Source organism: Aythya fuligula, chromosome 17 (genome assembly GCF_009819795.1).
Source record: "Aythya fuligula isolate bAytFul2 chromosome 17, bAytFul2.pri, whole genome shotgun sequence".
NCBI lineage: Eukaryota > Metazoa > Chordata > Aves > Anseriformes > Anatidae > Aythya > Aythya fuligula.
The window spans coordinates 446,150-517,532 of NC_045575.1; the positions used below are offsets into that span (position 1 = coordinate 446,150).

The following is a 71,383-nucleotide window of genomic DNA, read 5'->3' on the forward strand; positions in this document are numbered from 1 at the left end:
CGCTTCCCCGGCCGCGCTCCGGGGCTCCGGCCCGCCGGCTCGGCCGGTCCCGGCGGCCGGGCAGGGCAGGGCCGGGCCGGGCCCCGGGGGGCTCCGCGAGGGCTCCCCCGGCCGCCCGCGGCCCCCCGCGCCGCGGGAGCAGCGGCGGCGCCGGCCCGGGGCAGCGTCCGGAGCGCGCCGAGGGGGCGGGCGGGGCGCGGGGCCGGGCGCTCGGCGGAGCCACCTTAACGGCGAGCCCCGCCCCGGGCCGCGCGGCGCTCATTGGCGCAGCCCCGATGGCTGAAATTCATCGCTGAAATGCAAAACTTGTTGCTGCTCCGCCAGCGCCGGCTGAGAGCGGGGGAGCGCGCGCGAGGGGAGCGCCGCGGAGCCCTCCCAGCGCCCGCCCGCAGCCCCGGCCCCGGCCCCGCCGCCGCCGGAGCCCGGCGAGCCGCCGGCCGCGGGCAGCGAGCGGCGAGCGCCCGGCGGGCCGGCGATGCGGCGCGCAGCTGCCGGGCGCCGGAGCCTATGAGCGGCGCCGCGCCGCCCCGTCGGCTCTCGGGCAGCGCAGCGCGGCCGGCGCCGGGCGGCAGCGAGCGGCGAGCCGCCGGGGGTGAGCGCGGGCGGGCGGCGCGGCACGATGTGAGCGGGGCCGCCGAGCCGCGGCGGCCGGAGCGGAGGGCAGCGGGACGGCGGAGCCGCGCGGGCGGCCATGCCCTTCTGAGCCGCGCAGGATGTTCGGGCTGGAGCAGTTCGAGCCGCAGATGAGCAGCCGGAGCGCCGGGCAGGGGGAGCGGGGCTTCGGCCAGCCCGGACTGAGCATGAGCGCGCACTTCAAGGCGCCGGCCTTCCCCGGCGGCGGCCCGGCGGCGGCGGCGGCGGTGGACCCGGCCCTGGGCGCGCTGGGCGAGCCGCCCCTCCTGGGCATGAACATGAGCCTGGCCGGCGACGCGTACGGCTTCCCGGGCCGCGGCCCCGCCGAGCTGCACGGCGGCGGCATGCAGCCCCCGGTGCACGGCTTCTTCGGCGGGCAGCAGCCGCACGGCGGCCACGGCGGCGCCCACCACCCCCACCAGCACCACCCGCACTTCGGCGGCAACTTCGGGCCCGACCCCGGCGCCTCCTGCGTGCACGGCGGCCGGCTCCTGGGCTACAGCGGCGCGCTGGGCGGGCAGACGGCGTTCGCCGACGGCTACGAGCACATGGCCGAGAGCCAGGGCGCCGAGGGCTTCGGGCAGCAGCGCCCCGGGAACCTGCCCGACTTCCAGCACCACAGCGCCGGCGCCTCCAGCCACGCCGTGCCGGCGCCCTGCCTGCCCCTCGACCAGTCCCCGAACCGCGCCGCCTCCTTCCACGGGCTGCCGGCGGCCGGCTCCTCCGAGCCCCACGGCCTGGAGCAGCGGCGGCTCCCCGCGCAGGGCGGCGTGGACTCTCTGGAATACAATTACCCCGGCGACGGCCCCGCCGGGCACTTCGAGCTGCCCGTCTTCTCCCCGTCGGAGCCCGAGGGGCAGCTGCCGCACTACGGAGGCGGGCGGCAGGTGCCGGCGGGCGGCAGCTATGCGGGGACACCCTCCCTGCCCCGGCCGCCGGGCATGGCCGTGGCCAAGGCGCACCCGCCGCAGCAGCACGGCGTCTTCTTCGAGCGCTTTGGGGGGGCGCGGAAGATGTCCGCCAGCCTGGAGCCGGGGGCCAGCACCAGGCACCCGTTGATGCAGCAGCAGCAGCAGCAGCCGCCGCAGCCGCAGCAGCCGCCGGGCTTGCTGGCCAGACAGAACTCCTGCCCGCCAGCCATCCCTAGGCAACAGCAAACAGAAGCCAATGCTCCCAACCCCAACTTGCAGGACAATGGGCCAATAATGCAGAACCAGCATGCACAGTTTGAATACCCTATTCACAGACTGGAGAACAGGAATATGCATCCCTACACCGACCCCGTGTTTAATATGCAGCACCCTCCTCCACAACAGCCACCAAATCAAAGACTGCAGCACTTCGATGCCCCCTACGTGAGCGTCGCCAAGAGGCCGCGGTTCGACTTCCCCAGCAACCCCGGCGTCGAGCGCTGTGCCTCCTGGGGCGGCAGCATGCACGGCCCCGCCATGGAGAGCCACCTCTCCCCGTCGGCCTACCCCGGCCTGCCGGGCGAGTTCACCCCGCCGGCGCCAGAGGCCTTCGGGGGGCCACTGCCACACGGTGGCCCCGAGCACCCGGCGCTGGCGCAGCGCCAGAACGCAGCCCTGGTGATGAAGCAGATGGCCTCGCGCAGCCAGCAGCGCCTGCGGCCACCCAGCCTGCAGCAGCTGGGGCACCACGGCGAGGTGGGCCCGCCCGGCGGCCTGCCCCCGCCGGCCTTCGAGCGCGAGGCCGGCAGCGGCCGTGGCTTTGACCCGCCGGCGCCGCACCTGGCCCCTGACGGCGCCTGGTTTGCGGGGCCGCCGCCACCTGGGGAGCTGCTCCCGCGGCGCATGGCAGCGCCAGGGCTGCCGGCCGAAGCGGCCCCCCATGAGCTGGGCCTGCAGCCGGGCGGCGCGGCCGTGCTCTTCCGTCCGGGTGCTGGCGGGCTGGGGCTGCAAGAGCCGCTGCGGATGGCAGGCGAGGGGCCGGCGCAGGCCCTGCCCTCACCCGGTGTCCACCCGCCCTTCGCGCCTGCCATGGGCGGCCTCTCGCAGCTGCAGTCGCCGGGCGGTGGCGTGTCGCTGCCCAACGCCCCTGCTGAGCGACGTGGCCCCGCCGACTTTGCCGCCCAGCCAGGCTTCCCCTTCGGGGCAGCCGCACGGCAGCCAGCGGCCCACGGTGCTGCGCCCGCCCTCAGCGCCTCGCCGGGTGCCTATCCGCCACCCCCGCCTGAGTTCCCCCCGCCACCGCCACCACGGCCTGCCGCCAGCAAGCTGGGCGCCCTCTCGCTGGGCTCCTTCAGCAAGCCGGCCAGCAAGGACAACGTCTTCGGGCAGAGCTGCCTGGCCGCCCTCTCCACCGCCTGTCAGAACATGATCGCCAGCCTGGGCGCCCCCAACCTCAACGTCACCTTCAACAAGAAGAGCCCGGCTGAGGCCAAGCGCAAGCTCAGCCAGGCTGAGCCTGACCCGCCGCCGTCAGCTGCCCCGGACTACTTCCCAGCAGGACCGCCGGCAGGCGGGGGCAGCGCGGGCAAGGCGGCGGGCGCTGCCCCGCTGCTGCCTGCCGAGAGCAGCCTCTCGCCCGGCTACGCGCTGGAGCCGGCGGCCAGCGGCGAGGGGAAGGCGGGCGGCGGGCGGGGGCGGGGCCGCCGGAAACGGGACAGCGGGCACGTCAGCCCCGGCACCTTCTTCGAGAAGTTCTCGGCCACAGAGGGCAGCGGGGCTGGCGTCAGCCCGGGGCAGCCGGCGCCGCCAGCTGCGGGGGCCCCGCCAGGGGCTGCAGGCACGGAGCGTGGAGGGGGCACCCCGCATGACAAGCCCCTGACCTCACCCTCCTGGGGCAAGGGCGGCGAGCTTCTGCTGGGGGAGCAGCCCGACCTCATGTCGTCGCTGGACAGTGGTATCCAGAGCGTGACCAAGTCGGACGGCAGCTCCCCGCACGTGGACTTTCCTGACGAGGTCAGCACCAGCTACGGCAACGAGGACGAGGTGTCCTCCAGCTCCGACAACACCGTCTCCAAGCCCACCCGCAGCCCGCTGCTAGGCGGCTCGCCCAAGCTGCCCCGCGGGGAGCACGCACTTCTCAACGGACAGAAGCCCCTGGCCCTCGGCCTCCTCAATACATCTACCTCGACCCCTGACAGCTACGGGCTCAGCACCACAGCGGGCGCCCACCCTGGCACGCCGGGCATGGAGCAGGTGCGGACCCCCACGAGCACCTCAGCCCAGGATGAGATCCACCCTCTGGAGATCCTGCAGGCGCAGATCCAGCTCCAGCGGCAGCAGTTCAGCATCTCGGAAGACCAGCCCTTGGGGCTGAAGAGCAAAAAGGGGGAGTGCGCAGGGCAGAACGGGGACAGTGACCTGAGCAGTTGTTGCTCAGAGGGCGTTAAGGGTGCCATGAGCACCATTGACCTGGACTCCCTGATGGCGGAGCACAACTCCACCTGGTACCTGCCCGGCGAGAAGGCCCTGATGGAGGGGCAGGAGGAGGACAAGCCCATGGTGCCGTGGGAGAAGCCCAAGCCCCCGAACCCCAGCAAAGAAGGTATCTGTTTCCCTGCGCGGGTTCCCACGGGGAGAGACGCTGGGCTGCTCTCAGGGCAGGGGAGGTGGTGGGGCTCCGAACCCTGGACACGGGGCACACACTGGCCCCAGACCCACTCTGCCCCTTGCGGGAGCCGGGGCTGATGCTGGGCACTTTCTGGCATCAAGGCTACAGGATAGCGGTGCTGGAGGCAGCTGATGGAGGGGACAAAGCGCCTGCTGCCCCGTGGGGACCGGCTGGCGCTGAGCGTGGTGGGACTGCCTGCCCCTCGGGTGACGGCCCTGAGCGCGGTGTCCTCTGCCGCCAGCTCTGTCCCCACTGGCTGCCTGGCATGCCCGGGGGCGCTGGGGAGAGGGGCTTATGGCAGAGCTCCAACCACACTCTGGGGTGCAGGGTGCTGAGGAGAGGGGCTCACGGCAGAGCCCCGTCATGGTGCTGGGCGTGGGGTGCTGAGGAGAGGGCTTCCTGCAGAGCCCTGTGCCTGCCGTCCTTTCCAGTCATTCCCTCCAAACTGTTAGAGAAGTCTTCCTAAGCTGTGAAAGCATGTATTTGTTAGTGGTGCTCTCCCGCCAGTTTCAGGTATTTTCCTGCATGTGTTAAAACCTTGGTAGAAGTGTGACATTAAACTAAAAGGCTCTTGGCATTTATTTTATTATTAAAAAGGAAATTTAAAATAAGCTTCTGGGTCTGGTATAAAACTTGCATAGTTGACATATGCTTAATTTCGACATTAGTTGTCAGTTTTGATCCTTCCCCATGTCCAGAGGGCATCGTAATTCTCGAAGCTCTGAAAAAAATACATTAATAGAAAATCCTCTATTATAAAAGCTGTTTAGGCTAAAGATAATTATGGATTCACTTGGTTTCTATTTTATCTTATCAAATACATGTTTTTTTAAGCTGCCTGACTATATGTGAATATTGCAATAGATGCACATGCATTTACCTGCTGTGTGAATGCACACAGGTGATTTCTTGATGCGCTATACGTACACGTGCATAATTTGCGCAGTATAAACTCATTATGTGAACCTAGGAAAGTTGTTGTTTGGTACTACTTGTGTAGCTGGGAATTATTTTCATTATGCCTAGTCTTACAGATAGACTTTTTTTTTTAGTATTATGTGCTTAGTAATTTCACTAAGAAAGGTGTTAGGAAAATCAAAAGGGAGCTGAGGTGGTTTGAAAACTCATCAATTTCCTACTCCTGGTTCTGGTTGGCTTTCCAGCTTTGGCTTTCTGAAGCGTGAATCCTAGCCCCCACTGTTTGTCTCTTTGTTCATGTTTAATGCCCAGCTCAGGAGACTCTCATTTGAAGCGGGAGTGTTTAGCATGCACAGCAGACTGTAGGAAGCCCATCAGCATTCTCCATGCTTCACCCAGGCAAGGACATAAATTGGTTTGTTTGGGGCCTTTCTTTTCCATTTTTAAATGGAGTTGCACACAGCATCCTTCCTGGCCCCTTCTCTTTTATTGTTTCTTGTACACAACATCTAGATCTGACTGGATCAATAGCTAGTTAGCACAAATCACAGTTCCTGTCAGTTCTACCTTGGCAGACTCGAACACATATATACATTCTCTCACAACTCACACACACTCCTCCCTCTCAGACACACACATGCACATAATATGCGTATGTACGGATAGGAACATTTACGCATTGTGCTACACTTAAAAATAGATTTTAAAAGAGCAGCTTATTCCATAGATCTTAATTTCATGGAATAAAAAAAGGAAAGAAATCCTCACAATCCTAACAAAACAATGAATAGTCTGTGCATTTATTAAAAGTGTAATTTGGCTTAGAATTATGTATATTTCATGTATCTGTGTCATATGGAGTGTTGCCTTCTTTAACAGCACTCCCACGTTCACTTTGATCATCACTATTCTTAGTAACATCTAGTGAAATAAGTAATTGCTTTCTGGTCGTGATAACCACAATGTTGCTGTTAAAACAGTTCATCACTTGGAAGGAAAACCATTTAATCAGTGCTCCTATATAAGGATATGTTTTAGTATTTCAAAGAGTAAGCACAAAATAACGAACCAGTTTTACAACAATGGATAGAGGCACTCATTTTGTTTTACACTTGAGTCACTTGAAGGATTTGAATGGACTGGTACTTCGGATGAGAAAATTCATACACACAAGTAGAGAATTTACCATAACTGTTGTTGGAAGTGATAAAGATACAATAGGTGAGATAAAAGAGGCCATTCTCTTTGGTTAGTAGAAATAATTTGACTTTACATTACCATACACTTGATTGTTTGAAACTGTTTAAGAAAGAGCTTTATTTTTCTGGTGATTGAGATTTTAAACCATTCTAGTCAACTGAGATTTGCATCGATGGTATTTTTTCGAGCAGTTCCCTGTTGTACACAGGTAGGATGAATGCGCAGGTTTCAGACAGCACTCTTCCAAGTTCCAAGCCGTTACTAAATGTGCTTAGTACTACACTGGAGGAGTGTTTACTGTGGCACACATTTTGTAATACTGTGTAATATTATTAAGAGTGAAATTAGTCGTTAGAGCCTACTTCCCTAACCAACACACATGCACTGTTGGTGGGCTATTTCATTAGACCTACTGTGATGGGAGAGAAAATGTTCTGTAATTTATTCATAATATGAGGTTGTTGTGATGCGTGTTGATTCCTCTGTGGGCTCAGGGAGGGGTGGAAGAAAGGCTCAGACTGGTGTGAATGACCAAGTTTTACCGTGGCAGAGCGCTGAATTCAGCGTGCCGCCTTCTTGCTGCTCTTCTCTGTAGGAGTGGAGTGTGTGTGTGAGAGGCATTTAAGCCTCTGTTCTCCTGGAGCTCTTGGAGGGATATTTTTGTAATTAACAAGCTCTCTAAAACCCAGCAAAACCAGGAACGTTTTGAATATTCCATTAATGCCTGGATTACTGATGGAAACAACTTGTTCGAGTTGTTTTAATGACTGTTCACATTCCTTATAACTCATCACTTTTTCATACTCGTAGTATTAAAATGATTTGCTAATACCTAGCAATCTATCGGAGTTTTAAAGGTAGATGACAACAGATAACAGCATTTCAGACACCTGTGCTGTAGGTGCCTGTGTAGTATATATACACTTATATTATTTAATAACAGCCTTTAGCGAGTTCTGTGTATATGTCTGCATTTTTCTTCTCATTGTAACCTAATGGTGACTGCTCATTGCTTTTCACTGAAATGTAGTTTTCAATAAGGAATTTTCTCTGACATATAGTGTCTCGTACTAACATGTACTATGCGAAGAGGCTGTTTGTTTGTTTTTCACCAAAAACGCATTATAAAGTATCTTGCTTTCCTCTGCCATGCAGCTAGAGCTAGAAGTGAAATGTGACGATATTCAGTGTAGAGAGGTCACGTTGACTTCCAATACCATAGCTCTAACTAACAAAGAGTAACGAGATCAAATTCACATAAAAACCTAGCACTAGTGTAATGGGTTTCTGCTCTGCCTGGTTTGACTGAACCAGAACAATTTTCCTTCAGTGACATGTTGATTAGTATTCTCCAGGAACCCAGTAATTAGGTTCTACTGGGCTTTCGGCTTTAGTCATTAATTGAAATTTTGAAGGTCCCATACTGCATATGTCAGGTGAAGACATTAAAATGTAACCTAGAACCAAGCAGGTTGGTTGGAAAAAAGAAGAATATAGTCAGATATTCTGTGGCCGTTGCACTACTCTGTGCTGATATGCAAGTGTGGTGCAGAATATTTTAGATGTTATCCTTGAGTTTTTGTAAATATTTCATCATAATACCGAACCTACTATTTGAATGAGCCAGCAGGCCAAAACTGTTGAAGAAGCAGGATGTAACATTCGTAAATTACTACCAAATATATTAACAAAGGACAAATTTGGTCCAGATGCAGCTATGAGCCTTTGTTTTCTTTCTTTTCCTAGTATGTTCTGTTGTGTGCTTTTATTTTAAATGCAGCTAAATTCTTTTAGAGGTTTTACCAAGGAAGTAGGTTTGTTTACTGGGGCTGACTTTGTCCGACCTCTTATGAGGTATTTCAAACACTTAAATATCATTTCAAGCAATATATGATTTGAAACGGAATTATACCATAGTAAGGACTGTTGGAAATGAGTTCATTGACTAAGCTCAGTGCACTTTGCAGCGATGAATCTGTGATTCCTGATGATGCTTTGTTTGCTTTAAAGAGCTGTTTAAACGTACACCAGCTATTTTAACTGTTAGTGAAAAAAATGCTATTACCTTTGCCAAGAAGTTATGCGATATATTCCACAGCTATGAAATACACATCTTTAATAAATGATCTGGATTAGCAGGCAGACTTATGAGGAAAAAATACTCTCATTGCATATTGTAGAAAAGATTTCAGTGTGCATTAGGTTCGGGTTTAATATGTTCTTTTAAACTCTTCTGATCTATTCAAAAAACCGAGAGGTTGGCTCTGATTGACCTGGTTTCATTTGGGTGACAGTAGTACTCTAACGTCTACTTTGACAAACTATAATTTTTAATATTTTCTTACAAGAAAATGGTCCTGTTTAGAAACATATATATATATATTTATTAATATTTTGCAGCACTGTACTTGTAGACTTTTCTAGCAAATATTAGAGAAGGCAAGAGGTAGAGTTTTTAGTATCACTTGCTATTGCTGCTATAATGCACTAAAATATTTAATGGAGAAGGTGTGTGAATTTATTGTGATTTCAGTTACTAGCGTAGCCACTCTATTTGCCTTTACATCCGTCTATCCACCTCTGGACTGTCTGGCTGTATTTGAATTAATGCACATCACAAATTTGGTTTGCACCATGATGCTTTCTTCTAACAAAGTCTGCTATTTTATGATGGCTTGTTTTGTTGTGAAATTAGTTTTAACAGGGATGTTTTGTACATGCTAGGTGTGAGAGCGTGCATGATGTTTGGGGGATATATTTCTTGAAATTAGTGTATGTATATGTTTTAGTTCTTTACCTGTGATGAAAAAGGAGATGGATTAGACTTCATATGTATCTATGAGCATAGGTCAGAGAATAGATTTATTCTGATCTATGATGTATTGCTTAATGTCTGCTCTTCATTTTTAACATGAGATAGCTGCTTTTTTCAGAATGATCTAGTGCAACGCTGTGCTATAAAACCATAAATAATTTTGCATACATGCATAAAATTTATTAATAGTCAATACCTGCAAATACAGTTTGTTGTTACTTATAAAGAGCAAATGATAAGGCATTAAACAGTCTAACCTAAAATTATATAGACTGCCTTTATTTGTAACAGTTGACTCCCTTCTTCTGCAACGTTCAGTATGAGGTTTTGGTATGGCAATATGTCTTTATGTGGCCATATAAAATTTTAGTACCAGACAAATTACTGTACATTTTTAGTCTCAGGTTTCTTGTGTATTTCTTTTAAATGTGAGTAGAGTATCCACAGAAAGAGTGAATCCAGCTCTAAAATGAATCTTCAAGTGGCCCAATATATGTCTTTTTTTTGTGTGTTTTTTTTTTTTTTTAATACAAAATTTCCCAAAATATCAGGAACAGTTTAATTACGTAACTGCTAGCACAAACCTAGAATATCAAAAGTGACGAGTTAAATTGTGTTTAGTGGGATTTTTCCCTTTTTTGTTACTAGGATAAAATGTATCATTCTTACCATGTTTCAGGCGGGAGTGCTTCATATGCAAAAGGCATAGATAATTAATTTCAGACTCAAAATACGTATCTATAGCAGGCCTCTGCTCCAGCCAGTAGCAAGCTTTCTGTCGAAGTATTCCTTTTTCTTTCTCTTCCATTGAAAAATCTTAAGCCCTTGAATATAACACAATTTGCATCTGTAAATGTATGCTTTTATTTTGTGGGATGTTTTTAAGATGGAGGTGGGGTTCTTTAGATATATAGAATTACGCATTTCATTTATTTGAGCACTGTTCTTAAGAGAGAGCTTCTGTTTATGAGTATATTTAGGACGTGGCTTGCTTCTCCACTTCCTCATCAGTAAGTTTTTGGGCAAGGGACAGAGAGCAGGGCACCTTCTAGAAATTAAATAGGTGAAGCTGTGTAATCTCCCAGGGATTCAAGGTCCACCCTGGCTTCCTTCATCTTGGTTAGAATTTTCAGCTTTTAAAATGTAAACTGTATTTTTCTCTGTTTTGTAGATAGACCCAATTTGCACATGGTGTTAATGTGACTGGCTTATGTAAAAATACCAATATTCTTTGCAGTTAGCTGCTTTTCCTTTGCAAAACACGTTTTTGTTGATGCAGTTAAAACATTACTAATTATTAGTGACCTTTTTTAATGCAAAGATTTATTATTATTATTATTATTTTACAAATTTAAGTATGGATTATGTGCCAATGTTTCCGAGTCAAATACTTTTTAAATTTAAAGCTGAGAATTGAACAGCTGGATGTCTAATCCATTAATTTTTACAAGCTGACTTTCTTAATACTTCAAAGAGAACATCCTAGGTGACACTGCTTTGCAGCTCCCCTCCTCAACGCCCCTTCTTCTGGCCTCTCCCCCAGCGCTTCCCTCTAAGCCTTCACATACAGCTCATCTCCTTGCAAATGACAAAAGCATATGTATGTGGGGAACGTATTTTCCTTAGTCGATGTAATTAGTTGTATGACTTGATGATCCAGAAAGGTACTCTCTATAAAGTGTTGTACTTTCTGCCTATATACTGATGCAAAAAATATCATAGTTACTATTTTTTCTAGTGGCTTTCCACCCTTATTTATTTTTCTATGGAAGCACAAGTGTTTGTGTTCAGCAGCCTTGTGTTTTGGGCTGGTGTGTTTCAAGTGATTCTGTGAAGACACCTTAAATCTGGAATGTTATCCCTTTCAGCTGGTTCTGACCCAGGCCAGCCATTTTTAAATATGAGTTTACAAAGTTTCATCTGGCCTCAATTATATAGTAACTGTTCATTATATCTTAGGATTTTGTTCCCTAATGTGCATGCACTGGTCACTGGTAGCTCCTGAAAATGAACCATTTCTTGTCTAAATGCTTAACTTGTGCTGTGTGTCTTTAGTTGCATAAGTCATGTGTGTTTGTTTTTAATTTTAGCAGTCTATTTGAGTCTGTTTGGTATTTTAGCATAAAAATGCAGTGCATGACACTGCGCTGTCTAATTTTTTATTGGCTTTTGAGGTTTGTCTGAAGAAGCTTTTTTTTCTGTTTTGGTAAGCAGAAATCTGGTTATGTTTAAGTGCTGCATTGATAGATTTTTACATTAAAATAAATACAATTTATTTGAGAGTAAACACAGAAACAACACATGTATGAGCTCTGAAGAGCTCTGCTAGTTCCTCACTGCAGAATGCTGTATTAGAGAATGTGCTACAGCCTTTCTCTAGTGGCTGGTTTGCCTAACCTTTTGGATATATCTTTTTCTGTGTGTAGCCTTTAAAAGATGAGATGAGGAAACTGAGTTGCTGCCCTTTTTTTTTTTTTTTTCCTTTTTTTTTTTTTTTTTCCTTTTAACTCTCTTAGCTTGAATTCTGACTGGTGGGCCTTTAGGACTTGACATTCTTGATCACAGAAAAACCTTTAATCAGTTAGCAGTTGTGAAAGTGTGTGGGTTTTTTTGTTTGTTTGTTTGTTTTTGTGGTAAAATATATTTCTTAGAGTTAAGTCTGCATTTAATTAATTTTGTGAATTAGTATTCACAAAATACTAGAAAGCATTTGTATTGCTAATAGAAAGATCATCCTGAGGCTGAGGAAGCATAGTTAATTGAAAAAGCAACCATTTGTAAAGTGAGGAAAATCTTAAAACACTTCATACCCTAATTAAGAATATACTCCTAATTTAAAATTGAAAATTTTAATTTGCAGTGTGAAGCAGGTACATGGAAAAAAAAATGGAAACAGTTCTAGCCTTCCTTTCTCCTCAACCCCCCAAAATGCAGGTTAAAAAGAATGGCACAACTTTTTTAAAATTTATTTATTTTTTGTAAATACCCTGAAGCCGTTTTGCTATGAAGATGTAAATTGATTTATTAGCGTAGGAAATGGAGGCTGGACTAAGATTATTATCCAGTCTGAATTTTAGGAGCTCCTTCCTACAGAAATCTCCCCCCTCCCCTTTTTTTTGAAATATATATAATCTTACCCTATCATGGCATTTTAAAGCCTTTTGGTCTTGGATAAGAGAACTCATAAAAAGCATGTGATGACAGTGGATGATATCTAAAAAACAGAAATGCAAATGCATGCCAGCGAGGGCTGCGTCCCCAGGGACCCTGCGTCCGCGTTCCCTCCCAGCCGCTGCTGGAGGTGACGCTCTCGATTGTCTGTAAGGTTAAAGCAGGCGGAGAGAGGCTGTGCGAGTATTCCTGTCTCTTGGCTAGATGGCACAGTTGGTCAAGTCATTTCCATCGCACTTATGGATGCTTGGGTATTTGTTTGATTTAGATCACAGTGGAGTATATATCGAGGTCCCACTCTATTATTATTTTTATTATTTAAGATCGTCTGTATGGCACCATAAACTGACACGGAGCTTTATGCCATGCTTCAGAAGCCTCGGAGACATTCCCACTGCTCGAGCTTTACCGTCCAAGCCAGATGGAACGGAGATGCTGCGCAGCGGGTGCTCGCCAGCGCCCAGTGCCCCTGCGCAGCCGCTGAGCGGGAGGCGGTGTGGGGCGCGGAGCCCCGGGGGCTGTGGGGCAGGTGGGGGCTGTGGGGCAGGTGGCAGTGCCTGGGCTCGTGGCTGGGTGGCACCGGGCGGCGTGCCGCGGGGCTGGCACTGCCCGCGCAGGGTGCGCGGAGGCAGCGTGCGTCAGGACGAGGGTGGGCAGCATCTCGGTGCTCTGAGCGCTGGGTCACTCGCAATTTCCTCTCCTGCGGTCGGCGGTGGGAAGGGCACGGCGGTGCTGCCCTCCTCGGTGGGGTGCTTCTCTCCTGGAGAAAGAGAGGCGGCAACTACGGTTCTTCTGATACAGTGTGTGAATGTAATAACCTAAATACATTTCTGTCTGAGCAACAGGAAAAAGAAACTGACACGATGTGAGTTTTCACCTCCTCCGGAAACCTAGGGATAGAAGAATCATGGGTGTTTCTTTTCTCCTCTCTCTTCTGGGACGAGAGAAGAGGAAGATCTTCCCCCCTGCCAATATATGTCGATGACTTGTGCTAGCTTGTAAATAGCGGCAGCACGGCATCACCTCATTTCTTGTGGTATAAACCTGTAGCTGTCCTGATGTCATACTGCTAAAAAAGGACATCTCTTAGACATGTAAGGCAGTTGGATGACTTTTTACATGTAATGTTATAGGTGGTTTTGATCTGACTCATTTGTTTTACTATTTTTTATTCGTTCCAGAATGATGCACTGATTTATTTATTTTTTTGCGCAATCTGAAGAATAGCCCGTTTCCAGGCCAAATAGTATTTTAAAAGCAGGGAAATAATAGAAATGTGCCTATTGTTTGTATTCTACCCCCACCTCACCCCCAGAGGAATTCCACAGTAATCATAATGAAAATTGCCACAATCTATGAAACAATAATTCTGCAACACTTTGAATGATAACACTATTTTTTAAAGTGCAAAGCAGCTGGTATTTTATGGTGGAACAGATTTTATTGTTGCTGGATATAGGGTCAAACACTTGCAACACACTGTTGATTTAAACAAAAGTACAAGTGCTTTTTTGAAGATAAAATCAGTACGTTTTTTAATTATTATTATTTTATTCTTCTTTTTCTTTTTCTTTTTTTTTGGATACTGTAGTTCCCCTCTCTAAGTATAGATACATGCTGTTCTTTTCATGCTAGGAGAAAAAGCTAGCATCCCAACTCCGGTTGCTCTCCATACAAGTTCTGAAGTTTTAGAGGCAGAGGGAAAAGTAGGACTTTTTCAAGCACAATTAAAATCTCATATTAGCAATTTTGAGATAGGAAGGAGGGAGAGGGGGAGGAAGGGAGAGAGAGAGAGAGGGTGGCTAGCAAGTGACTTCTTCATTCTCGTTCTTTTTTATTGTTTTCAGTCAATGGGATGTTTTATACCATCTTTTTTAATTCATTGTAGCTGTCTGCAAAATGGACGTGAATTCAGATGGCTCAAAAACAGCGCTAGGAGAGTGTGGCAATTGTCACATGAAAATCTATGGTGAACTCGGCAGTAACCTCAGTTATTTGGTTAACCTTTAAACTCTGCATGCAAAATAGTACTACATGTTATATGATAAAGTCATTTGTTCTGTAGATAAAGCAAGTTAATATACTGAATTCCTGGTATTTCTTACTTTAACAGAGGTACTTAGGAAAAATGAAGAAATTAATTTGCTGCTTCTAGATACACCATTTTTCTGGACTGTAGGGAAGGTTTGTTGTAGTCTGTGGTCAAAACTCTCTGATAAGGGCTCGTCAAAGTGCAGCCTGAATTTCTTGCTGCAGGTATGGTACTGTAAGTCTTGTTTTTATGGACTGACAAACTTTTGCTTTTAAAATGTGTTTTTTTGTTTGTTTGTTTTTGTTTTTTGTTTTTTTTTTTTTTTTAAACAAACCAATGAAATTGTATTCCAAGTAATTATCCAAATTCTCCTGTATTCCTGAGTGATTATAAAATAGATTAAAAAGTCTCTTCCTTGAATCGGACAAGTATGAACTTCAAGAGCTGGAAAAACATACATTGAGAGATTGTGATATAATTACATTTTTATGTCTACCTATTAAGCATAGTGAAGGGTTGGTTGTTGGCCTTAAATTTGGAAATTGCTTACTGTAAAGCTTAAAACAGAAGTAGATTCCTGTAATTAGTGCTTTGCAGTGAGAAGTATGGCAAGGTAAAGGGAATTAAAACTATTTGTTGTCCAGTTGTATTCCTATAACTGATCCACTTTTATGTATCTGTTTTGAAGGATAAAATTATTTGTAATACTGATTTTCAGAATTAAGCTAAAAAATGTTAACATAGGAAAAATGAGGTGAAGAATATCAGTGAAGAATAATTAGAAAATATGCAACTTTAACTTCTCTTGTGAGCCCTGATACATTATTTGCAGAATCAGTTTGTTTATTAAACACAAGGCCAGTATGCTATTTTGTTTTGTGCTTACTTGAGTTTGAGATACTTGATGATAAAAGTTTTTTAAATTTCAGATTTTAATTTTATGTTCACCCTTAATTGTACCAGATGAGGCAAACCTAGTCAAACATTGTCCAGTCAGCTTGAGTCTGCTTTCACTTTTCCTTGGGTTTATTCATTTTGCCTGATGGCAATACATGAGGCAAATTTGGATCCTAGTGTCAATTGCTTGAAATTAGCGTTTAGATTATACCCAATTTGAAATTGTATGGAACTATTTATAGTGAGAAGTAAGCATTTGTTTATGATGATAAAATTATTTTAATTTTTTTTTCCATTGTATGTACTAGTAAATAGTATAACTCAGAATATTCCTGTGCAGTTTTTCAAAGTGATCACACAGCACCATTTTACTCCTTGTGTATGCTTGAGACTCTGCTACATTGAAGAGGAGCTGTTTGTGATTCAAGCATGGAAGAAAAGAAAGACCAAGCCTTCTCTTGTTCCTTAGAAAAAAAAAAAACTAAACTACAGCATTTTTCCTCTTCGTGTCTAAAACACAGCTTACATCATTAAGGATTTTTTTTCCCTCTCCTTGCTACCATCTTTTAACATGTATTTTACTTGCCTTTTCCTTCCTTTTTGTGGAGCTTCTCTTGGAACCTGCTTTAGGGAGTTGTATTTTACATGTTTTTGAAGACCACTCCTGCTTTCCACAGTGGTCTGGCCCAAATAGAAATGTGAAAAGTTCCCATTACTGAGCTGTAAAAGAATACTGTAAATGGGTTATGCAGGAAAAAAAACCATTTAGATAAAAATGCAATTTTCCCTTTCACACACGCTGCTAAGAATTAATAGCACATTCCTTCTAAATGGGTACTTCTGTATTATATTTTCACCTTAATGAAATTCTTTCCGAAACAGGAGTGTTTCATTTAAAATTTTAGAGCAAAATTGATCTGTCTTTAATTCTCAATGCTTCTCTCTCCCCCCCCCCTTCACTTAAATCTCACTGAAAAGACTATTATAGACTCTGTTGGAACTTTCTGGAAAATACCCAGCAGGTTCACAGGTGTGTTTCAGACAGTATCACAGTTTGACTCTCCCTTCCCTTCACAGGATGCAAGTTATGGGGCATTTCTTACCCGCAGCTCTATTTGTGCTTTTTGATCGAGCGATGCACATGCCACTTGCCTCTTGTTGGCTGTTACTCGGCCTGCGTCCGTGAAGCAGTGGTGACAATAATGTGTTGCTTCCAAGTCATTTTTGCAAGAAGTACTGCAAAAGTGAGGACTGCCCAAAGCGAAGGTTGGATGTTGGATTCTGCTTGGTGGTCTCTGTTGGGAAATGCTCCATCACTTCAGCACCCCTAAAGCAAATTAATGTTCTGCAAAAACACGGTGTTTTCTTTGCGTACATGATTTTAATACAAGCCTTCGCTCTAAAAAGCAGGTAACTGCCTAACGAGGCAGAGGAGAGGGAGGGGTGCCTAGTGGCAGCACGAGGCGGGTGCTTGTGGGGCTGTCCCACATGCAGCCTGCCCCAATGGTGACGGGACAGTCATAGGAACTGGTCTCCATGGGACACGGGGGCTGGAGGTTTCACACAGTGTGGAGGTGTAAGCACGTAGCTAATTTCGGGTGACAGTAATTTCTTCCCATCTGCAGTGTTAGCATTTCCGTGCTGTTTTCTTTTTAGAGCAATTATATCACGAACAGGCCCCGATGTATTGCTGTCACTGACTCTGGCTTCATGCAGTCGTGGGTCATTAGCTTGCAAATGTGAAAGCCAAGGTATTCTTTCTTCCTTCTGACAGCTTTTCCTTGGATTAGAAGGAGCAGCTCTCTGATATGAGTGAGTAGCGGTGATTCTTCCATTGATGCAGGTATTCATAAGACAAGCAAGTGCATTTGGGGTATAGCAGTCTTCCCAGCCACTATGCAGTAATGTCATAAACGGCCACCCTCAAGAGATAGAAAACCAAAGCAGATGTTCGTGCTTTTAAACTGTTTCCTTTTTAAAAGTTTTAATATAATGGCGGGAACAACCTTTCTTGTAGGAATAGGACTAACAGAAAGATGCCTGCTTCAAGCAGCTATTCATTGATGAGTTGCAGTGGGAAAAACGTTTTTCTTAAATAAACTGTTTGGTGTTCTCAAAGTATTAGTAAAATAGTTCCTAGGTATAAACAATACTTGTAGTGATGAAGGCATGGATAGAGTTGATATACCTGAAAACCCCCATGTTCAAAATAAAAATGTACTTTGACAGTAACACAAACTGCTTATGACAAACTTCTCTTGGAGGGACTTTCTGCTTGGGATATCCTCCAAAATGTGAAATGTAGGAGAAATATAAGGAAACATCTTGTAAAGCCACTGTAGAGCACTTGTCCATAATACTGCTTGAAAATGTAATTTTGGACACCAAAATCTAGCTTGAAATCTAGTTGAAACCAAAATCTAGCTGGACTGTTGCAGGCATCCCGTATTGAGATTTTAATGGCGCTTTTTTTTTTTTTTCCCTCAATTTTTCTTCCCTGCTTGTGTTTATAGGGCCTGCTCCTGTGTAACTGCAGTCAGTGAAAATACTGTTTTTGACTTAAATGTTAAGTAAACACAATCAAAGAAGAAAACAGTGTTTGTGTGAGTCCATACTTGTTAGTTTGTTTTGAAAGTCAGGCTGGAACTGCAAAGTAAACAGTCTTGAAAATGATCTTGAGCATTTGTCACCAGGGTGAGTCAGTCTAGTGTCCAAGAGGTCAACATGTGCCCAATCACCGCCTGCTGCATTTCAGACAAAAGAATGGTAAGATTCGGTTTTGATGCAGAGGCAGCTAGTGCTTTGACAAACTTTGAATTAGTTTTTATTTATTTATCTATTTATTTATTTTTGTATTTATGGGTGGACAGCAGTGCTTATTCAAAACCATATGCCTTTTTTAAAGCTGATAGGAAGTAAATTTGTGCATGCTGCAGGGGAAAAGAAGTTCCTCACTCCGTCTGCTAACAGTCTTGTATTCATTCAGACTTGCTCTTTGCCACCTGAGGAAGGTTGTGACATCATTACATTTTCCTATGTTTTGTGCATAGAGTTTGCCTGGAAACAACCTGCTTCAATAGGTTTCTCCTTCCCCCCCCCCCCCCTCCGACTTGTGGATTGCTGGGAAATGGATCACAAAACTCTGGAGTAGGTTGTTCAAAATGTATTCTCAACCTTCCTTAAGAAGTATTTACCAGTTTGTGCACTCCAAAGTGGAAGCATTTGCAATTTTCAATTTGTGTTGCTACGTTACTGAAGTGACCTCGTATTGTTTTGTTTCCTTTCTGACTCTTGCTCCTGACACTGTGCTTAATACAAATTCTGCTTTTAAAAGAAGTGTTTGTAGTCAGTGAGTCTTTTACTGCTTATAGTAGTTTTCTGATAGCCTTCCAGTCAAAAATTAAAAAAATACTATACTTTTTATTAAGTGGGTTACATAATAGCTATTTGTTCAGTCACAAAATTTCTCTTTTGTGATTCTCTTTTTGTGAATAATGGTAGTTCAGTGAAGATTTTAAATCATTATTTTTACAGCCAAATATGCAATTTTCTGGAAGCAATGTTGAAAATTTAAATATTTCATTGTAGTTATTTGTAACTCACCAGTTTTGTATTAATAGATTGGTTCTTGAGTTTTTGTGCAAAATTAAATGTAACCCCCCCAAAAAAAAGATTGTTCAAAATAACTCTTGACAAGTAATATTTCTGAACAGTTAGTTTGCTTTCTCATTTGTTGTACTTGAAAATGTATAGTGTTACACCGAGCGCTATTTTTTATTATTATACAGAAGAGCTCTGGAATCCCGATGAATTCTGAGTCCTTATTTTGCTTTGGGGCAAAACCACATGCAAATGCAGAGCCTTGATTATCTGCCATTCAGTAAACATCACTGTGCGGCACTAGTCCCCCCCCGCTCTTGAGGTGAAAAAAAATTACTACCAAGCCTGAGTGTCTAGGTCTTGTGCAGCCATTTTATTTTTAGGACATTGGAGACTTAGAAGGAAAAAGAAATAGAACTAGCCAAACTACCGGCTGCTCCCAGATTTATGTTGCCCAGTTTTGTTGCTGTAGGACAAAAGTGCCTGCTATTGGAAGTGGTTGCTACCCTTTTGTGAACAGTTAACTGTTCAAGGAACTCTGCTTGATTCCGCTATAGGTATGAATTTCTTACATGTCACTTTTTTTTTCTCTGTTGGTGCTAATTGTACCTGGCATGCACACTGCATAATAAGTTGTACATTTAAGCATTAGTTGTTACAGTAACAATCTTAATGGCCGTTTGTTTGTTTGCTTGCTTTTTAAATAGAAACAACAACAACAAAAACACTTCTCATCTTCCAAGACACTGCTGTTAAAATAATTTTCTCTTTGAACAGCTCAGGATTCTGTCTTTGATTATATACTGGATTGTCTCTTGTCATTGTATTTTTTTTTTTTTTTGATAGAAAGATATTTTTCAGTTCATCACAGTTCATCCTCAATCCCAGTAGTTGTGTTTTTCTTTTTTTTTTTTTAAAAGAGACTTTGTATTTAAGGTATTTAAGAATGTAGATAGTCAAGAAAATAATGGGTTTTGATTTTATATTTTCCTGTGATTTTTTATCAAAATCCTATGTGATATATAGCTTCCTTTTACAATTCGAACATGCACTTTCAAAATAGCACTGTCTTCCACTCTCCTTTTTGCTTTTGCATGAGAAATCATTTGAAATTTTTCTTCCTCATTTTCATTTGCAGTTTTGATGATTTACACTACACAAAATTATCAGTAATTCTACCACCAGTTTATTTAGATTTATAAAAGTTTGGGAAAATAAGAGAATGAAAAAGTGGTTTTAGAAGACTACATAATGCTCATTCTGTTACTAAATGGATGTGAAAAATATATATTTTTTTCTATTTTGTGTACTGCTATTCTCTGAAGCTGGAAAAGCATTAGAAAACTAATGTTGGAAAATAAAATGGGAGGAGATAAGTGACTGAAAAGGCATTAACACTTGTTTTTGTGCTTGCTGAGAAAAAGGAAAAGAGGAAAGGATGAATGATCGTGGCCAACTTTTAAAAATACATGTGAAAATTAGAAAACACTTGGAAAGGGGAGTGGGCTGGTGCTGTGTGGTAACACCATTCTCTCGGCAGCTCTGCTGTTCAGCATCACTGCTCTCTGCTGTCTGCTGTGTGGGAGTGGTGGAGGCATGGCTCCAGCTATGCCGCTCCAGTGACTTTGAGGCCGGTTGGTTTGTTTGCTTGCTTGCTTTCAAGGTGTCTATCTGGCCTCGGCGCCGAGTGCTCTGCTGCTAGACCCTGCTTTTTCTGCTCTCCATGGAGGGCTTGTTTGAAGCAGGGCAAGCACTCGCTGAGGCTGCTGCCACCAGAAGCTGTTTTCTGTTTGGCGTGGGGTGTGGCGGTGTCTGTCCCTTCCCCTGCGGACACGAGGTTACCTCAGGGCTGTGACTGGGCACGTTGCAGGTCTCCGGGCGAGGGGCAGGGTGAGCGGGCACTGGGAGCTGGGCTCCTTGCTGCCCTGGCCACGCATCCGCTCACAGGGAAGGGGCTGGAGATGTGCCGCTTGTTCAGCCTGGCGCCTTAAGCTGTGGTGCCCTGCTGGGTGTGAGGTTCACGATGAAAGCAGAGGGCAGGGGACTTCTGAAAGGGAGGGGTCTCTGGAAGGACCTCCCAAGCCTTCCAGAACAAAGTGAAAGCACGGGGGCAATAGTTGGGGTTCCGTGTTTCAGCCTTGCATGGACAAAATCATTTTGGTCTGTGTGTATGCAGAAGTGCTTCTATCACTGAATGATGTTGATGGCACAGGATAGTGGGAAAACCGGATGAAAATGGGGTTGGTAGAGCTGCGTCAAGCAGTGAACAGCTTCGTCCCTTGGGAAGTGGCTCTTCTACAGAAATGGCGGCAGACCCAAAGCCTGGGCAGTGTCTAGAGGCCGGTATCCGATCGCTGTGTGCACGTGCACTTACAGTAGGGTATTGTACAAATGCATTACTTAATGCGTATATTTTTTTGAAGTGTTGAATACGACTAAATCAAAAGATAACCTCTGTTAAGGTTTGCCTACTTGATTTCATTTGATAGAATTCTTTGCTGTAGTGTTTGTAAATCCTGGATGTTTTTTTGAATAGGAGCTCTCTTCCCTTGTGTTTTGTAAGGAAAGAGCTAAAAAGAGCTCACTGTATCTTTAAACGTGTGGATCCTCAAAACCTCTCTAGGAAGAAGAAGGGGGAAGGGACCCTTTCAGGATTAATTAAACAGAGATGTCTTGCCAGTAGACTTCAGGGTTTTACTGATAAACACCAGCCCATCACCCATGGCTGGTGGTGGCTGCTATTATTTAATCACAGCTATTAAAAGAAATCTGAGAAATCTTCCCTTTCTCCTCCTCCTGTCTTCCATTTATCTGTCCTCCCAACCTGTTTGTTTGTGTATGGTTAAGTTTTCTGTGCCAGTGAGAAGCAGAGTGGAAATGTCAGGGGTCAGGCTGCAGGCAGGCAGGGGAGCAGTCAGCCCGGCTTCAGCTGCAGTCTTTGACTTTCTGAGAAATCTGAGATATGTTCCAGGCAAGATTAACTCTTTGCAGCACAGCTGCCTTGCTGTGCCTGAAGCATATGAGTGAAGATAGGTATGTTAAGAAATTGGTTTCAGTCTCTGTCATGCGTATATCCTTGTAGTTTAATTGGTGATGGGTGCTATTGCTTTCATTTCATTCACCCTCTTATCTAAGACGAGCAGGCCTAAAATTTCATCTGTCTTGGCAGCTGTGCATCTGGAAGATGAGGCTGCATGGATACAAACCTGAGAAGGACGGAGGATAGAATATTTATTGCAGTGCTGTTATGGATACCTGTTTCTCAGCGTATTTTCCAGTAAACAAAGCATTCATCCACAAAGGGTGTGATACTTCTTTTTGAAGACACCTTTTTGAGTAGAGGCATGACTCTGAGCGTGCCACTCAGAAGATGTCTAAAAAGATTCTGAATGCCCCTGTCTTCAGAATAACCAGTTCTGACATTGGACCAGTTAACCTAGTATCCCACATGCTTTAAGATATATGTTGTACAGCGTGCTAAATGTGCAACAGCCCTGGCTGATGAAGAAGTGACAGTTGGAGTTTAATGAGAGTTTTGGTTGCGTGACTCATGTGGCGCTACCTGCATCTCACCCTGCCCGTGCAAATGAAATGCGAGTCAGTTGAGGGTGGAGATTTTTGTTTGTTTGTTGCCTTCCCTGCATTTGTATTACAGTAGTGAACTGGGGTTCTTAAAATCTAAGTCTTGCCTGGTTTGACAGCAGCAAAGTGCAAACAATGCCCTGTTTGAGACAGTTACAGGTAAAGACTAGAGGTAGCCCTTACACATTGGATAGTAGTTTCTGCATATTTGTCTTTATTTCCGTAGCAACGTTGTTCCTTTAGAACTTGCACATATTGAACAAATGGGCCTTTATCCAGGGAGCAGGATGTGCAGGAGGGCGTGAAGGGACAGTCATCCCTGATGAGTGCTGGAGTTGCGTTTGCGAACAAAGTCTTTTCACAAAGGGGTCTTGGTCTAGCTGCTTTGTTTCTGATCTTATGAAGGTGTCTGTAAGCTTCAAACTTCTTGGAGACCTTGTGTATGGGAAAGTAACTTGCTGTCTAATTAGCATGCACCCACAAGATTATTCTGTGCTACATAACCACTTTTTATAGGGGTGATGAATAGTCCACCACACATTTCTTTGTTTTAACTTATGTGAGTTAAGTAATGTTATCATTTGTGTCTGGAAGAATGAGGCCATTTGTGCTTGCATTCATCTCTCAATGGCTCCCTGCCAGGCCTGGAGCATATCGGACTGCAGGGATGTTCCTGTTTTCTCTTTCACCATTTGTGCTGTGCCTCTGCAAGTCCACAGCTCAGCAGTGGGTGAAATAGATGCTGCTTCCTCTACGTGTACTTGTACAGGAGCATTCTGTGTTCATGTCACTTCATGCTATTTGCATACTGTACTTGCTTTAAACTTACTTTCCCTCCATCGGTTCTCTGTTAACTTAGTTAATGTAAAGTTGTGCTGCTTGGCTGAGCCTTGGGGAAAGCTTTACTGAGTCTGTACATTTTTCTTCTGGAGGCTGGGTGATCAAGGAAAAAGCTGGCACCCTCCCTTCTAGTGTCTGTGCTTCTGTAATAAATGTTGTAAAAGAAAGTGCTGTTCAGCTAATATATTACTCCTAAATGTCAGGATATCTGGTTGTCACTGTGATGTTAGATTCTAGATTAGCCCCTGTGAGAGGTGTTAAAAAAATTCAGGGATCCTGTGTACAAATCTTCACTTAAATTGAACGATTCAACATCTTACTGCCCAACTTGATAGGCAGTTGTAAAGGTGTCATCTAGAAAGCTGTTTTTGTTTCCATCTTAGTGCTGAGTGTTTGTAGGCATGGCCAAGGTAAGACCAAGATTTATCCAAGTCTAAATCCATATTATGAGCAGTTTTAACAAATAGCTGGAGTTGCATATGGGGCACAAATGAACTGCAGTTTCTCATTTGCTGCTCCTATAAAGACTCCCCCTCACAGTGAGATATGCAGAAACTTGTAGCTTTAGGTTTGAAGATGAGACTGTCCATATTGTGTTGTACTGGCCCATTTTGTTGATTTACTATCTTTTGAAACTTTAAAGTTAACTTTTAGTTGAAGCAGTGAAATTCTGTCTATCCATGACTTTGTTCCTTGAACAGCTGTTTGCTCCTGATTTGTTTCTATTCTGAGAATGTCATGAAGACTCTCCACAGTGAGGAACAATTGGAAGAAAAAGATGAGCTCATGTTTTTCTTATCCTAATAGTGACACTTATAGGCTTCCCTAAGAAAGCCACGTTTCTTTGTGTTGTGTTTTTTAAGGTGAATTTCCCCCACTGCCATTTCTCCTTCACATGGCTGTGTATTTCTTTTATCTGATGATTTTTTGTTTTATTTTTCTTCCAGATAGATTTACTTAAAAAAAAAAAAAATGCTATTCAAACAAACCTTCGTCCTCCATCAGGTTTATGACCTCCAGCTGAATCAACATATCTTTCTGCTGCTTTATGGAATATTTCTGAATACACTAAATCCATTATTTGGCAACAACATTTCCATCTCTTTCTGCAGCCAAACTGAAATGTTGGGTATACCAGAATTTGAATTTTTTCTGTTGTAGAAAACTTTTGAATCTTGTTGAACAAACTCAAGCTTTCTGACAAATCTGCTTTTTTTTTTTTTTTTTTTTTTGAGTTACTTTTCTTAGACTATTTAGAAATTGTCCACAAATTACTAGGAATTTGTAAATTACAATTTGAAAACTATTGTTTTTGGAGTGGTACATCTGTGCCTTCTGTGTTCATTGGCACAGGGTGGGCTGGGTGGCTTCCATCTCTGATGTGTGTCTCTGCAGGTTCTTAGGGTGAGACTCAGGCTTTGTTCTTAGGTCTCTGGTCCTGTTTTATTCTTACTCAGTGGTGAAAGTGCTTGAACTCCTTTTGATTTTAGGGAAGTTGTTTCCTGAGGTTTCCTCTTATAAGCCACTACTTCCAAAACCAACAAGCTGCAGCTGGAAGTGTCCTAAAGAGGAATGAGATGTATTTCAAGGTAACGCTATAAATAAATGGGATGAAATAGATAAAGATCCTGGGTGCTGTTTCTTCTTGCTTACTATAAGCCTTCGGTAAACTACAGTTGTATTTTCACAAATATCCTTGAGCTCGTGTGGTTTAACCCAGAGCGTTAATGTACATTATCACCATTTCTTCGTGTGCAAGAGCCTCAGATGTGTGAGGCCCCTGGGAGTGATTGACTTTGCCTGTGGCAGTTTTGTATTATGGTCTCTCGTAATTGTGAATTATAGATATGGCAGAGGCAGTTCCAGGAGCTGCAGGCAAAACTGGGGAGAAGATGGGGGGAACTGAAGGATGAACCTCTTGTAGCAGCTGGAGGACTCTAGATGCCCCTACCCTGGCAGCCAAGCTGGATGCAGATCTGACTTTGGGATATGAAAGTATTGCTTCTGTTGATTTGTTTGGGAACAAAATGGCTACATATGTAAAAGGCTTCATCCAACTGTATCTAAGCCTTCTCCTCACAAGAGATTGATAATATTTCAGAGACAAATTCCTTTTTTTTTTTTTTTCCCCTCACTAGACTAACAAGTACTCATTTAATTTGCATCCTGAGACTAAGCGACCACAAACAAAGTTCTTTGAAGGGAATCTTCCTCTTTCATTTTGTTTTCACTTCATTTAAGGAAAATAGAGATTTCCATGTATAATTTGCAGGGCTTAAATATCCTACTTAGTGTTGTCATTTCTATTTCTTTCTCCCAGCAATTATGTAGAAGCTCTTGCACAAATCTGATGAGAGAAAGCTGGAATTTACATGTTTCTTCCTCTGTTTCACTCTGTGCATAATCACTATCTATTCATTGCCTTTACAAACTCCATTAATACACCCACTTTCCTTGCCTGTGTGAGTGGGCATTTTAATGCTATTTTTGGAAGCCTGTTCTGTCTATTGAAACTCTCATTGGGCTGAAGGTAATATTAGTACTTTTGACCTGTATGTCCTCAAGAAGAAATGAGCTTCAGCAAAACTTACGAAAACGATACCACTGATTATTGAATGAGCTGACTGTTGAAGTAAATATTGTTCTTTCAGTAACCATCCCCTGGCTAAGGTTCAAGTTAGATGGTGCAGCCAGCAGAGTGAAGCTCAGACCAAACTCGGAGGCATTTTTTGTTATTTAACGTGCATTAATAAGTTCTGTCATAATGGGGGGAAAACAACTCACAGGTCTATAAAACCTGGTTACGGGCCGCAGGTTGGGTCACCACCTGATGACAGTTCAGAGCTTTTCTGTGACTGACAGTGAGCTCCCAGGTGCTTTGATTGGTGGTGGACAGTTGAGCTGTGCCTCCTGGAGAGGGCAGGTCTGGGAGGTAATCCAGTGCATGGAAATTGCAGACATTAGTCACCATTAATCGGCTTAGTTCCTTGTTAAATATCAAGGTGGCAATTTAATGCAGAACATGTAAGTAGAGTTTATTTCAATTTTGGTCTGTCCTGAAGTAATACTAAACAATGTCCAGGAATTGGGTTTAGTTAATTGAGTGTGTATTTAACAATTCTGGTTGACTTTTGTGCAGACAGAAATTTCTCACTCAAGGTTTTATGCAAAACCTTTTATTTGCTCATGCATTCTGGCTGTCAAGAGATGGATTTCACATGGTCTGGAGTTGTGCATAAAGCTGTCATGTGATAATTTGCGTGCATGTGAAATAAATTTGAAAATACTGAATATAAAAACCAGTTTTTCCTTACTCGTCATGGGTGTGTGGGTTGTTACCGTTGGTGAAAATAGGCTCAAAGCATTTAGTTAGTGCAAGTGAGTGACGTACGCCAACAGTAGAGAAAACATGGAATCAGTCAGCCAATATTCACTCCTACTGAGGAGTTCTCCTTTTCACATTGCCTACTGAATACAGAGGTAGAGGCATGGCTGAAAAAGCTGCTGTCCTTTGAAGTGAAGATTGGAGAAGTTGTTTGTAACCTGTTGTCCTAATACTAGGTTCAAATGTAAATTTAATGGATGGAGATCAGAGGGGGGATTTAAGCCATTAAAAACTTTCTGAGATGAACAAAAGTGGTTTGATGACCTTTTCTGACACCTGCCACTGAGAAGTGTGTAAATATTTCTGTTTCTTAGCTGAACCTGTCCGATCCTTGCACCGGGCGTGGAGCCATGTCCCTCAGAGTCACTGGGCAATAGGGAAGACTGAACTTTATGTGAAAGATAGCTTGCCCAAAGTGGTTGAGAATGCTCTGGTACCTGTGAAGTATTCACCCAGATTAGCTTTAGGGCTCATAAATGTCTGTCATTTGACTGGCTGTCTTTCTTGACTGGCAAGTATTTTATGGGTTTAGAGAAGAGAATCTCCTTTCTTACAAACGCATTGTTTGCCAAGTATTTTATGCATAACTCCTCAAAATGAGTCATGAAGAAAGTCTCTACAGCCATTGTGAATTGGGGGGGAAGGACAGGGTGGCTTTCTGTTTTGTTATCAGTTGAGGCCCAAGAAAATAATTCAGAGCTCCCAATGGATTCACTGGCCTCTAAATGGTCAAATGTACAAGTCAGGCGAGTTCTATCAACTGCGATGGGACATTGTAATTTCTAGGGTTCCACTTGTTTACTCTAGGAGCTACCCAAAACCAATTTGACTGTTCATGGCAGTTGGTTTGGTTTGCTTTTTTTATCTAGCTTTCCTCACTTGGGCAGGGACGTAGCTTCTCATACCACGCAGAGCTGAGGAGAGCGTGGATCAGTGGCAGCACTGGGGGAGATCAACCAGTTGTTCAGAAGCTGTATGGTTGGATTAGTTTAGGCCACAGGTGAAAGTTTGGCTGTCACAGCTCAGCTTTCACTTGCTGTTACATGTCAGCTGTGATTTGTCTGCTCTGGGGAAGGCAGGACTAAGCTAGCAGAAGCAATACTGCGGCACCATAGCTCATGATGGGATATGGTTTGCAAGAATGGTCTTTTATTATGTGAGAGCTAAAATCCCCTGCATCATCCTCTTCAAAATGGGGGCTGTCCGAGCTTTCCAGTGTGGTTTGCAAATTTGCAGTAAAGCTAGCATGAGCATTATAGCGTTAAACTGAAAAGAGGAACTGGTGGTAGCCAAAAGAGAGGAAGGATATGAGTTAAAAACAGTCCTTTGCACCATTCTGCCTTATTCTCATTTGTGGCCATCTAATAGGGATCAGGAGCTGGTACTATCCCAAGGTATACAATGATTTTTCTTCAGGACTTCTAGCTTCCCCACTCTCACACAAGTCTTATGTTTCTTTTCAGAGAGCCACATAGTTGGAAAAAACTATTTCATTAATAGCTTGCAGAGAAGTAGGTGTAGATGGTTCATACTTTTCTGTAAAACCATTTTCCTAAATGGTGAATTCTGTGTTTCTCCCTTCCTACTCTTCTCCCAGCTTGGTAGAGAGCACAGTTTTTTTTTTTTTTTTTTTTTTTTTTTTTTGTTTGTTTGTTTGTTTTGTTTTGTTTTGCTTTTTAACTGCAATGTATTTTTCCTCATCCTGACATCACTTTCTCTCCCAAGCGCCAAATGATAAGATGAGGGGAAACGGCCTCAAGCTGCGCCAGGTGAGGTGTAGGTTGGATATTAGGAGACATTTTTTACTGAAAGGGTTGTGCAGCATTGGAGCAGGCTGGCCAGTGAAGTGGTTGAGTCATCATCCCTAGAGGTCTTCAAGAAATGTGTAGATGTAGAACTTAGTAGCATGACTTAGTGGTGGACTTGTCAGTAGTAGGTTAAAGGTTGGACTAACTGTTTTTAGAGGCCTTTTCCAACCCTAATGATTCTATAATTTGTGCTATATCTTCAAGGTTATGCAATGTGTAAGATGACTGCCACCTTTTCCACTGATTGGGTTAATATTTTTTTCTACTTACTGGTGTTTTTACCAGTTTGTTAGCCACATGCCAGTGTCGGAAGAATCTGTGTTTGTCTTTAAGTGATATCCATCCCTAGCTTTGTGCTAGGGCTTTAAGGGAGCAAACTGCAGTCTGACTGTAACCCTACGGCCATCAGTAAGAGAAGTGACAACAAACCCCTTAATGCAGCCATGGGTTTGGGGTACCTCCCCGTTGTGGTATGCTCATCCTTCCGTTGCTCCTGTTGAAAATACGAGTGTGAAGTGAGGCTAAGGTAGAAAAAAGAACAATATGTATTCGCAGCAAGCACTCTGACTCTTGTTATCTGAATTCTGGGCAAGCAGTGAGCACTGATACAGCTCCATGCCAGCTCTGAGACCACTTAAAGCAAAATAAACATCTTTGCAGCATGGTCTGATACATGCTCCCTTTAGAGTTGCAGGCACCTCCAATTAATCATGCTGCCTGTGCAAGAAGAGGCTTTGAGGATCAGAGGACGTTGCCAGACTTGATGGTCTGATGGAGGGGTGGGCACTGCCTCAACATTAAGGCTAAATGGGCTGTGTTCTCAGCCAAGCGAGCAGTCGCAGACACTCCTTGCCTTTCCTTCCCTTTCTTCCCAGGCAAGAGATATCTTGTCTGTATAGAGCAAAATCACAAGCTTTAATGAGCAAAGCTCTTGGTTCTGGTTAGCAGGATGTATTAGTGGTGCGGGGCAATGCTCAGTGTTGTGTGTTTTTGACTAAAGAGCCTTCCTTCCTTTGTGAGGAAAAGGCTTTTATAGTGCAGCACAGCTGGCTAGATCTCTGCCATAAATCTATGGGCTGACCAAGCTGAATGACTTCTTGAAATGTTAATGAATGAGATATGACCAGTATGCTGGAGTTGGGCTATCTATGCGTAGCATTCATGATGAGCAAAGGGGAATCTCCTGCTCCCTGTTTGGAGTGTGCTTGTCATTATGTGTCATAGGCCTCAGCTGTGCATCTCAACAACCATGCATGCTTTTGACTTTTCCTCTAATTCTGGTGATATTGAGGAGGGTGGCATCTTTAAGCATTCTATGGGCTTTAAGGATTGCACAAATCATGCAAAATAAATGGAGGAAAAAAATCAGCATACAAAAAAGGTTTCAGTAACAGCGCATAGCCGATGACAGCCTCTGCCCCAAGAGATATAAAGTTAGAAGAGATAGATCCAATCCAAAGCAGGGGTGCAGGATGCCAGAAGTGAGGGGAGCTGAGCAGTGCAATTTTTGTGGAGACGTGTTTGTGTTAATAAACAAATACAGAATGTGTGCTTACGTATGCTCTGGGCTCGAGAAAATACCTTTGTGCAAGGTTTTGTCATTATTACACTGGTAGGGGAGGAAATGGTTCATTTGTTTATAAACAAAAATGAAGTAGCTTTGTTTAAAAATAAAATTTTATAAGTAAATTAATCTGTGGAGACTTGGTCCACTGTGCAGAGAAACATGAAATGTTTTCAGACCTTATTTTTCTTGAAAACTGAAAAAGATGATTCTGTAGTGTGTACAAATGCAGAGCTATGTGCCTGAACCAATATGTCAAACTGTCATGTGGGAGATTTGGTGAAAAACATCTTGTCCTAGGGGAATAATTTTAAACACTATATGTAGGTTTGCTGCCTCATAAGAGATCATTACTCAAATCTATTCCCTCTTATGGTAGCTTGGCCTCTGCTTAACGGGCTCAGAGTGAACAGAAGCCCATTACTGCATCCTTTAAGAGTGGTTATCGGGTGGTAGAGGGGGAACTGATCTCTGATCAGGGAATATAGTGTTTTTGGCCAAATCATCTGATTTAGCCTTAACAAGATCAGTAGCAATCCAGGAGCTTTACGCCTGGCTGGTCATTGAGGGCGGGCTGCGGCGGCCAGGCCCACGCTGTGCAGCGCGGATGGGACTCAGGGGCAGCGCCGAGCCGCGGCTGAGGCTTTGTCAGAGCCTGTGAGGAAGTGTAAGGGACAAGCCCTAAGGCAAGCGGCCGTTCCAGGGATCCTCACCTCCTGTTTGTCACTCTAATCTCTCAGTAACGCTGAAATGTAGAGTGGAACCCCTTCCAAACCAGACCGTTACCAGACTGTAATTGTGCACTCTCGCTCCCTGCTTGTCTCTGTCTCGTTTCTTTTGTTGTTACTGGCTTTGGCAAAAATTAGAGAAATTGCATGAGCTGCACCTGAAGAGTAGCACAAACTCCTGTTGCCTCTGTGTAGCATCTGCAGTAGTGCTGGCGGTACACTGTACCTTCCTCAATTGATCTTATCTCTTATGAGAGGATGCACGTAATGCATTCTAGCGCTGCAGGTGAACTCTTTTTTTAATGGGATTATTTTACCTAAAAGTCAGGGCACATCTGAGTTTGTGTAGTGTTTTTTTGGGTTGTCACAGTTAAGAGAATGTATTTAATTTTCAAAAAAGCGCATTAAGATGCTACATGATGGAAGAGGCTTTATGAACAGCTAAGGAAAAAGGCAGTGAGAAGAAAGCTGGAAGGAATGGAAGTAGATACATGTAGTGTCTTCAGGAATGAGGAAAGTGTCAGGGTCTAATCTCACTAAAGAGAAATGTGTTATTCCTGGGCAAATGTGAAAAACCTGTCTGTGGCGTTCGCACTGAATTTTCTGCTCAAGAAGTCCTTGTCTTCTCCCTGTATCTTCACTGTAGACTAGCAATGCCTGTGACAGCAGCAAGGCTCCTTGTCTGCACTGGGGCTCTGTTGTGTGGCAGTAACCGTGCCTTCATTAATACTGTGTAAACAAACAGCAACCTTTTATTTTCTGAATTCATGCATGCCTTTGCAAAATAGAGCAGAACGAAAGAGCAGCTTCCTAAACGTGTAAGGTCATAGCAAAAGGAGCAAAAGGATAGAGGGACATGGGAGTAAGGCTGGGTGAGAGTCTTTTTACTTTTGCTGTGTTTTTCTGGTTTTGTTTTTTTGGGGGTCTTAGAGATTGAAATGTGTTCGTATGGGTAAAGCCTGTTCAAAAGCTTAATGTATAGCTTTTGCCCAAAAGCAAACTTTAATATTAAAAATCAAAGCTTTTTAAGTCACTTGGGAGTGTGAAAGCATCTGTGCATATATGTGCTGCTGTAAAGAAGAGAAACGTGTTTTGTTTTTGTTGTCCTAGCTGGATGTAAATGTAATTCTTACATTTGATTTTATGTGTTGCTGTAACTGATGAATGCTACAAAACTATTCAGAGAATACTCTGAGATATTTACCTAGAACCTACAGTTTGTAGTGTAACAAATAAATTTGCTAGAATATTGGAAGAACACAAGGGTGTAAGGGGTGTGAAAATGACCAGAGTTAATTCACTTCGGTGTTCAAATGAATGTCTGTAAATATTTTTTTTGACATAATCACCCAAATCTTCCAGATGTTGTGGCTGGCTCTTGGAAATGCCTGTGCACAAGCTGAGCTAATAATATTAATCAAACCTCATGCTAACTTCCAGGGCATTCAGTGATTATTGCAGGAATTTTCTCTGCTGTGAGCAATTTTGCACAGTTGGCTGGGATACATAGTTGTGTGTGTGTGTTTTTTCTAGTTTTTATCTTCTGAAATACAGAGTATGGGCTGTTGCTACGTACAGGATAATGGGTAGGATGGAGTGTTATGATCATGATAAAAGGAAGGAATAGTTTCCAGTGCTAGGGATTTAAGCTCAATACTTGCAGCAACTGGCTTTTAGGTCACTTTTAGGTCGCTTTCAGACTGACCGTAGCTTTTCTCGCTTGCTCTGTGTGACAATAAGCGACCACCCGAGGGAAGGGCAAATGGCAGCATCAGAGAAACGTCGCTGTAGCTGAGGGCAGCTTGCTTGGCTTTGCTGTGCAGATGGGTGTCACCCTTGGACTGAAGGACGTGCCCACCACCAGAGCATGTAGAGGAATGCTCTAGAAGAGAATGACTATAGACAGAGGATTCCAAATAGGCAAGAAATGGGGAAAAAATAATTAATTCATGAAGGTGAGTGGTGAAGGTGAAGGTGAAGAATTCATGTGGTGCTTGAGCCATTTCCAGACTCTTTTTGATCTTCGGACACTAGTGCTTTTGGTTTCATGTCTTCCATATGAACATATTGTACGATGTTTTAACTCTGATCTGTACTTCAACATTTGACAGCAAAATTAACTGTTTTCAAGTGGCACACACAGTCCTGCAAACTGGGTAGTTTTATAGCATCTGTCCTGCCTTATGTCATGTCACATCCTTCAGTTTCGAAGAAGTCTCCACCTAGACTGTCTCTAGGTCTTCAGTATGGAGAGGGTTCTTACTACAAGGGTATTGCTCATACAAATAACACTTCCAACTTTCTTGTGGTAGTTGCTAAAAGAGGCAGTTGTGCAAATTATGTTTAAACGTAATTTGTACAAAAAATCCTTGCTTTCAATTAGGTGTACTTCATGACTGACAGTGATTTATCTGAAACTTGGCAACTGCGAGGCAATGAAGTGATGACACCATCTTGCATTATCTGACTAATTTTAACCTGCTGAGTCCCATCAGTCTCTACTCACAATACCCCTCAGGACTGTGTGCACCACATAAAGCGGGTGCTGTGACATTGTTGGTTTGAATAGGGCGGAGAAACAGCAAGGAAGGCTGGTGAAACAGATCTGCTGGGAGAATATTACTGTTGTTACTGCTTGTCCAAAACAAGCATCAAGTGATATCTTGTGCTTAAGAACATGATTCTCATCAGGTGGATCAGAGCAACTTTCATTTTTTAATACAAAAGGTTTCTTCAGAAAAACAATGTAGTTTTGCCAAGTCAGAAATATGTTTGAAAAAATTAATTTGCACTGGGTATTTTCCACTAGACTGGCTTTGAGAAAGCTAATGCCACTTTAAGACTAACTGCAAGCCCTCATTCTCTTCCTTTTTGTTTTGGATTTCAATGCATCATTTTTTGCACTCTTAATGAAAGGCCAAGACAACCTGAGCCCTTACATAATGGTATTGAGTTAGCACTGGTTGTCACTGTCCACATGATACCTAACTTCACAAGTTAGGGTCCTGCTCACCTCATATGTGGATGTTCCTCAAAGGATGGTGAATCCTGTTCGTCACTGTGGGATGCATTTTGCATTGATTCCTTTATCATTAGTTTGCTTATGGATTTTATCCACAGCAAGTATTTTAAACATAATTTACAAGTAAATAGAAGTATCTTTTTTATTTTTTAGATACTTCTGGTGTAAGAACTTCCTCACTTAATTATTGGCTGAGGACCTGGTGCTCTCTGTGTGTCACTGGTGTCTGAGTGATGGATGCAGACATTGCTGCTCATACCAGCAAAGCACGGTGGAGCTCCAGACCTGTCTCAGCAGAGTGCCTGGACATGCGCAGCCTGGCGCTGGTCTTGGTCTGGGAATGTGCTTTCTCTGCTGCTTCTGTCGGTGTCCCTGTGTTCCCAGCTGAAAGGCTGGTCTCTTGAAATCCTACAGTAAGTGCTTCGTGCTAAACACCACAGATATCCTCAGGCCTCTTGCAACAGCAGTTCACAAGTAGCACTCTTTCCTCTTTTTCTGCAGCAGAGGAAGAAAGCTGCTGTCACAAAGACTAATCTCAAGGCACTGGCTTTTCCTGTACTGAAACCAGCATGTCCTGTACATTCAGGGAGACCTAAGAATAAAAAAATAATGGGTACTGTACATTGCAATGGACCTGAACAAATACGAATGAGAAAAACATTTCTCTTTCTCAGTTCTTTGCAATATTTACTTAGGGTTATTGTTTGTTTATGTGTTTGTTGTTTTTATTTTCTCTGGTTTCCCCGAAGTGCCATGATAATCACAGCTTGGGATTTGCTCATCTCTATTTATGCATTAATACGTTAATCACGTATCGGTGGATTAGCCCATGTTGCGTTGTTCCCTGCTCTCCACTGTGCCTGCAGGATGCTGCAAGTGCACCAGCTCCACAGCACAGACGTGTCAGTGGTGTGTGAAGGGCCGAGGTTGAAGTACTCCCCCGGGGAGGTAGGAATGCTTGTTATTCTTCAGAGAGGCAGCAACAGACTGTACATCGAAGGGAGGAAGTCTGGATTGTGAGGAGGCTGTGAGTAGCAGGAAAGAAGAGTAAAAGTTATGAGCCTTTAGGCAAAGAAAGGATGTGCTATGCTAAGGCAGTCATTGAAATTGTGCAATGGTTATTACATGGAGAACTGCTTGTGCTTCGTCTCTGCTAGTTGGTATTGTATATTTATCAAAACTGAGTAAAAAATCCAAAGCAAATTAGAAGACACTGTAATCCATTTTGGGGTTTAGAAAACATCTATGTCCTGCTGATTTTCATTACAGCAGTAAGTGAGTAAATCTACAGAAATTGAAACCAAGATGACACTGTGCTAGGCTGAGGTGTGTAACATAGCTCTACAATTCATTTCTCAGTATGGTGTTATGATACTGTTTTCAATAAGAACATCTCTGATATCCTATAATCAAGTATTTAGAGCATTTTCTATTTTAAAGCAGGGACTTCTAGACTGGTTTAAGGTTATTTTTTAAGGATAAATGTAATATCACTATAACTGAGTAACAGAGATGTTTGGTTCCTGTTTGATATCTGGTGTAGTGCATATCTAAGTGAAACAAACACGAGTGGCCCCATGAGGTGCAGTAAAGCTAGACTGCTTAGGTCTGTGGAACACTGGAAGGACAACATGAAATAAAATCTTACCAAGGTTAAATTCACAGCTATTTTTTGGTATATGTGGCATGTTCCAGCATCAGCCTCACCCATGCAAGATGCTCTGAGTCTATCAGAAAAAAAATGCAGTAGCCTGCCCTTGCTCTTGCTGCTGTTAGCTCTTTGTGCTCTGGGTGAATATGAATGAAACGGTGAAAGAGAGGAAATGCAGACTGCCTGTCAAGATGTAGCTTCTTGCCTTGACTCAAGCTGTTACTCTATTTACTTGCAGTTTTTGATCCCACTAAAAGTCCTCCTTGCAGGGGCTGGAGAGGGCTGTCTACACTGGCTGGGGCTTCCTCCCTGTCCGCAGAAGTGGCGCTCCTGGGGGATGCGTTATCTTTGAGAGGATTTTCTTTTGTTATCAGGCTGGCTTGTCCTGGAGGGAGGGGAGCAGCAAGCAGCCTCTTCTGTGCCACTGGCTGGCCAGCAGGAGCCACAGCAGTTACGAGCCGCTGCTTTTCCACCTCAGAAAGCCTTTAAGAAGGACCCTGTAGAAGGGTCATTAAGGAAATATGAGAATTTACAAGATGAGGCCTGAATTTGGTGTTTTTTGTTTTGTGATTTGACTAAGAGCAATGGAGGAAATCTAAAGAATTGATTGATTTCAGGGAGGTGATGAAGGAAAGATATCCGTGGCCACAGTGGGCATGGGAGGGGGGAAGGCACATGGAAGCAACTTTGAAGATGACAAAAACGTTTTTACCACAGAGATTACTGAACGTGTTAAGAAGGAAAGCAAGGAAAATTAATGGGTAACAGCCAGAGCAAGTTGTGAGTACGTGGTTATATACTTTGTAAGCAGCATTTTAGCTACTTTTCATATTAATTGTAAAGCACAGAGGAAAAAGGCCTGGAACATTGTTAGGGGTGTTTTAGTTAATCTTTTCGTTTTCTGTGGTTAACAGAAACTAACAGGGGCTGAAAAATCATACAAAAATCTCAAAACATATAAATTATCAGAGAAATGTTGTAGCAGTATTGCATTAAAACAGGTAAGTAGGGAAGCATGTACCCCTATGAGATGACGAGGAGAATGACAGAGGATACAGGGAGGTTCGGGGCTGGTTTTCTGCTTAGAGAGGCTTCGGTGTTGCTCTCAGCCAACAGACGGTGCACAGGGGTAAGGACTCCCTGTAATGCTGTAGTCCAGAACATGCATAGCTAATTGCGTGTAAATCCACAACGTTCAGCCGTGTTGACGGCTTGACTTAAAGCCAGCACATGCAGAGTTGAACAGCTCGGGTGAGGAGAGATGGGTGGGATGCAGCAGCGCGGGCGAGGACGGGGCACAGGCGCTGGGTGAAGCGGGCACGGGTCCCCCTGCCGGGGCTGTCCCTGCCCAAACTCGCGGCCGCCGGCGCCCCGCATGCTGCTGGCGCAGGTGCACTGCACGGTTCTCATAACACTCTCTCTGTGAACCCTTTCCAGCCCACGACCTTCCCCCGAGCAAGACCTCGGCGGCGGCGCAGACTGGCAGCCACTTGCAGTGCCTCTCGGTCCACTGCACGGACGACGTGGGCGAGGCGAAGGGCCGGACTGCGGTGCCGACGTGGAGGTCCCTGCACTCGGACATCTCCAACAGATTTGGGACTTTTGTGGCTGCCCTGACTTGAACAAAAGAAATTATTTTTTTTTCCTCTTTTTAATTTCAAAGGGCCGCTACTGCTAGGTGGACTATTTTTCTAGGTTGGTACCTGCTTAGTGGCGTATGGACTGGAAAGGGTTAATTTAAAGTAAACCTCAACCTTTTTTTTAATCTTCTGCCACAGTATGTTACCAGTGTTAACCCTTCTGCAGTTAGCACACTTTTGCTTAAGATTTTCCTGCTAGACCACGTTTTCCCATTATTCTGTAATCTTGGCATACATTTATAGATGAGGCCTTTTCCTTTTTCATCTCAGCGTATGTCCAAGTCACGTATGTCATAATAAGACAAAGATACTACTTCTCCTCCTTCTTTTCTTCTTTTTTTTTTTTGTTTTGTTTTGTTTTGTTTTGTTTTGTTTTGCTTTGTTCAGTGCTTATTACAATGGTAATCCTGAAGAACAGCAGTTCAGGAATAAATGCCAGTTAAAGTGAAATTGTCATCATTATGTTATATATTGACACCCAGCTTTTGCCAGTCACGTACAAACCAAACAATTAATGCTCTCTTGAACATTCAGGCAGTGATCCTACCCTTTCCTGAGAAAATTGTTTTGTTATTAATAATGTTCAGCCTGCACCTCCCTCCCTCATTTGCTCTCCATCTCTCTTTTCGAGGTGAGGACAGGGCTTTGTTTGTTTACTGTTGTGAAGCCCAGATACAGAGCTCTGTCATGAACGGGCTGGTTCAGACACAGCCTGGAAAGGCATACAGATGTGTCTCTAAATAAGTCTAACAGGAAGTTTGCCTCGTAGTGAATTGTCCTTATATTCTCCACCAAACACCCAGATTGCAGTAGCATTGTCTTCCTCTGTCGCTCACTTTGAGGCGTGAGGGGTGCACGTGCTCCCGAGCAGGGTGTGCAGCCTTGCATGTTCTCCGTGGTGTTCCCAGAGTTGCCACTTTATAACTGCTGGAGGAAAAAATCAATCCCCCCAGATCCATTGAACTCCTTCTCTGTTGCTCTTAGCGTGCAGACCCGTGTCCTGGCCACAGGAGCATGTGTGCATCACATGCATTTATCTGTGGGAGCTGACCCAGCTCCCACCATGGCTGTCCTGGTGCAGTGGCAGCAGGTGAGCAGTGGAGACAGCAGAAACAAGGGGCTATGTGACCCAAGCCGGTCAGGACAGGGAGACTCCAAGTTATACCCCCCCGACTCAGTCTTGGTCCTGATTTTGCCATGCATGTGAAGAACAACATTATTAGATGGACACAATAAAAGGAAAACCATACTTTCCTGGTCTTGATAGATAATACTTGTTTGAGAAAAAAAAAATGGAAGCAAACCAGATAAAAATACAAATGACACGATGATCTGACACTCCTCTGGTTTTACGTAACGCTGTCTATTATTTGTGCATCCTCTGTTTACAGGGAGTGTGAGCAGTCCCACCCTTGTTCAGGCCAGCCTGGCTTCCTTTGCTCTCTGACGCTTAGTACCATCACTGGGGATTTAGGTTTTAGCTGTGAAATAAAAGTCGGACTTTCTGGAATTATTACTTCTCCCATGAATTCATAAAATGTCCCTTCCCAAGGGATAGAGTTCTAAGACTGCTTTGTGCTTTTAGATGATTGTTTTGAGCCTTTAATTATTTTGAAGTAAGGTTTTCAATAGACATCAATGGGGAGGGAGTTCTGCCTACAATGCTAATGGCACAGCGCAGTCTGAAATTCTCACTCTTGATCATAAGTGGCATCAGAAAAATTCCAAGTGTTTAGAAAGACAGTTCTTTCTTGTTATTTGAATGTGCTCTTATTAACCATGCATGGATTGATTTCCTTTTATGGTTCTAGTCAGTGACTTGATTTTGGAAAAAAATTTGGGGTTCTGGACCTTGATTTTTAATATTACTTTACTTTTCATTGAAGCTGGAGCTCCCACTTGGATGAGGATTTTTGCCCATCCTGAAGCAATGGACTATGGAGTCGCCTTATGCCCACTTGGTTTGGAGCAAAAAGATGTGATATTTTGTACCTTTTATAGGTGTGTTTGCTACTGAAAGTTCAGAGCTTTTCCCTGTACTTGCAATAAAATATCACTGTCCATGGTAAAATATCTTCTGGTAGAGTAACAATTACCAGATGTCACTCTGGAGGATGCTTCTTTGCCTGTGATTTCTTAAATGCCAGTTCATCAAAATAAGTGTTTAACTTTAAATCCTGTCTAGCAAAGCGCTTGAGGATATGCTAAACTGTAGGATTTCTGTATCTGGGGTAAGTGCTTTGGTGGATTTGGTCTGCAGTTTTAATTGTTTTGTTTTAGCTTGTGCTTGTTCAAACTAGGTGTGTCTTGGAGTAAACCCAACAAAACACATGCCTAGACATATGATACTGTCTTTCAGCACTTACAGCTGAAAATTTAGGAAGAGTTCATGGTCTGATGGCATTCCTCTACCATAGCTCAGGCCTGATGGCTTACTTCTTTGTTTTTTCCTGCTGCATTCAAGAGAACAGGTTTTTCAAGCTTCCTCAGGTCAGGGATGCACACCCTGTGCTACCAGAAGGAGACCTTTAAATGAATGCTGGATCAAACACTGCAAACTTTTTTTAAAGAAAATCCTTCTGTAAGTAGAAATACATTGATTGAGTTGGTCTTTATACATCCTTTTCTTTGGGTTTGCTCTCTGCAGCTTGTACTTCTGTTCTGGAGTTGCTCTCATTCACTAGGGCTTTATTTTCCCACTTTCTTATAGGAGTATAAATTGGAAACAATTCCATAAAGAACAATGGAATTCTAAGTATTTTAAATCATATGAAATGAGAGGATGGGGCGTACTGAAACCAGGGGTCGTATTGTCAGTTGGTCAGCTGCACGCCTGGGAAGTGCACGGGGCTGTAGCTCTCAGCAGCAGCTGAGAGTGCTCCCACATCGCTGGGACTGTTGGGGCTATGAAGCGAATGCAGCAGGTGGGCAGGATTTTTAGATAGTGAGGAGTTAGAAACAATGGTTGACCTTCTGCTGGGCCTTATTGTCCATATAGTTTTGCTAAATAATATGGCTATGTGCAGTCCTCTCGCTAACCTTCTGTACATTCAGTCTTGCTGAATTCAAGTGACGTTACCAACTGAGCAAAAGGAGAAGACAGAAGCTCTACTTGGAGGAGCTGTTGGCAACACAAGTACCAGTGTGTGCTTTTATGGTTTCTTTGCATCCTGCCAAAGATCAGAACAGACACAGTACATATGATGGACGAGTACAAGTGTAACTTCATGCTCATAACCTGGTGTATTTGGTACTGACAACATACACAGAAGGCTAGAGCTTTCTCACAAAGCTTATATTGCCTGTGGTAATTTTACTGCTCTCATTTTCTCCATTAATTTGACACTGAATGCACTGTTTTTTTTAAATCTTATTTTATTTTTAACATATATAAAATATCAGCATAGCCCTACATGGTAAAAATTGAAATGATTTAATTTTGGGAGTAATGACACTTTCAGCCAAAGAGTGTTTGAAAGCTGTAGTTAAAAATCTGTTGTGCAAGAGGTAAGTTGTGCTCTTTTGTGGAGAGGGAAACTGAGGCACAAATGTTGTCCACCTGAGCTGTGTCAAAGGCAAATCCATGACAGGGCTGAGCTATAATCTACATTTGACCTCTGGCTTGCAGCCCTCATCGTTGAGCTGTTCTGTGCTTCTGCACAGTGCTAGGCTTCTGAGGACAGTTTGGTACAATAAAGAGGGACATATAATGAGTTACAAGTTCCCCAAGTTGACTGCATAAAGACAGAATAATTTAAACTTGTACCTGCACATCATACATGGCTTCCAGAAGTGAGGGTGTTGTACTAAGAACTCAAAGATCTGTGGTAAATACACTGCTAAGACATGCACACTTCTTGCTTTATATTTTGAACAGCAGCTAAAATAATGGCTCCATATTTATTTTGGAAAATTCTCTCCATCTTGCCCAGCGTTTTTGGTTCTCACACTGTGCTGTAGGTGCTGGTTTAACTGGGAGCTTGGAAGTTGCCTGTCTTCTTGTTCTTGGCCTTGAAGGCTCAATTTCCTCCTGACCCAGGTTGCTGATCTTTCTGGTATATGTTAAAAGAAACTCTGTACTTATTCTTTAAGTTAAAGTATAGTAGCAAATTGAGCAAAATATCTTTTGCATTTAAATTGAAATATCTCTTTGCCAAAAAGAAAAGAAGGGGGGGGGAAGGGAGGGAAGAGTAGGACTTATTTATTAAATACTCCTGAGAAATTTTTCCAGGCCATTTTTTCATGGGATTAATAGTTCTCTGCTATTCTAGTTCAGTTGTTAGGAGCATCAGTGAGAGAGGAGTTAGACTCATTTTTATTTTGTTATGGTGAATTTCATCAAGTATGTAAGGATTTCAGTGTGTGATTTGGGTGGAAGGGAATGAAAATCAAAGTCATGTCATCCGTGTAATTTAGGGAACTTTTTCAGATACTGTATTTAGATGTGGTCATGCTAAGGCTAGCTGACCTTTCCAAAACAGGAAATCAGTCTGAAAGCTTCCAGGAACCAATGATAAGGCAAAATGTTCACACATTTCTTAAAGAAGGAAAATGTAATGTGACCACAGGTCACCAAAATACTTAAGCGGGGCGTGCTTGCTCTACTGTTGGGAGGGAGGGAGGAGGTGGGTGGTGGGTGGGGAAAAGCAGACAAAAATAAAACAAAACAAAAACCAACAACAATTAACTGGTAAATTTTGATTTTTTAAAGCTGCAGTGTAAGGTTTTCTCAAATACTAGATTCACAGCTGTTCAATGGATGGTGCATAAGAGCATAAGCCATTTTTATAAAATTGTTTCTCCTTTATTGCTTAAGGCTAATGGAGAAAATAGTCTAATTTTGTCATAGAAATTCTCTGTTAAAATTGTTGGTTTGAGTCCATCCGCTCATAGATTCTGACTGATGAAACTGCAGGCACTGATTTCCGGCAGTTAAAACTTTATCACTATTCACTACCCAAGAATATTACAGCTTTAAAACAGCCTTAAGCAAAAGGATGTTATTTCTTTGTTCTAAATTTGGTTCATAGAAAGGAAAAAAAAATCAAAACACTGGTAATCCGTACTGCATAGCAAACTCTTCTGAAAAATGTTATTGCACATGTAAAATATGAAAACTTGACTCTGCTGTGTGTTAGGCAATCCTGTAATCTTTTTTTTTTTTTTTTTTTTTTTTGGATTCTTGTTAAATTCATTTCTTAAATGCTTGGTTGGAAGACTGTGACAATAGCTCATGAAATTGAGTGTTATTTTTCTTTTTTTTTTAAATATGTAAAGTGCAGTCTTCTGTATTCATGCATATTGTACATATCTGTATATGTTTTACTGAGCAACTAAATAACAATAAATATGATGTTAATGGTGGCTATTGTATATTTCATATTGTACTTTTTAATTTTTGCAGCAACTCTTTTTTTTCCCTTAAGATATGAAGAAGTGAAATGACGGTATTCACATATATGTAAACCTTGGGCCTCGTGATAATTGGGACAAATTTCACTAGAGATCTGGCGAAATCCTCACTCTAACAATTGGCTTCTCTCACTGATATGGCTTCCACCCAGAGCCTGATTATTAAAAAAACACACGTGGGGATACAATCTTTTCCTAGTAACTAGGCTAGGAGGATTCCTAGGCTTTGCAGATTTCCTTTTTGCATGCAGTGAAGTGCACCTTTTCTTCTCTGATGCAATGACAGCATGAGCAATAGGGAGTTCTTGTTAACAGCCCCTTGGCCAAATCCTGCCTCTCAGCTTGAGTGTTTCTGGTTCAGACCGACAGACACAGAGTGTAGCAAGGTTGGACCTAACTGGTCTGACCAGGAACATCCTTTTAGCTGAAGTCACTTCTCCTGTGCTATTACAGCAATTCCACAAAGTTTGCTGAGCTACCTCACCTGTGGTAAAGGTTCTTGATGAAGAAATATAAACCTAACCAGGACCAACAGCAAGTCTGAAATTTGGCAAGGCTCTTCCCTGCATTTGGAGGATCACTAATTCTGTCCGTGTAAGGTGGAACACTGAATCTTTCGCAGAACGTCTTCTGGCAAGATTTTGAGTTAAATTCTATGAATTAAAATTAAACAGGCTAGAGGTCTTACTAAGATTCTAAAAAAACATCCCTTCGTCTCTCAGTTATTCAAACTTCAGACTCTTTAATCCTTTCATATTGCTGCAAGCTTTCCAATGAATCCTTCAGGAGAAATGTCCTATGGTATTTTCCAAAGGAAAAACAAACAAACAAACAAACAAAAAAAACAACAATAGCCCAGGCAGTGCTCAAACATGTTTTTGAACCAAAGAAACACCCTTCCATATCTTTCACGCTCAGAGGAAACACAGAGAAGAGTTTTCTTTCTTTCTTTCTTTCTTTCTTTCTTTCTTTGTTTTGCTATCACATTCAGTGTAAGTTGAGATTCAGAAAGCTGTGCAGTGCTGAAAGAGCAGAATCATAAATTTTGGTGTGTAATGTAACAGGATGAACCAATGCATCTCCCACACAGCTAGTGAGTTGTTCTTGCATCTTACCAGCATTTCTTTATGCTGAATTAGGTATCTAGTAACTAATAGGTAATTCATTAAAATATAAATAAAATAGCAACACACTGTATTCCGCATAATCCCTCTGCATTCTTTTGTAACATTGAAAGCACAAATGGAAAAATAAAAGAAACTGTTTTGAGAACCACTTCAAGTCAGTTGAGGGAGAAAGCTTCACTTCATGCTTTTAGTATTCTTGGAGGGACTGAACAATTTGCGAAAGAGACATAATCTGTTTTAAAGATATGAGCTTATTTCTCATTATTTTGGGTAGGTATAGAGGTAACAGAGATGTGATAACCTTGGCTGTAAAAAGCTGTTTCATTCTTAAATGCTCTCCCATACTAAATCTGTTAATTATATGTTAGATACATTGCAACTCTAGCTTTAAAAATAAATAGCTTGTTTACTTGTTTCTATGTGCAACCCTTCTGAGAAGTAAAACTTGTGTTTTCACAGCTTTTTGCTCCTTGCTGTGTAAGCAGTGTGCAGGTTTTTCCCCAACATCCATCTCAAACCCGTAACTTGTAAGTTTTTATTTAAATTATTTTTTTCATTTTGGTTCTTAGTGATTTTTAAGTTTGGGCTTCCTTTTGATCCAGAGAAAGGAAACAACATTCTTGGAGGCTGCATGGTTCCTTCTTCGCAGCTGAGATCCCCAGGAGATGAGCTCTCCTGCTCTTCCTGTGCAGCCCAGTTTCCCCCCAGGACCAGGTGCATAGTTTTGGTCACAGGGAGCTTCTGGTGTTCCTCACTCCTCTTGATTGCCCTTGACTTCTTCACAGTCCTCCCATTCTAAAAGAGATGCTTGCATGATGGTGACTCTTCAGGGTTAAGATCATTATGCTACTTTCAGCTGTTTGGGTATTTGGGACATTCCAGTGCAATTTCAGTCTCAGCTACTTTGCCCAAGCACAGTCTTGGGGTTTTCTGGGCTGTTCTGCTCACCTCAGCATGTCCTCTCTCTTTTGCAGCATTTCTCTTTCCCTTCTTGTAAGCAGAGGCTCTGAAGCTTGTCTGGAGGAGATGGATGCTCCTGCAGCCATGCCTTGCGCTGGCTCTGTGCCGCTCTGCCCATCTACTGGGTGCTAGGAAAAGCCCCCGTGCAGCAGCTTTCTGGCTGCAGAGCCCACGCCCTTCCCCAGCTTGTTTAATGCACTCTCATTTCTTTTATTTATGTGGTTATTTCACTAAAATGGCCATAAGCTCTGATAATAGTTGGATTCATGCAGCCCCTAAGTACACATGATGGCTGTTTCTCAGCTAGACCGGCTTGCATGCGAAGACTCCTCTGCTGATAGCAGCTGGAGCTGCTCCTCCAGCAGCCACAGTGTTCCTCTCCTGTCTTTTCCTGGCACTGGGAAGCCATGAGGAGCTCGCTGTTCATTGTGCATCAAGTAAACGAATGAACATCAACTGATTGATCTCTGATTTCCTACTTTGTGCTGGCCTTACATGTCGTCTAGTAGTGTTGTGACCTCTGCGGATGCTGGCACGTGCTTGCTTACCTAAATCACTTGCCTTCGTGCCCAGTGCTCTGTGTTCAGAGAGGAGATTCTGGTCTGTGTCAGTGTTAAGCAAGCACTACAGAAAAGCGAGTGGTTGGTTGGAGAGCTTTTGTAGTTCTTGCTGTCCTAATTGTTGCTCCCTGTGCTCTGAGTCTGTGCTGAGAGCTGAAATCTGGCTGTAGTGTGTCTCTTTTCCCAAGTCATTTAACTGACTTAATTATGTCCTTTGAGTTATTTTTTGCATGAGGCTTTGGAATTCTTGTCACGGAGGAGACCCTATAAATATGTATTGCATGTTCAGCAGTCAGGGATCTGTCCAGAGCGCAGCTGGATCCAGTGTGCTGAGATCTGCCCAGCCCCTCTGCAATCACCTGACAGTGCTAACAGCCTGGAAAACAAGTGGCTGCGTGGCAGTTTGTGCAGCTCAGCTTGTGCATGGAGGATGCACGTGCTTTTCTGTGAAGGCTGCTGCAAATATGGCAAAAGAACTCGGCACGGCTTTGTGACTATTTTTTGCCATTAGGAGTTAAAAGTCATTAGCCCAAGGAGCCCTGAGGTCTGAACTATTCTAGGCTTTGGAAGGAAAACACTTGTCTGATCCAGTGTGAAGCTGCACACAGCAAAGATGAAGAGATGCATAAGGCTTTGTTGTTTGTGGGTTTCTGTTTTTCACTCTCAGAGAGTCATTTAAAGCCTTTTTCCCAGGTTGCTGTCTGTGCTGACTGCTTAGAGACTACCGCTGATTTTGTGAGAGCATGGCAGAAGGCACAGGTTTCCCTGGAAATGGAAGTAAATAAACACATAAATTAAAATTTCTGTGAATTACATTCTTGCGGCTGAGAAATGTTAGAAGACGGAGTTATGATTTGCTTTTAATTTGAATCACGTACTTCCAAATATCTCCAAAATGCCTAGCTGAGGCAGTTGCTTTCCTGCTTGGTGGCCACATTTTGTAGCCTCCACAGCCAGTTTTAGCTTTATGTTCAATATCATCACATACATTTTTCTTGTAAAAACATTTGAAAACTCTTTGCTCGGCTAAACTCTGTAATGCTGTGCCTGCTGGGCAGAGGTTGAGATAGAGGTGATGTCTATTCTCAGCTTTCCTTTTTTTTGAAATGTTGCAGAGCTTATTACTGATAATGCAGAAAGTGGAGGTGATGGGACCTGAAGAAAATCATTTAGGTCGTCTTTGGTTAATTAGTGCAGGATTGCTCCCTGTTCTCTAATTCCCAGAGCTCTGACCAGAACAACTAACACTGAGAAAGCAGTGGGGATGCAATAACCTTTTATTTTAAAAACAGAAAACAAACAAATGTGCAAAAACACCCAAAAACCCCAAGCCTTTATCCCTAGCTGCCAAGTGGGGATAACATTCAGCCTGATGGAAGGGGAAAAGATCTCTCCAGCTGTACAGCCTGTGTTGTATTTGCACCACCACCTTCTAGCACCCACAGACAGTGGTGGTGCGCTGCCAGGGCCCCACTGGGCAGCTCCTGTGGCCCCCCCGGCTGCCCCTGGCTGGAGGATGGTGCTCGGTGCTCGGCACGGCACGGGATGTGGGAACGTGGACCCCTTCCCATTCTCGCTTCACCTCGGACAAGTGCTCGCCACAAAGCCTGTAGGCAACACTCAGCTTTATTATTTCCAGCTTTATCTTGTGTGTGTCACCACCTGTAAAACTGGCACAAGGGAAAAACTGGAAGCCCTGGTTAGCAGTTGTTGTGTCCTTTGGCGTCAAATGTTACTAATCCGCAGAGAAACAAGCAGTTGAATTGGCAATCGATGTTTAAAGTTGAAGCGTTAATTTCAGCCTCCTTCTTGAAGGAGGCTGAAAACTTTGGTGTTATGAGGGCTTATGTCCTGATGAAACATCCTGAAGGGTTCGTAATACATTGGGGTTAACTGGCAGAGAATATTCAGTGCTGAGCTTCAGGAGGTGGGAACTTTTCTCAGTTTCCTTTTATCCTCTGTAAAATGCCCCCTCTCCCTTCCCCCTTTCTTCCCCCCACCCTTTTTTTCTCTTTATAAAGCTGGAATTCTTCCAGACTCTGCTCTGGGCTTGCAAGAAAACTTTACTGTGTAAATTTGCTCTTTGTGTTGGGAGTCCTTTGTTTAAACAGCATTGTGAGCTTGCTGGGGAGGGATGGAAAGAGGGGGAGCTGGGAGGAAGAATTTGAAAAGCCCTGACCCCTGATGAATAAAATCCAGCACATTAACACATTCTTCAATAAATTCATGATTGCAGATAAGGTGGGAGTCCCCAGGGCTGGGCTTTTCATTAACCCCCTGCTGGCTAACCCAAACAGACTGCAGTGTTTTGTTAGCAGGCTAGGACAAGCAGACCCCTTTTGTGGTGGAGGGGCTGAGCATGCATGGGGAGATCTCCTATAGGAAACCAGGTTACAAAATGGGACTCTATTTCAGAACAAACTCCTTTTGGTTAGTTTGATGAGATTACAGAAGGGAAAAGGCTTTAACAAGGGGCTTATTGAAGCTAAGTAACTGTTCTGAATACAGTGAGGACCAGGGCAGAAAACATATGATTCCCAAGTAAATAGGAGCCTCTACAGTATGGCCAAAACAGCAAGGCTGGACATGCTCAGAACGGTTATTGTGTGTCTTGTGGGATCTGAGTGCACCCCAAGAGCGACTGCTGGTTGTGGATGCTCGCCCAGCACACCCACACTTGAGCGGGGTCAGGCACCTGCACGGCATGCACAGTGCGGATCACACCTCGTGTGGCTTTGAAACCATACTTGTCCTTCTTGTTTCTGATGGGAAAGTTTAGCTAGGGAAATGCTTTGCTTTTGTGGAGTTTTGTCCCCCCCCAAAGCCTCCCTCCCATATGATGTAGGTCTTCTGGGTTGTTTATTGGAATATTTACGTTTCAAAAGGGTCTGAATTTTGTGGCTTTGCTCCCAAATCTTGTTGTGCCAAGCAACTCAGATTATCACTCAGCCCAAAGAAATGTATTTTGGGATGAAAAACAGAAAAATCACAAGTTTGTCTCAGTTTCTTCCTGCCTGCTAGCAATAACTCTGTGCCTGTCTGAGGCTGCTGGTGCACAAGACTGCCTGTCCTGAGGGCCGTTGTGCCTGCCGGTGGACTCCAAGCCTTTCACAGAGCAGCTTGTGCCCATGTCAAGTGACTCCCGTCCCTCAGGAACAACATCGGGCATTCTGTATGTGATGCTGCACATGGAACCAGTTGTGCCATGCTGTGCATCCCTCCTGCTGGGGACGGCAGCCTGCAGGTCTTGCCAGCTGCTAGAGGCAGCACTTCTGCACCAGGGCTCTGCAGTCAACACCAGTACTGCCTTCAATATTCTGCCTTTTGACTTTGCAAACATAACTTTGTTCTAATGCAGCTGTTTGGTGGGTAACTTTATTTACGTAAAATATATAATTTCAAGTTATTTCTCATTGCTACTAGCAGAAGGATTTTCTTATCTTCCACAGAAGACAGTTCTTCTCTCTCAGAGGAACCGATAATGTTCCAGACCTGATTGTGCTCCTGGGCCCATTGGTATCGCATCTCCTCTCGTGAGTGCAAGGAAGCACCACACACATACATGATTTATGGGGAGAAGAACAAAGAATGAGCTCTGCGTTCCTGTAAACTCTCTGCCTGGGTCATGGGCACGCAGGCCCCGTGTACAGAATCTTTTTCTGCAACTCCAGAGAAGCCAGTCTCCTCCTGGGGAGGCCCAGCAGAGTGGCAAGGCTGTTTGGGACTGTGAGCACTTTGAGTCAGGGAGATCTTGGCTCCCACTGTGCCACAACACGCCTAGGAAATGCTGGGTTTGCATTGCAGCAGTGCCTGCACCCCATATATTAGCTGGGTGAAACCTCAGGCTTTGTGTTGTGCTTATCACCTGCTCTGCTGGCACTATGGGGGAAACAGCTGGTGATTTTCACCTGAGATCCCTTATAAGCTAATAGATGTCTGCTGTGGCCTTCTCTCCCAACAGCACTGTGAGGAAATACAGTGTGGGCTGCTTTTAGTCTGTTTTAAACTATTTAGATTTCCAAAGTTAATAAAGATAGAGAGACAAGTATTATATTTTTAATTAAGTCAAATGATTTTAATTTATGAACCCTCAAGGTATCCATGATGCAGTGAGACTAGGAATTGCCGTTTTCCCTAATTTGCATCTGATGCCCTCAGTGCTGGGACCTGCCGGTGTCTAGCACAGCGCTCTGCGCAGGTTTTGGCCTGGAATAACCCCAGTGGCTTGCACCCTGTGTGAACAACCTCCTGAATGTGTTTGCCTTGTAAACTTGATACACCTTATCAGTGCTCGTGCTCACAAGCCTTAGTAAAGGCAGTCTATTGTGTTGAGAGGTTACTGCTGCTTCAGTGCAATTTAATATTTTACCATTGCTCTATCTTATTGACAAGATGCACCTGGAAGAGGAAAAACATGGTTCTTTCCTTCAGGTAGATAGAAATGATCAGCTCATGCTCTGGCCATGAATACCTGTGAATTGCTGCTTGTTTGCCTTGTGCAAGACTGATGGGCGTTTCTTTCCAAATATCCTCCAAAGCCAGCATTGCTGACCTAGCAAGGGAATTGGGTTTAACATTTTGCACGTTAGGCTGTGAAGGGTTGTCATGTTGGACTGGGAGGAGCAGACACAGTTCCTTCTCATGGAAAATGCATCTGCTCCCTGCATTCCCTGGTTCCTGGGTCTCTGCTGGAGCTGAGGCACAGCGGGTGTTTCCTGCTGTGCACCCTGCTCAGGTGAGCAGCACCGTGCCACGCTGGGTATGGGTGGGAGGGGCTGCTCAAGTGTGTGACACTTCCCCCCCCCCTTTCCACTTATTATTGCAGAGTTTGCCTTGTAAGCAAAGCTGATTTGTACATGTTGGGGCTCATGCTCTTTATCCCTCTGGCTGTGTTCATGCGTTCATGCTCCGCAGAGGGCTCAGCCGCTTGGAAAAGCCCTGAGGGCAGCCGGTGCCGAGTGACAGGGCCCAGGTGCTGGGGCTGGGCTCAGCAGTGGGGGGCTGCGGAGAGGCTCTTTTCAGGGTGGAGGTCAGGAGATTAATCTGAAAGCCAGGTTCTGTGTTCTTTTCTCCCTGGAATAATTCAAGTTCAGCTCCTTTCAGGCCTGGTAGCTCCCCAGCAGGCCTGGAGTGACGGCTGGGAGGCAGCGGGAGCTGCTCGTCTCGGCAGGATTTCTACCTGCGGCTGGCTGCCCACGCAGGCTGCCCACGAGGGCTGGGGCTTGGGTGCTCTCTCTCCTGCACGGCCGCAGCCTGCTGCAGCTGGCCCAGATGCTGGCCCCGCCGGTCGTGTCCATGTGCAGCTCTGCCACCCGCGCGGCCGTGGTGGCCCCGGGCAGGGCACCCCACGCCTGGGAGCTGAGAAGTACCGCCTGGCCAGGGGACAGCACAGGTGGTGACTGACCTGACAATTAAGGCATTTTATCTTAATCTGAGCTGTTAAGAAGTATCCCTTTTTCCATGATGTACGATGCAAAGACCAGGCCTGGAGGGCCACGCGGGTCTCACGCAGCTTGCAGGGAGCACACCCGGTCGCAACCTGGCAGGGCTGTTGCAGCCTGCGATGGGGCCGGCTTGCTTCTTCAGCTCTTTAAAGGCTGTTTGTGTTTGATGGGCTGATGCGTATCAAATGCAACCCAGCTTTCCCCTGTCTGCTCTGTTAGCCCATCGGTATTGCCCTCTGAAAGATAAAACACCCCCTTCCCAAATTTCTGATTTCACACTGATGCCCAAGCATTCTTTGGCAATTTGACCCCATTGTATTAAAGTAGTTAAATTCCTTAAGCATGTCCTTCTGTGAATACAGTGGTAATATTTTTTACATAAATATCATCATGGCAACAGCGCTGGATACCTGGCTATGTCAGGAGATCTGTACCATCGGGACTTTGAGACAGCAGGAAAGCTCTTTTAGGCTGCAGATACAAACACCCATGATACAAACACACAGGACTGAGGAAGCTGCTGCATGTACCAAGGTGCTCTGACATCCCTTGCTGCCTGCAGCACTGCTGCAGCTTGCACAGCCGTGTGTCCTGGTGAGCAGTCCTTGTGCCTTGTGTGTACAAACACTGCTGGTATAGCCCAAAGAGCTGGGTGCAGACCAGCCACCGTGGCAAAGCGGGGGTGAATGCTGAAATGTTCAAACAGGAGTCTTTCTTGCAATTTCCCTTTACCTTTATGCTGGATCTCACTGAAAGCACTCTGGACACCCTATTTCAGTGTACAATGGGACATGGCTATTGGACCTGGGCTGGAAGCCGTTTCTGACCCAGGAATTTTACCCACTGGGTCCAGGGGCAGCCTGTGGAAGAAAAGCCCCAGGAAAGGAAGCAGCTTTGGTAAATGCAATAATTTAATTGTTTTTTTTGCTAAGTGGGAGAGCTGGAGCAGAGATCTGTAACAGTTCTGCATCTGATCTGCTAGCCCTTGCTTCAGAAATTACCCTGTGTGATGTAGTCACTTGTGAGTTAAGATTTAGTTTCAAATGTCTTAAGTTATTATTGATGCTTGAAAAGGTTACATCTGCAACTCATTTTCTATGTCATTGACGTTCTTTTCTGACAAATAATTTCAGAAATATGCAGCAAAATGTTTTGGCCCACAAATGCTGCAGCTCACCAAGTGTGCAGACCACATCTTTACACATTTTGTAAGAAAAAGCTTAACTCCTCATGTGCTCTTGCAGCTCTGCCTTCCTCAGCAAGGCGTGAGGGTGACACAAAGCACGTTTTGCTGACCTGGCAGTGCCCACATGGGTGGTGCGATGCATGGCGGAGCAGAGGGCGCGGGGCCCAGACCCTGCTGTCGGGTCTGGTGTGCAGGGCTGGCCACGTCCCTCTCTCCAGTGGTCACTGCATGATGGAAACCCAAGGGAAGAAAACAGGTAGGTGATGTTCTAGTGGCAGCCAGATTTTTTGTTCTATAGCAACTTGTCTTGGGAAGGGAATACTCTTGGGTGCCCGTTCTTGGTAGGTTTGTTAATGCCCAGGCTTTAAAGTGCAGGTGTTATCTGGTGTCAAGACTAGAGTTTTAGACAACAAACCCTGCTGTCTCATTGCAGATCCCAAAGGAGTTGTAGGGTGCAGGTCCAGCCTGCTCCCGAGGGACACCCAGCTACAGCTTGCTGGCTGAGGAGGGGGCACACCCCAGAGCCCACCCAAGCTCTGCACGCTGTCCCGACGTGCTGCTCGTGGCTGTGGCCGAGCCCCTTCAATACACGGATCACTGGCATGCTCCTGCAGCTGTACAACTGCAGAGGGAGGTGCTTTCACTGGGCTTCCCAGCTGCTGTCACAATGTGGTAATGATTTCAGGGAGACATAATCCAGATTGTTTGAATGAGAAAGCAGTAAGTGACCTTGGCTTTCTGGTTAATGCCCAGGTGTACAAAGGGGAAATAATAGAGAGTTGTCTCATAGGAATCATCATCAAAGCCAAGTATCATTCAAGCAATTTACTTTGGAAGGTGGAACTTGTCTTTTTATTTACCAAGCACTGCTGATGTCCAAGATAACATTTATATCAGATGGAAGCTTTTAAAGTGCTGCTCAGACAGGGCTGCTGACCTTCTTCTGGTCTTATTAAATGTTATGCATTTGACACACTCTTTTCTGTTATCTAAATTACCAGCCTGGCTGAGAAAGGTGGCTGAAGTAGTGAGCTGGGTGAGGTTAGATGTCATCTCAGTGTCTCTGCTTGATGTGCTTTTGCAGGCAGAGCTCAGCGGGAACTTAGCTATTGGGATGAAAGCCGTAGCTTAACCTACAGGCAGTTTGAAATAACTTCATTGTAGAGCGGTATCCAGAGTGAAGATGGGACTCCACAGGAACGCTTCCCTTTCCCCAGCTTGCCTTTGTTGTCGCTACTTTGGTGAATATTAAGAGGGGTTGCTGACCCTTGCAAGCCCACGACCTCTGTATCTGAAAGGCTGGTGGAGGAGAGCCTTCTTCTCAACCTTGCAGAGCCAGCCTTTCACCAGTACTCCCCTTTCTTTGCCAGCATGACACTATGGAAATGCAAGCTATGGAAATGCACCTTCAGAGCTGCCACCCTTGGAGCAGATTTGGTGCTCTCCCACCATGTGTGGCCAGCCGCTCCACTTCGCATGCCTCAGGCAGGGTCATGCCTTCCCTGGGAAGGGAATCAGCAGGCAGTCTGGCTCACATCCTGCAAGTAAGACCTGGTGGATCATGTGGCTGATAACAGTGCAGAGGGAACTTATCTGGGAAGAATGTGGGAGGCACACAGCTGAAGGCTGCATGTTGATCTAAGAAAATTGCATACGAGAGGCTGCAGTGACTCACCTAAATGCCTTTCCTGTGCAGCGTTACTGTATGCCATTACTCTCTGCATGCATAGGCTGCCTGTCCATCACTTGCCATCTTAATGCCTGGTTCTTCCATCATAAGGGTAATACTTAGAATATCATTTGTTAATTTTGGAGAAGGCAAAGTGGGGGACCGGATTTTAATTTTACAATATCTTCCTGTTTCAGGAGCTGTGATACCCTGTGTGTAGGTCTGGTGCTGCAGGTTCCTGCTGAGTTTGGGCAAGCTGCAGTGAGGGATCCAACACAGCACACAGTCTGAGTCTCACAAGGCACAGCACCTCTCCTGTAGACGTAGGAATTTGTTCCTTCCAGGAGCTGGACGTATAGGATGGAATCTGATGAATTCAGTGGCAAGGTCCTGGTTCATTGTATGAGGAGGAAAAGGTTCTGTAACTAGACCCTGCAAAATCCACTATGCCATGGTAGTTACCATAATGGGCCGTGACTGTATTGCAAGAGCCAGCACAAACAAAGCTGGTTCTTTTTCCTTTGCACTGTTTGGTAGCCGGGCCTACCACAACTTATTTCTGCAGGTTTGTTGAGTTCTTTGCAGAAGATAGTCTTAGGAGCACTGATGCTATCTGAGGGGAGCCCTAGCCAACCCCTCTGGGGGGGCCGGGTGCCAGGCCTGAGGTCCAGGCTCATGCCATGCCCTGGGCTGGCCCACGTGTGTGCTGTGTTGCACCACAGATGCAACAATCCTTGTGCTGGGGTCAGCTGCAACCAGAGCTGCCCACACCAGCCCTCCAGGGTTGCTGTGCAAACCACCCTGTGTCTCATTTATGCTTGTTAAAGCACAAGTGGGCTCCTAGATGGCTCTGGTGAGCAGTAACTTCATTAGTGACTGACCTCTTGCTAAATAATGCGACTGGCCCATTGTGTGGAGAAGCCACCCTGACATAGAAGGTGGCCCTCCTGTGCCATAGAAGATGCTCTCCTGTGTCACCCGTGCTCTGCAGATGGTTCCAGTGGTGGCTCGTGTGGCCGAGGCACTGCTGCCTGTGACCTGTGTGCCAGCAGCCCATAGCCAGTAGCCTCATTCTCTGAGTAAACACGAGGGAGAAGGGTTTTTGTGACCCTAAGTCCCTGCCCTGTGTCCCAGCAGCAGCCCAGCCCAGTGTGGACAGGCCCGAGGGATGCTCGTGCTGTGTCCGACCTCCTTGCAGCAGATTCCTCCCCAGGCGGCCGCACTTTGTCCTCTGGTAGGTGTGCCCCCGTGGCCCAGGAATATCTGAGTAGACAAAAATGGATGAGCTATTTCTATGGGGATTACAGCATCCTGTGGTCTAATTATTTCTGGCACCTTGCCCGTCTGAGTGCCTCTTCGGTGAAAAAAATAACAGCTTGACTGGGATATGCTCTAAAAGACAAACTAACACAATTTTGTTACCTTCCTACTGAGGTGTCAAACAGCAGTTTTAAACACTTGCAGTGGAAGGGGTTGGGACTGCTATGAAAACAGCATTTTGCTCTATTACCAGGGCAGTTCTGCAGCATGCAAGCATTGTTCACACGCTTGTTTGCTAGCTGCCCAAACGTGGCAAATGCTGTGTCTCGCTCCTGGCACACGGGAAGGGCTGCACATGCTGAGCTGGCGTGTCCCTGCGGCCAAGGCAGTGGTAGAGCTGTGTGCCCCATCAGTGTGACCGGTGGCTGCTGCTCGGGGGCCCGGTGTGAGCCGTGGTGGGAGCTGACCAGGCTGCAGGTAGCTGTGTGCAGGAGAGGCTGGATCAGCCCACGGGCTGCTGAGCGGTGCCTGCTCTCCAGAAAAGTGGCAGCTGCTGTCTACAGCTTTGTGCCGGGCAGCACTTGAGATGCTTGCAAATCAGTGAGCTGTTCATCCTTGATAAAAGGCATTGCTGATCTCACTGCGTAAACGCTCTGGGCCTTAACAGGGCAGGAGATCGGTCTGGTGCTGTGGATAAGGAGGCCTTCTCTGCCTTTTACTGGTGTATCCATAACCTGGTGATTTCCAAGATCCTCAGCTGAAAGTGCTGGGAAAAGGGAACAGACAGCACTTCCTCGCAGGAGGGTGTGACCTTTGTAATTTACAGGCAAATGTGTTGGAGGAGGGGAATTAATTGAAGTGACTTGATAGATTTCTTGCTTGTATGTAATATGAACTGTATCCTCAGAGTAAGAGGATTCGTGAGCTCTTGGTGGGTTGTGCTTGGAATCACAGTTAATTTCCCCTTGTTGTTGAAAGTCTAAATGAGCTTTCTGGCTGTAATGAGATCGATGTGCACAAGGCTTTGATAGAACTAGTCACAAAGAATGCCTTCTCCTTCCGGAGCAAACTACATGAAAACGAGCATTAGGTTTTAGGGCTGACCACAGCTCCTGGCAGGTGCCGGTGAGAGCCAGGCACCCACTGAGACTCACCCTGGGGTCGCACAGAGCTGCAAAAGGCCCAAAGCAGAGCAAAGGCAGCGCTGACCGTGCCTGTGCAGCCATCTGCCCATCCTGTGGGTGCTGCTGAGCCCAAAAAGGGGTGCAGAGGGGCAACGGGGGGGATATGCGCTGTGTAAGAGGAAACTTTTGTTCCTGCTTTCAAATTAAACTTTTAAACTTTTCTGACCTGATTAGAGAGTTTTTGTGGTATTCCCAGACTACCTGCCTGCAATGTGTGCTTAAAAGTAATGTTTTCTGTGATATTTTTCTCCATAAGATAATAGAAAATGCTGTTTGTACCTCAAGTTAGCTCAGCACTTGTGGGAAGATCATTAATTCCAACCTATAACCACAGCTAAAAAATATATTGCTCCTTAGCCCTCCGCTTCATTGCCCAAATGAAGAATGGCAACATGCAGACTTTCTTACAGAGACTTATGGCAGGGGGTTACTGTGCTGAAGTGAGACAAGAGACCTGCATGTTCAGCTGGGTTCCAGCAGCAGGCAGAGGCTGTGGGAACGTAGCTTGTGGTTTAACGGAACTGACACGTAGTTACCGCGCTTTTCTAATTGGTCCCTTTATTTGAAATTATTTCCTTGTCTGGCCCTGGCTGTTTCCTCGCCTTCCCTTCCTTGGCTCTGTTCCTCTGGGTGTGCGGAGGGACAACCCCAGCACCTCATGCCCTGAGCACAGGGCCCAACCAGCCCTCCCTGCTACCAGCAGGAAAAGTCTCCTTTGTGTGTGTTTGGCTTTCAATTCTGGTCATTTCTTCGTAATTTGCATTGTAGGGGCAAGATCAATAGAGTCCCTTTTTAAGTTGGAGATAAAAAAAACATAATTAACAGTGTTAGGGCTTTAGTTAATAGTATTGGTTAAGGATCCTAAATAACCTAATCTGTGGTGTGTCTTTTAACTGCAGTTTTGGCTTGATCAGATGAAGGCAGCTAATGGGTCAGTTGTCATTTCTTTATGGATGGGAATATGGATTAACTTGGGAAAAGGAAATGTGTGTAAAGAGTATGTGTGATGCAGCTTGTACAGAACGTATGGAGACATGAATCACCTTCAGAGCCTTCAGGCAATGAGTTTAAAACCTGCATGGAAGTACACGGAAACCTTATTTATGTTGTGCAAGATGTGAAAGATGCTTTCGGATGATGATGGTCCTTGGTAGCAAGTAAAGTTTGCAGGAGATTTCTCCACTGCCAGAGGCCTCGGGGTGCTTGCAGCCAGCCAGGCTCCCGGTGGGGTGAGGAAGGTCCGAGCTGACAGAGGGAGTGCGGAGCAGTGTGGAAGTGCCAGGGGGTCACGTCCCTCGCCCCAGCCCTGGTGGCTTGCTTCAACAGCCTTGCGTGAGCTGTGAGCTGCCAGGGCTGGTGGAAGGGCCTTCATGTGGCAGTCTGCTTATGGATCATGCATGCGGCACACAATTGTTGAAAATTAGCCTCCTAGCATTGCTGGATTTAGAAAAATATTTGTGGTTTAGTTTAATGGTTATACAGTAAGTCACTTGAGCTGAATTTTAACATATGTAAAGGCAGAGCAAGGGAAGACCCTGTGAGTATTTCTGGACTCCTGAAGTATCTCCAGACTGGGGCTGTTACTGAGTTCCCAGTTTCTGCCCGTGGAACCAGTGCCCTGGAAGGGTCTCCTCAGCTCCTCGCTGCCCCCTGCAGTGCCTGGCTTGGGGCTGCCCGGGGAGGAGCATCAAACCAGGGCTCATGGGGAGTTGGGTCTGTGTCCACCCTTCTGAGTGCACCAAGGAGCCCCAGAGGTCCCTTCCTTGCATGCACTGCGCTGTTGTGGATGAGAGCAAAGAAAGCCAGAGTGGGCTGCTCCTCTTGCTGGATCACAGTGCTACCTCGTGCTCTGCCCCTGCAGATCTGGAGGTGCAGAAGCAATCTGCTGCCCTTACCATGACCTCGCCTGCGGGACTCCTCCAGCAAGTGTCTCCCACCGTGGCTGGAACCTGGAGTAAAGGCGAAACGGCTGTAGCAGGAAGCGCTGGGCCGGGCATGCACGGCCACTGGGCTGCGGGTTTCCAGACAGGCAGTCGTGCCATGGGGCAGGACTGGTGATCCCCCAGCCATGGTGCTGCTACTGTGCTGCGGGCCCGAGCTGGCCCAGGAGTGTGTGGGAAGGGCAGGGGCTGTGCCGACGCCGGCTGCCTGCTGGTGTCTCTGCTCTGGGCTTTGTGCTGGCGCGGGTGGCACGCGCTCCCCGGAGACGTGGTGCAGCAGCAGGCTCTCTGGTCCCCTCCCAGCCCTGGCTCCCCTTCAGGCAAATGGACTCTCACACAGAGAATACAAATGTGTGATTTCTGCCCTGGGACTGTTGGCAGCCGCTCGCACAGCGGGTAGGCATTGTCCCTCCCTGGCCAGGCTCCCTGTCCCAGTGCAGGGTGCGGCGGGCGGCTGCCTGCCTGGGCCTGTGGCTGGGGGACACTGCCCAAGAAGGGCAGAACCTGCGGTGGGAATAAAGTGCTGCCCAACACCTGGCCCGGCTGGCGGCAGCTGTGGTGCTGCTGCGAGGTCGGTGCCTTCAGAAGCCGCATGGGGTGCTGGGGGGGAGCAGGGCCTGCGCCCTCCCGCCATGGGCCTAGGGAGCTGCTGGGAGCTGGGCAGCCACCCCTCGTGTGCATCCTCCCCGTCCTGCTCCAGAGGCAACTCGGCCACGCAGGCCCCGTGGCCATCGTGCCCTGCAGTTTTATTGGTGCTGCAGCTCAGTTCTGGTTCCTCCAAGGAGGGCCGGCAGCACAGCAGTGGAGCTCTGCCCATCTCTCACCCATTCTTTGGAAGCGCGGTGGGGGGACAGCCCTGGTTGCTTCCATGCAGCTGCCTGCTGGGCCTGGATGTGACATTTGGCTGGAGCTGCAAGGCCACCAGGACTGTGGAGCTCTTTCTCTGCAGCTCATTTTCCTGGGGCACAAATTCCATCTCTTAAAACACTTAATAAACTGAATAACAATGGCTTGAAAGAAGTCAATGAACACAGTGACATCCTGGGGAGGTGGTGGAGTGCTGGAGGAGGAGAACCTGTGAGAAGTGCAAGCAGAGGAGCTGCTTGCAGAAAAGGATGCTGTCTTTGTGCTCTCTGGGTGAGTGCCACCGTCCTCCTGTTATCTCTGCTCATTTCTAATTGATTACATTTAGCAGAGTTCTTGGTGCCAGCAGTTCATAATCCTGTAGTAGATTGGTAAGCAGAACCTGAGCTTTTGATTTATTTGCATGCTGCAGAGCAAAGGGAGGGAATGTACTTGTGCACTTTCTGATTGAAGCAGGATAGGGACTTTGGGGAATAAATAATGTGATGACACCAGGACTCGTACACTTGTTCAGCTGCATTGATTTCATTCAAAGGGTCTCACAGTTCTATTGATCTGGGTCTTTCTGCTACCTGCAGAGCCTTGGGAGCAAGAGGGACAGTCCCAAACACGTGAGTGCCTGTATGATATTTTACCAAAGCCTCTTGCTGCTTTGCAAACAGCTGCTCAACAGCTCAGGGGTATTTGCTCAGGTGCCGGTGTAGGGGAACAGTCTCCCCAAAGGGTTATGTAGTTAATCGTTGCTAGCTGCCCGTTATGGACGGGAGAACAAGAACCTCTGTATCTGCTTATATATTTAATTACTCCATTGTAAATAAGCCAATGCACAGGCTAACCTAACAATTAATAACCAAAAAAAAAAAAAACCAACCCCACCCACATTCCCAGAACAGTTGTTTCCACTAGCTCTTCTCATGACAGAGCTCCTTGCTCCTGTAATAAGGGAGGACACAATCTTCAGGGTCGCTGATCCTCTCTGGCTGTGCCAGGCCTGTGTGCTCCCCATCCCCCTGACCCTCCTGGATAACCTTCTCATTCGTAACTGCTGGCCCCACTCTTGTCTTTCAAGGGCTAAACTTGTTCAAATGAATCACATTTGGCATATCTCCCTGTGGTGCCTCTCCAGATAAAAGTGGTCCCAGCTCGCATGCTCTATTTTTGTTTTGTTCCTGTATGTGACAATTTTCTCTATACAAAACCCTCTTTTGTCATTTTGTAGAAGAGATTATGGGGCAACAAGAGCCCGTGTTTTTTATATCCATCTTGCACTTTTGCAAGGCTCCACAAATGGCATTGTTGATGGCCAAGGAACAATGACATTTTTCTTTTCCCATATCTGATGTGATTAAAGGAGATGCGGAGCAGAAGTTACACTGAAGATTATTATGAACAGTGGGGACCTTGCTAATGGACACAAAACACAAGGGAAGATTTTGGCCCCAGACTTGCTTCCTGTAAAGTAAATCTCCTTTTTTTTTCTTTTTTTTTTTCTTTTTTTTTTTTTTCTAATCTGCAAAAATATCTGAAATTATTCCCTTGATAAAGACTGTAAGTGGACAAAATGCATCCTTCATGTGTCCTCCTGGCCAAAAGTGCCTTTATGTTGGACCCAGCTTGAGAGCAGCGACCCTCACTCCCTGGGGTGCTGCATGGCTGGGGATGGGTAGAGTGCATTTAGATCAAAAAGCTTGTGCTTTTGAAAAAAAAAAAAAAAAAGAAAAAGAAAAAAACACGTAAGCAAGCTGTTAGCCAAGGGGCTATGGCCCTTTTAGAAAGATGAGAAAGGAACTTGCATTTAAAGATTTTTAGCTGAAAGGGGCCTGAGACATCTGTGAAAGAGCAAAAGGTGTAAAAGATGTTTCTTAGAGGCAGGGCTTAGTCCTGGTTTCCTTGAAGTCCTTCCCATCAAGGAGGGTAGTGCTGGGGGGAAGCAGAGAGGTTGAATAGTCATGGAAAGAGCTTTTTTTTTTTTTTTTTTTTTTTTTTCCCTCTCTCCCCTTGCTTCCTGAGTAAATAAGCCTCACTGTGAACAGGTGTCTGTTCTTCACCTGATAACTTGGGAGCCATGTTGTCAGGTTGCAACCCGGTCTGTTGAGGAAGAGGGTCTGGAAGCCGGGGACATGATAAAGTTTGTGCAGCGCGTTCAGGGGCTCGCTGTGTGCCTGGGTGCTAGCCTGAGTTCTGGAGAGGAAGGATTAATTTCCCTACCTCCCTTGGATTTGGCCATAGCCTCCCGTGTCTGTTTTGGGGATGGTCAGCCCTCACATCTTTTCCCTCTGTTTTCCTGCAGTTTGCATTGTCATGTATTTTGTTATTGATATGTAAAATAGCTCCTTTGTAGACTCCCAGACACTTGAGGCATGCTGAAAGGATGACAGTATCAGGCTGTGGCTGGGTAGGGCCCTGCAAGCAGATGCAGATGCTTTCGGCACACATAGTGGGAGCAGGTGTGCTCTAGGCTGTGGTCACAGCCAGGGACCACCCTCTGGGCTACCCCAGGTGCTGAGCACAGGCATGATGAGTTAAGAGGGAACCAGGAGACAGCAAGAAAATGGTGGGCCGAAGAGTGCTTGTGTGCTTGGGTTCTTCCTGGATCCTGGGCCATCTGAAACCCAAATGTGCACAAGCAACAAGTCTTGCTGCTGATGGCAGCAAATGAAGCAGTCTAGTCTGATAACTCCACGTGGCCAAGTCCTCACAAGGGACGGTGAGACCTTGAAGGAGCTGGACTGGCAAAGCTTTAGGTAACTGCAATACCCACGTGGGCTCTTGGTAGCAAATCCCTAGGAGAGGAGTCATGAGCATAGCTGGCAGAGGGACGGGAGCTTGCCAGCACTGGAGGGTGCTTTCCATTCAGGTTGATTTTGTAAGCCCTGCCCTTCATTAGAAGGCCTTGCTGGCTTATGTTTTGGTGTATCTCCCGTGTGTTCTGCTAGATTTTATTCTCTCTCCGTTGAGAGAACCTTAAGCTGCTCTCTGTAACTCGGACTAAAATGCACACAAGTGCAAAATACCTGGCCAGGAACTTATATTACCATCTGTTCCATGTACGGGAACTTATATTACCATCTGGGTGCTCGTGCCAAAGGTGGGCGAGCACGGAGATGTCCTGAGCAGCGAGGCAGAGCACATGTGTGCATGCATGAGATGAGGTGCCCAGGAGCATTTGGGTCTGCAGGCTGCTGAGATCTGCAAGATCTTAAACTTTTATTTCAGTTTTCAAAGTTGTGGAAGAAGGGCATCTAAGGTCTTTTTTCAGTGACTGGCACCCTCACGAGGAATTAGTCATCCTGGCGCTGACAGGGAGAAGGACATGCTTTGTATTGCAGTTGTATTCTGCAGTGAGCATACTGTTTGCTATTTGCTCTCCCCCCCTTACAACTTCTCTGTGGACTCATACACCGAAACTGGTATTTACCAATGCATATTTGATCTACTGCGTGATGCTGGAATGCACAGCTGAAATACTGAGTGGTCTCCATCCCAAGGCCTGGCTGAGCCTCGCAGCAGGCCCTGCTTCACAGCACAATCAGCACTGTTTCTGCAGACCTGACTGAGGAAGGCTTAGGGGCTGTCAGATCCTATTCCCAAACACTTTCAGGTGCAACCATCCATTGTGAGGCTGTTGCAGGTCTGAGGAAGATGGGCTGGTGAGAGCACAGAAGGGGGCATTCAGCAGCAACCTGCTTGACCCACAGTTGTGGCCAGCCGTGGCATGGTCTGTGGGGTCTGGGAGCTGCCTGCTGGGCTCCCAGCGTGTGAGTCTGGGAGCTCGGGTCAGCTGGGTTCGTTCTTGTTTTTCAGTACAACTCCCTGAAAGTTGCTCTTGCTTGGTATTTCTCTTTGGGTTCGTGACAGCAGCTCCACTATGTATGTGTGAACCAGAGAAGGTTCATAAATAATCAAGTTTCTGGTGACAGATGACTGATACCACGTTTGGTGCTCTAGAGCCAGAACAGATGGGTTTTCTGTCCTGAGGTCCACAGGCTCTTTCTAGGGAAAGAGGGGCATGCTGGGCTGCGTTGGGTCACAGCATGCAAGCTATGGCAGCAAAGATTATTGCCATGAAGATAGGACACCCTCCTGGTGTTTCCTCTGCAGCTTTCTCAAATGCATAATAGACTGTATTGCTTGTGGCAGTGGGGAAGTGTGTTCACACAATTCCCTGGAAGGAGAAAAAAAATATATTATAAAAAATAACGAGAAGATTTTGGCAAGCACTTTCTGCAACACATTTGGCCCTATGCTAGCACAGGAGGGGTTAATCCCATCTTGAAAAGCAGAGCGCTGATGTCTGCTAAGCAGCACAGTGCACAGTGTGTTAATAAAAGTGGAAGTTGTACAAGAAGGGAGAAAAGCTTTTCTATCCACAAGGTGAGGTAGGAATACAATGAATCAAAGACATAGGTATTTCATAAAGCATGTGGCAGGAGGCAGCCCTTGGATTACTAGAAATAATGTGATATATTAGCCCTTGATTTGGCAGAGTCTGCCTTATACTAAAGAGGAGGAGAGTGTAAATTGTGATGATTTGTGTAGAGTTTCTGACATTATCTTGGCAAAAAAAAGGGCCATCTCTACAGATAAATGCACATGATCGAAATCGTGCATGTGAATTTTTATGTGCACTCTTATTCCATGATTAGAGGGGTCTTGGATGGACACTAAGAGATCTATAGTAAATGAGCCTCTCTAACAAATACCACTTGCAGTCTCAGGGGGAAGGTCCCCGTGTGATTTTACTCTCAGTTCATGTTATCAGACTATGTGTGTCTAATCCTTAAGGAAATTATTTTGCCAATACCAAGACCCTCAGGGTTTTAATGAAGTGTCCCAGGCTCGGGGATGTGCCTGTGGGTGAAAGAGGAGCTCTCCTGCCCACTTTGGGGGCACAGGACCTCCAGCCACAACACACCTCAGCAGATGTGTGCTCTGACCTAGAAGCACAAAGGTTCGAATATCCCACATCCTCCTGGGGAGACCAGGGGGCAGGGGACATGCGTGCTGTGCTGGGAGCAGGCAGCCTCCTGCTCACTGCAGGAGAGGCAGAGTGAAATACCAAACCTTAGGGTAGCGCCGGCGCTGTGCTTTCTCTGTGGTAATTGGCTCAGTGACTTCCCTCCGCAAAGCTGCCCACTGTAAATTTGCCTGTAAATGAGAGAGAAAACAGATCCTCAATCTCTATCATTCTGACTTAGAGCTTCAGCTGTCTGAGTGAAAACAATTGAGAACATTTGTACTCCCTTTTTTTCACCGATAGACTTTTTTCTACAGTTGTTGCTTAACACTCACTCTATATACAAACGCGCATTACTGTTTTCAGCCATGCTTTAGAAATCCTGACAAACTGCCTGTCCAGGAAACTGGACATACTGTTAAAGTCATCACTTCAAAATCAGCTCGCTTTATATTTAGGCTTTCAAGTCAAGGGTTTTTAATTTAGGCGTTTAATGTTAAATTCCAGTTTGTGGTGTTGCAAGGCTTCAGGTTCTTAGTTCTCTCTACATAACTCAAGCTGCACTTTGAGCACACTGCCGGGATGTGAGGTTTTGGACTGAGTGCAACTCAGCTGGCTGGAACTCGTGTTGGTTGGATTCTGTAGGGTAGACCAGCAACCGAGTGACTCTTCTAAGATCTGTGCAAGTCAGGTCAATGCTGATACTTCGATGGCCACCTTTGGGTTTGAGGCCCCTGACACTGTGCAGACTGGCGCTGTGCTCTTGAGCCAGATGAGGGGACTGTGCTGAGTGTGCCTGGGCTGCCTGCTGGCGCCTTGGACTGGCGAACGTGTGTATATGGGGGCATGGAAGTCTTATAACAGCACAAGCCCTGTTTTCAGAAAAGGAAGAGCATCTGTATGCAGACTCAGGTCTCTGGTGAAGTTCCTTAGCTCTCCATTAAGGACAGATCCTGCTCCTGATGGTGGTGGAGCAGCACATGGCATGAGCCCTGTCTGCAGGGTCTCTGTCACGCTGCAGTGTGGAAGCAGAGGGCAGAGGTGGTTCCTGCAGGGACCCCCATCGCCACGTGGGCAGGGGCAGCCCTGGGGGGCCTTAGGGGGTGTACCCTGTGCCGGACGTTTTGCACAGCCTGTGTAACTCCCCGAACTATAATTCTTTCTTCTCTGTTATTTCACTGGCTCTACGTGTTCCTGATTCATATAACCCAGAAAAATCAACAGTTGAATTTAGTATGACTGAGTAATTCATATGGCACAGGTACTGACAGTGGTAATTCAGCCTCTAAATTATGATCATAAATTTCCACAGCATGGCACTGCTGAGGGGGGTGATGATTTTATTGGGCAAAGCGGAGTCACTCAACTAATTAAACAGGGAAAGAAACCTTCAGCTGCCGTCAAACGCAGCGCTGCAGCCGTGCAGCCAGCTTACGGCACAAGCCCGCTCATGCACGTGTTAGAAGTGGCTGCATTTGCTCTGGGCCTTGGCAGAGGCTCAGAGGCAGCGGAGGTGCGGGGTGGGCCCCAGGGCTGGACAAGAGCCACAGGCAGGAGCTTTGGGGCTGGGACACCTCAGGCTGGGTGAAGGGCAGGCAGAGGGGCCCGGCAAGGACGTGCCCCGTGCTCCGGCTGCGGCGCTGCCAGCTGTGGTGGCTGTTAGGCGCTGGCACGTGTCTCTGATGCCTGCATGCATAGGACTGACTTGGTAAGAACAGGATTTGAATTTCTGTGTCCAATGGTGAGTTAGGTTTCTAGTGCTGCTCTGCGTAATAAAAAGTCTTTAAACGTTTTATAATTTGGCATTATTGAGAGGCTAAAACATAGCTATTGCTTTCTGTTTCTTTATTACAAAGGAACAGCTTTGGCCTTTGTATTCTCTGCTGAGCTCATGTATGGCATTGTGTAATTAAAGAAATGCAGTAAGCAGTGAGCACCCCAAGTCTAAGAGTCAGGCAAGGAAATGTGACACCTCCTGGTCCCTGCTATGGGAAGGAGACGGACTATGAGGACGCAGCGCAGGTGCCAGCAGGCACGTCAGAGCAGGGTGCCCAGCAGGGATCCTGGGGGTGCGTGGGACCTGACCTGCTTCGGATCAGGGATGCCTGGGGCCCTGGCAGCTGCGCCAGGGAGCGTCCCGGTGCTTTGCTCAGAGAGGTCCTTGTGCTGCAGCCGTTTTACTGCCTTCCTTCTGTGAGCCTGTGCGAGCGCTGCTGTGGATTGAGCTGCTGTAGCCCCTGCTGTGGGCACTGCTGGTGTTTGAGCTGCTGGTATTTTCAGTGTGACCTGAGGGATGGGGAAGTGCCCCAGGTACAGGCTTTATGGGAACCTAGAACCTGCCAGGCAAGTGGCAGCTCAAATCTGCAGTAAAAATGCAGCTTGAGGAGTAGGAGGCACTCTCCACTGCTCAGCTCAGGCTGGTGGAGGCCACGTGCAGCAGACCAGGGCCAGTTCCTGTCAGTGTGCAGGTGAAACCATGCACAGCATTTGTGCCATCGTCCTGGGTGGCATCCATGGGAGCATCAGGGCAGGGTTCCTGCTGAAAAATACAGGTAGGCCATAAGTTACTGAACCGTGGGAGGGGTTTATGAGCCAGACATGCAAGAATAGTTGAAAGTTAGAGAAAATGTATTTATTACAACACTTTTCATGGGCAAGTTATCATTTTGTCAAACTTTATTAGAGAAAGTAATTAATGGGCTGTAAAAGGTGCTAGTGCGTAGCCAGTAAAAGACCTAGTCCTGTGCAAATTGGCAGTTCATAGATTTATGGTTCCTTCTTTCCCCATTTATTAATATGGAGAATGCACATGAAGTGTGTTATATATATCGGCCGATGAGCCATTGTCTGTGCATGGGAGCCACGCTCCTGAGGCCTGGCTGTGAGGGCAGGGGTCCAACACCCACCCCTCCCCGCTGCTGCCCCTCGGGGTGCCCTGTGTGGCCTGGGGGTGCTCGGTGCAGGGCCAGGAGGGGGTGGAGGGGAGCGGGGAGGGGAGCGGTGCCTGTCCCGGGGCAGTGCTGCCGGGTGTCCGGGCTCACTGGGCTGTGCCCGTCAGCCGTCTGCGAGCCAGCCTGCTGCTGTTACCAGCATCTCTCTGCCTAGCTGAGCACCCGTGGTGCCAGGTGTCTTCTTCTGGAGGAATGGAAAAATGAAAAGGACGGTTGAAGCCAGGCCAGCACTGTCTCCTGGCCTTCCCACCCTGTGGTGTTGCCGTGTGTCTCTTGAAACTCTGGGTCTGTGCAGAGCGTTCACCTGCCTGCACTCACCTGCTGCCGCTTTCCTTCATCATGCTGGATACGCGCACCGCTGCTCCTCTGCAGGCGTTACTGCTCGACTTCCTCTGCTGTACCCTCAGCACTGACTTCATTTAAACCCAGCCATTAATTTATTTTTTTTTCAGAACCTGTCGGATAACCAATCTCAAAGCCTCCAGCACTTACTAGGTTCGCTTATATTTTGATAGCACTGGTGTCTGATACACTCCTTGGGTGCCCAGGGTGTGTTCACGGGAGCCGTGATGGCTGGAGCAGAGCACATACGGTGTGCAGAGCACTGGGGCACAAACTTTAAACATATTTCAGGAGGAGGAAAGAAAATGGTTCCCGTTTGAAAGTGTCTGTGTTCTTACAGCCCAACAGACAGCTGCTGCCTCGTCAGAGGTCTTTGTTTCTCTCACCGAGAGATGGCTTGAGAAGCAATCAAACGCCGAGGAGAGCCGTGTCCCTTGCAGGAGCCACGAGCTGAGTGGCTAAGCAGCGGGACGCGTGGGGTGCCGCGGGAGGAGGGCAGGGATCGCAGCAGCTGCCGCCCACGGGCCGGGGCGCCAGGAGCAGTGCCAGCCCCTCCCGGGACTGCGGCGTGTGCAGGGCTGGGCAGGAGCGGCGGCGGTTTCTATTCTGTGCTCTTGGCCTCCGTGCAGCTCCTGCCTGTCCTTCCAGCACCGGGACCTTTCCTTCCAGCATGGCCGAGTGCTCCCCTGGCCAAAGGTCTTTCTCTCCTTGGCCTGATCTGCTCCTGTCCCAGCTCTGCGCGCGGTGTCTTGTTTTCTCCTGGGGATTACGTTAATACCATTGATTGGTTTGTTTTAAATAGCTCTGGCTGCTAGGTCATTATTACTAGATGCTGATGCATAATTTATTGATAGAAATATTGGCTGCCTGGTAGAGGGGCATTGACTTCCACCTGTTAACCCTTCACCTGCCCGCATGACCTCTTGTCATTTCTGCAGTGTCATGATGCACAGCTTTTTCCAGGCTGTGTAGGGTGATTTTATTTTCCAGGACCTCCCTTTTTTCCTCCTTTGGAAGAGGAGACAGGCGGGTCTGCATTAGTGACTACCTTAACAGCCAGGAAAAAAAGTGTGTGGTTAAGTGGCTGGATTGAAAGTAGAGCACATGTTAGCACCCGTGGCTGGCACTGCTCTGTGCTGCCCTTGTGTCTCCCCTTTACAGAGATAGGCTCGGAAAAGTAGCTTTGCTGTTGTGAGCCTTTGCTGGAGGAGGATGAGCTGGTGCTGCTTTCCTCCAGGGAGCTGAGCCCAGCTGTTCCTGCTATTGCGGGATGCTGCCAGTCAATATGCAGTGGGGTTAGAGCCTCCGTTTCCAGCCTGGAGCTGGCAGTTTGCTGGAAACCTATTGGCACGGGCCAGGCTACTGGCAGAGAGTTAAGACTGCTGCATTAGGGAGCTGTTGGCCAGGCTTGGGGAGTGCCTGATGTTTAAAAGATCAGAAACATGAAACCAGAACTAGCCAGTGAAAACAAGGGATTTTGCTCAAGCTCCACAATTGCTGCCTGCTGCTCTGCTTCTGCTATTATCGCACCTCCTACAGTGCCAGGAGCTAATCCAGGCTTCCCTCCGTGCTGGACTCTCGGCTGCGTGGAGCTGCTGAGCCTGCAGCCGGTGTGACACTTGCTGGCCCTTGCCCCGAGGACCTGGGGCTTGGTGCTGCTGGTGACCAGGCATGCCGTGTCGGTGTCTTTCCATCACGCCCCAAGCACAGGGCAGAGGGTGAGACCCTTGCACCAAGCATGGCACACCCAGGAGGCAGGCTGTGGCATTTGCCTACCAAATCCCAGCCGCAGTGGCTGTACAGTCTTGGGAGAACCGGGCTCCTACAGTTGTGACCTGCAAGAACCAGTGTGACATGGGACCCACATGTGTTCTTCAACAGAAAATGTGAAGGACAGGCATGTACCTGCAGTACCAAACCTCTCTGGGACTTGTCTCCCACCAAGAATTCGTAGCCCTGAAACCTTTCTCTGAGTTATGCCCTGCCTTTCAAATCAGACAAGCTGCCTATAAAGAGATACTTTGTGTTGATTATTGTAAGAAAACAATCTGGGATCAAGCACTTTCCTTTTCTAGAAGTCATTTTTAACCCTGAGACACAGAAGTGTGTGTGCTCTTGCTGTCTTTTTCTACCCCAGGGAGCATCTACCTAACTCCAAAGAGATGGAATGAGCCTGGAGCATAAACCCCCAGAAAGCAGGGGAGTGCTGTGCTCCTGGTACGAGACGGGGATCTGATCTGTCCCACCCACGAGATGCCTGCTGTGGGTGACACGAGTCTCACATGGTGAATATCCCTCAGAAACTGCGCCAGGTCTCTCTGGTGTAGACAGGCATAAATATACATGTGTGTATATATATATATGTATGTATATTTGGGGGGGAGGAGGGAGGAGAGATGGGGCGAGCAGGGGAGATTTTGTAAAAGAGAGCTCTTGAACTCATTTAAAACCAAGCCCAGACTGCAGAGTGTTGGGTTGCTGACTGCCGTTTTATGGTCCTGCCTGCCCATGCAAATGAGTTTCATGCCCTCTTGCATCTGACCTTCTGCGATGTGGTTAAAGCCCCTCTGAATGGGTGCTCACATCCTGGCAGAGACCTGGAAGTGTTGTAGAGCTAAATGCCTCAGTTCCTGCACTCGGCTGGGGAGACAAGGAAGCAGCTGGCTACTTTCTCAGCAAGCTATGGTCAAATGTCTTTTATCTAGCATTATCCTGGTTTTCTTTGCGGTGCTGACATTCATGCAGATCCTACTTTCTGTGTCCCTTGCCTCTGCTGCCAGCATGGCAGAAGTCTTGCAGGCACCTCTCCAAGCACGCCCTTCGTCTTGTGTTGATCAATAGGCTGCTTGGGGTGTGCTGCTAGCTGTAGTTTTGCTGCTGTCAGTGGAGACCCACCCATGCCCACCCTCTGCAGTGGAAGGAAGGCAACCAGATGTTCCTTATGGGCTCAGGAGACAGGAACAGGGAAACAAAGCTTGGCCAGCATTCATGCTTCATATTGCTGGTGTGCTTTACTGGGCCAAGGAATGCTGCTCACACACAGCATAATTAAGGGCCTTACAACACTATTGTGCTAGGACTTTACTGAACAGGCCCAGAGTAATCCTCTGGTGGGTTCAGCAGGAACTGTATGTATGTTTTCTACACCAGTCTTTGGCTTTTGACTGGGACATGCATGCTGATGAGATGTAAGGGTATCACAGTCTAGATCTGAATGCTTTCAAAGCTTCTTCAGAAGACCCTTGGTGCCCTTCTGGGCCAGGAAAAATACTCCAAGAAAGGCTGTTTGTATGGTGTCTGGTGCTCCAAGACAGAGGAAAGGAAGGAGGACGTGAAAATGAGTAATCTTTAGAAGTTATCCAGATCTAAGTTGTCAAAATGTACTTGCAGGTCTTCCTGTTCTGCACCCCAAACTGGTTTCTGTATTTTTTTCTGTAGGTTCTCAAAATCTTAGAGAAAAGGAATTTTTGGAAGGGAAGGAAGGGAAAATTGATAAACTCAGATGCTAATTTCACAACTGGAAACATAAGTCACATTCACATGGCAGAGCAGCAGCCAGCCCATTGCTCTTGGTGTGTTTCTACCCATGGTGATAAAGCTTCACAGAGCAGCAGTGGAGGGAGCCTCACCCAGAGGCCTGAGAAGGGCATTACCCTGTTGCCTGGGTTGCTTTTCCTGGCTGTGGCACACTGATACCCTGGCTCTACTCACTGTTTATGAAAGAAAGATTTATGCTTTTTGTTTGTTTGTTTTGCTTTTGTTTTTATGTTGTTTTTCAACAAAAATGTTACCGTTCCTCGGGAAAGTTCATTTTAAGCCTTTTGAAGGTTTTTAATGAGCAGGTTTATTTCTAGCCTGGCTCAGGCTCTCCTCCAGCCCCTCCATTGCAGCCCTAGCTGCGCCCAGGCAAGAGGATGCTCCAAGGGCAGCGACCACTCTGCTGCCTGCGGCTGGCGGTGTCGCCTCTGTGCTGCAGGTGGGGGTCATCCCCTGAGCCGAGGCGGGGAGGGCACACACAGGAGGCACAGCAGGTACAGCACTGTGCAGCTAATGCAAGGTGTCTTGGCAGGCTGCAGGACATGAGGCGTGTGGGGCTGGGCTGAGGAAGTGCTTCTCCAGAGACAGCAGAAGCAGTTTGATGTGCAACTGCAAAGCGCTGTTCTAGGCTGGGTTTGCTGCGGGCTGCTACAAGCCTCTTCTTTGTGTCCGTGCAGGGCTTCCTTCAGAGACAGCACAGGAGGGAGTGTGCTTTGGTTTTTCATCTGTCCCCACTTAAACCTCCTAGCCAGTTTTGAAGCTCCATGTCAGGCTAGGGACTCCTTTAGCACACAGTGTTCGTTCTCAGTGAAGCCTCGAGCAGCTGTTTTTCTTGGACATGTTCCCTAGGTTGAGAGTCAGCACATGCTCACCATGAGATCTATTTGGTAAGCGTGTTGAGAACAGCGATAATCTTGAACTAGTT

General features: G+C 46.1%; 1 protein-coding gene across 1 annotated transcript; it reads left to right on the top strand.

The window, feature by feature from the left end:
• The first annotated feature begins 713 nt into the window (after positions 1-713).
• Positions 714-37,384, top strand: MN1 (MN1 proto-oncogene, transcriptional regulator). The gene is made up of 2 exons (XM_032199194.1): positions 714-4,146; positions 36,863-37,384. The coding sequence occupies exons 1-2, from the start codon at positions 714-716 to the stop codon at positions 37,045-37,047; spliced, it is 3,618 nt and encodes a 1,205-aa protein (XP_032055085.1). The 3' UTR covers positions 37,048-37,384.
• Positions 37,385-71,383: the final 33,999 nt, after the last annotated feature.

Coding starts and splice junctions, on each gene's coding strand:
- MN1 (XM_032199194.1), top strand. CDS start 714: ATGTTCGGGCTGGAGCAGTTCGAGCCGCAGATGAGCAGCCGGAGCGCC. Junction 4,147..36,862: donor CCCGAACCCCAGCAAAGAAG/GTATCTGTTTCC, acceptor AACCCTTTCCAG/CCCACGACCTTCCCCCGAGC.